Consider the following 72,089-nt stretch of genomic DNA (forward strand, 5'->3'; position numbering starts at 1 on the left):
AAATTTAAATTTAAATTTAAATCAAATTTAAACTTAAAACTCAAAATTAAATCAAATTTAAACTTAACTTAAAAATTAACTTAAAACTCCCCAAAAAATAAAATAAAATAAAATTTAAACTTAAAAGTTAAAATTAAAACCAAATTTAAACGTAACTTAAAAATCAAATTAAAAAATTAAAATCAAATTGAAACTTAACTTAAAAATTAACTTAAAAAATTAAAATCAAATTGAAACTTAAAGCTTAAAATTAAAATCAAATTTAAACTTTAACTTAAAAATTAACTTAAAATTAAAATCAAATTTAAACTTAACTTAAAAATTAATTTTAAACTTAAAATTAAAATAAAAGTTAAACTTAACTTAAAAATTAACTTGAATCTTAATTAAATAATTTGAATTCAAACATAAACCTATTAAATACACTTACTTTGAACTTAACTTTAACTTAATGTCATAAAACTGGGAATGATAGATTAGTATTCTTGTTATCAAATAAATTTTCAAGTGATTTGTAAATTCTAGGAAAATCATTTACATATGATTTCTAAAAAAAATTTCATTTCTCTAGTGTTGTAAAATTATTTTGGCTTTAGTTTAGATTGAGCTCATAGAAAGCATGATCCTATAGATTTAGGGAATGAGCATCTCACAAACACACTAAGTCTACCTTAATTATGTATTAAAAAACATAAAATAACATGAGATGCGTAAGCCTTTTTCTTAGACTTCAGATGCTTATATTAGTACATCAAAATAAGTCTGAGCTATAAATACAATAAATATATTGATCAAGTTAAGTAGTCCATTTTCAGTAAATTTCTAACTAGATATTAATACTTAACTTAACTAACCAAGTGAATACTGCTATATTCTGATAGTTAGTTAATAACTAATAGTTAGATATTTAAAGATAATTTTTAGATAAATATTATTTTTAAAGTAATATCAAGTTCAAGGGAGAATATTAAAAAAACTACATTCAAATTTTTTTCTTCTTTTTACTATTGTTTGCAAACTAGCTGTTTAAACAAAAGAATTTTGAAACTTACTTAAAGTTTTTTTTGGAAAATGTTTTGAATCGATATTTCAAAATTAGATTTTGTTTCTCTCAAAAATTACAATGAAAAACTTCCTAAAAATACTTTGAAAAATATTTTGAGAGATGTTTTCAAAAACATTTTGAAAAATTTTATAAAATTCTTGTAAAATTTATCTTTGCAAAATATTTTTCTCTTGAAAATTTCAATTTTTAAATATTGGAAAACCATTTGCAAAATTCCTTCAAAAATTTTCCTAATCACTTTGAAAGTTTCTTTGAAAATATGGTGTAAAGTGTCTTGCAAATTATTATTTTAACCAACCTGTTCTAAAAAGATTTTTTTTGAAAAAAATGCCTTTTGAAAATAGTTTACAAAATTTAGCATTTTGTAAATTTTGAGAAGTTGCTTTCAAATTAATTTATTTTTTTTCATTTACTCCTCCTTATAATAAACCTGAGTTTTTCTTAACAAAAACTTTACCTTTGTAAACTTTATATACTTAAAAATATTACTTGCAATGGTTGTTTTCAAAAAACTTGTTTTCAACTTTTTTGAACAATTTGAAATTTGTGCTTAATGAGTTATATCAATTTTTTATGTATGCCAAAGGGGGAGGATGGTGGGTTAGGTTAGAAAAATCTAACTCACTTAATTTTTACATTACATGTTTAATGCTTATTTGCATGTTTTTTTTCTAACTTTAACCTAGGTTGTCATTACATCAAAAAAAGAAAGATTGTTGGTGTAGGTTACACTGATAATCAGGGTTTGATGTATGATAAATAGGTTAAAGTTAGATGTGTTATTTGTCTAAGCTTTCTATCAAGTGTGCATGACTTATTGGGTCTAGAGGACCAGAACATCAAGATGAAGTCTAGCTAGGTTGATAATAAGCGTGAAGTCTAGATTGATCAAGATTTGGCAGAATGAAGTCCAGCTAGGTTGATAGATGACACAAAGTCTAGATCGGTTGAGATCTGGCAGGAGGAAGTTTAGATTGGTTGAAATTTGGTAGGAAGTCCTGGTGGGTTAAGGGAGGTGAAGTCTACAATTGGTAAGTGGAGGTAGGCAACTGGAGGTGAGATCTAGTGAGGACACATTCCCGGTTGAAAGAATAGTAGGTGTCAGTTCAGCTTAGGTCCATTTGAAAAATCTAAACTGAGACCTTGACTAGATCCTGGTCTTAATACTATTACCTTGTTGTGCTAACTTTTTTTTGTAGGATAAACATATTATAGCTTCTTGGACTAACTCTTTTTTATAGAAAAGAGAAGGGTGAAAAAAGGTTGTCCGGGCGCTCGGACTCCCGGCACTTGGAGTTGGTCTAGGCACCTGAAGTTGGTCTAGGCATCTGGAGTTGGTTCGGGCGCCAGGACTAGCATCACCTAGAGGGTTCCTGGCCAGGCACTCGAGTAGTTCAAGCACTCGGAATTGGTCTAAGTGCCCAGAGTAGAAAAGTTTATCTAGAAGCTGAGTTGGATCGCGATGACTGACTTGCTCACATCAACGGTTCAGGCATTCGGAGGGGGTCTGGGTTCTTGGAGGTGGATAAATTTTGGGGATGAAGTTTCGATGAGAGTTCACTACATTAGCATGATCCAGGAGCTCGGGAGGGGCTTTAGGCACTTGGACGGGGCTATAAAAGGAGACCTCGATCAACAGCTTCAAAATAACATCTGCTATGACTTTCATTCCTGCGTGTTGCTTCGAAGAAGTTCTTACAATGTTGTAACGCTCCTTCGATAACCTATGATCAAGGAATTAGATTCATACTATTTTGTTGTCGGTAATTTTTCTCTTTACAATTCGTGTACTCAAATTTTGTAATTCACTTTCGAACTTATAGTGATTGGCCAACTAAAGCACTCAACGAGTGTAGACCTTAGAGTAGGAATCATCGAAAGTTCCGAACCAAATAAAAAATTACTTGTGTTAGCACTTGTTCTTTCTTTTTCTTACTTCTATTTCTTAGTTTTATTTCCACTGCAAACTTGACATTCTTTAAAGAAATAAAGTTTTCAAAATCACATGATTCCCCCCCCCCCCCCCCCCCCCCCCCCCCTCTCACTTGTTCACGATCCAACATAATCACTATCCCGCCCAATAATATCATCACTCTTCTCCTCTATATAATCATCTTTCCAAGACCAGGATCTAATCATAGTCTCAGTTTATATTTCTAAAATAGACCTAAACTGAACCAACACCTATAGTCTCACTAGGACTCGTCCTCACTGAATTACTCTCCTCTAGTAACTTATCTCACTTAACATTTACAGTCTCTTACTTACCTCTTAACCCACTAGGTCTTCCCATCAATTGTTAGGTCCGTAGATCCAACTGGACTTCAACCAGCTATCAGGTCCGACAGACCCAGTCAGACTTTTAGCCAAATATCGGGTCACTCCTTGACCTATCTGGACTTCCCACTAGCTATCAGATTCAACAGACCTAGCTGGATTTCAGTCTGGTGTCAGGTCCTCTAGACCCGTCACATCCTATATACTTGGTAGCAAGGTTAGGTACCACAATATCTAACTTTAATTTATTTATCATTCATCGAAATCTAAGTTTGATTGTTGGTACTAACTACACCAACAGACAGGTAGTGCCACCCCTAGGTAATTGTCAAAGTTGTGCCCTTCTGCCCACTTTGGCATTACAATAGCTAGGAGGGATGAACATGACCATAGCGAGTCAACATGGGCACGTACTTGTCCAAGCTTGAGATCCACCGCTAGGCAGGATGCATCTGCTATGTGTAGAGAAGGGGTGGAGAAGTCGACATTGATGGGGTTGGCAACAATGAGAAAAAGAGTGGAATAGGGGAAATTAATTTTGGCTTTGGGGCCAAAGAACTGAGTCACGGTGGCATCGTATGCACGCACCACCTCCTCGGCGGTGTCAAAGGTGCCGAGCCAATTACGACTCTTCTTCATCGGATCTTGGATCTTCACTGCGTATCACCCCCAAGGTCGCTTCCTCACCCCTTGGTACCGTAATTCCTTTACTCATTCTCCGACTACCTCACCTTCCTTCACCTTGGGAGCCATAAAAACAAGAGAGGGGGATGAGGTCTAATTAATAATCTCTTATATTTTATTGTGCTAACTCTGTTTTGTATGGTATAATTTGTTACTTGGACAAACACTTTTTGTAGGGATGAAAATGTAAAAGTAGCCTCGGATGAATAGTGCCTGAGGCATTTTGGAGCTATGGGAAAGTGCTTTGGAGTGGTGCAGAGGTGCCCTAGATCCAACAGAGGTGCCCTCACATGGATGAACTTTGAGGATAAAGTTCTCGCGGTGCGGAGGCAACCTGGAGTGATCTGGAGGCGTCTTGGAGCTGCTCGGAGGCACCTCGGGGTGCCTGGAAGGCACCCTTGCATGGAAAGAAACTGAAGGTGGCAGAAGTGATTGAGTCTATTTCTTCAGGGATTAGATTCAAGGCTGGAGGTGCCTCCAATGCCTTATAAAAGGAGGGTTCAGCCAAACATTCAAAAACAACTTATATACAACTCCTCTATGCAATCATTCGACATTTCGGCTGCTCTGACTTCATACTGCTGCTTTACTATGGCACAACTACGCCCTACTACTGCAGATGGACTGACACTATAGCACGAGCGCTTTCATTTCTACATCTTTGTGTTGGTAATGACCTTTAAATTTGTGCTTACTTTACATACTTGCAAAAGGAAAGTGTAGGGTTGTTGCACTTTCCTATTTGTTTCATTGTATTCGGTTACTCTTCCGGCGGTTCCGGAAGAAAATTTAGTAGATTTCCCATTGATAGGTCCGAGGAACTTGGGTCATAGAGTAGGAGTCATTAAAGACTCTGAATCAAGTAACTACCTGTGTCTTATATTTTTCTCGTGCGTTTTGTCTTTACATTATTCTATTCTATTGTGCACTTTGTTTTTTAAAAGTAAGAAAAGAAGAGCTTTTTTAATTCATGTTATTCATCATCCTCTCTCATGTGCATTCGATCCTACACTATCAACCTGGTAGGAATCAGGGATGCATCGCTCTCGAGGAGTTATCCTTTTTCGTTAGCTTTGGTAAAGAGTCATTCCTTTGATGGTGACCTCAACCAATTGCCACTATCAGCAGAGGTTGTGTGAAGCATGCACCCTTTGATTATGAATTGACAATAAAAATAGTTAGAAATTACATCTTACATTTTTATATTAACTGATAAGTGTTAAGAGTCGATAGGCATCTCGTAGATCATCGAATGTAGGGTAGAGCCGCCCTTGGGTTAGGGTGGCTCTAGCCCCACCTACTTTATATAATAATAATAATAATAATAATAATAATAGCTTTATTTTTTTAGTCCAATCATAGACAAATTTACTCTCATGTAGACAAATTTTAAAATATCAAATTATAAATAAATAAAATTAAAATATCAAATTAGATTGACAAATTTTATAAATGACATTATATTTATAAGTTAATAAATATATTAATTCTAACTTGTTTAATTTTTTTTACCAAACTCATTCGTAGCACCATGTAATTCACTGCTCAAAGTTAACATAAAATTTTTTTATTTCTTGTTCAATAATAAAATATTCCATCACCGACTGCTTGAGAGGTGGTTGGCGAGGCAATGAGTAGTGGTTGCTCGTGACATGGACACTGTCTCGTTAGATGACAAGTAAACGCTTCATGTGCGATCACTTAGTGAGCGACCAGTAGCCCATTACCTTGCTAGACAATGAGCGACATAAGTCTAACTTTATGGATATAGGTTACATCTCATACTTTTATTTAACATATATACTACTATGATGTCAAATCTACCTTTCTATCCTCTATAAACTTTTATATAAGGATAGTGAATTACTCAATTTTATCCGTTTATTCACAATTCTTGATACTTCAACTCTTAAGCTTTTTAATTTGTATACCCTTGGCTTGATGGAAAGTTAATTGTCTACATTCCTTGAGTTTTATATTTTCTAACTGAAGTTTTATGGACTCTATAGATGAAGGTTAGAGCAACGACCTAGTACTTCTTAAAGGTAGATCCGTTACCTTAGCGGTCCTCCTAGTACCAGCCCCATGGATATAGAGGGAGGTTCATGTAGGTACACAAGTCATACGCGCATGACGGGGTAAATCCCAGGTTGTCAGTTCCTGAGAATCGACCCCTGGTCATTACGCCAGAGATACCATGCGTCCACCGTCTATGCTACGCCCTGGGACAATGACCTAGCACTTCTTAGATAGCAGGTAAGATGGATATTGTTGAACTACTATATAGACCTCGCCTTATATCACTTGAAAAAACTTATAAGACTAATATCATTAGTCTTTTCATATTGATGGAGAATACAATTTGATCACACTATAAATTGACGTTGTTAGTCACGAAAGATTTCAAAATGTATCAACTATTTCTAAATTAAGTCAAAAATTAATTAAAAAAATAAGTTAAAAACTTATAATTTGATTGACAGATATTTTTTTCTCATTTATTATAGTTTATACATTATAATTATATCATTTATTTATATATTAATTCTAATATATTTATTTAATTGGTAGGTTCACCTTCTAGCTCTTTCTATTTCTACTGTAATAATAAAAGGAATATTTTTAACTATGAAATATGTTAAAATAGCTCTTAAGAATTTTTAAGTAGATTTTATAATCATCTATATTATATTGAATGAGAGCTAAGTTGAAAAAAATAATTACTGTGTATAATATAATGATTAATGAATTTGATTTTAAGAATAATCGAACTTTGTTCTACTTTTGAATCTATTAAATATTAAATACCTTTTTTCTATATTTTTAAAAAATTAATAATCATATTTTATTTATATTTTAGAATTAATTAATTAATTATATTCATTATAGTTCTAACGAGCAGATGGATAAAAACAGAAAATCATTAAGTCACAACGTCAATACAGAAAGTTCCCTGGATTTATTTTAACGGTAAATTAGAGAAAAATCCCCAATGGTAATCATAACTTTGCATGCAATCCCCATGCCTAAAAAACTTTGTTTCCACTCCCTACATGCAAAGTATTACTTGTTTCAACTCCCTCATGCAAATATTGATACCTAAATTGCCCCTCAGATTTTTTAGGTACAAAAAGTCCAAAATTGAATACAAAAAGTCTAAAAACGAGTATAATTCTTCTTAAAGTCAGTATTTTATATTAAAAATCAAGTATATTTTCTATCAAAATTATCCCTCTTATTTTTTAGGTATAAAAAGTCTAAAAATAAGTATAATTCTTGTTAAATTCAGCACTTTACACTATAATCCAGTACTCTATACTAGGATCGAGTATATTTTCTATTGAAATTAACCCATATTTTTTAGGTACAAAAAGTCAAAAATTGAGTACAAAAGTCCGAAAATGAATATAATTCTTCTTAAAATCAGTACTTTATATTAAAAATCGAGTATATTTTCTATTAAATTCAGCACATTAAACTAAAATCGAGTATATTTTGAGGTGAAAAAAGAATCGTACTCAATTTAATAGAAAATATACTAGATTCTAATTTAATATACTGAATTTAAAAGGATTTATACTGGTTTTTGGATTTTTTGTACTTAAAAATATCATGGGCAATTAGATAAATATGCTTGACTGGGGAGTGAAAAGAAAGTTTTTCATGGATGAGAACTGCATGTAAAATTGTGTTTATCAATAGGGAGTGCATGCAAATTTACCCTTGTTTTAAATACCCAAACGTTCACAAGTCTGTTCGTCCTGGTTTATTCTATTGCCAACAACAAAAGTCCTGAAGCTTCTGCTCAGGAAACAAACTCATACTAACAATCAACTAGCTAACAGTCATTAGATGAACGAGCAGGGTTCCAAAAGCAGTATGGCGCAATTTATTCTGAAACTTCAGCTAAGCAAACAAAGAGATCATGCTAAGGATCATCAGCTGATCGAGCAATGACTCTTCGCTGGATAGGAGTCCTGCAAGAAGGGCACTCTTTCACGCCCTTTTGCTCATGAAGTTCGTTGCATTGCCTGCAAAAAACTTGGTGGGCACAAGGAAGCAAGACGACGGACACAATTTCAGATAGGCACATCACACATTCCCATTCACGCTTTAATTCAGACCTCGATTCCTTCTCGGAAAGACAATTGTTGGATGATGAACTTTTAACTAATTTAAGCTGTGCAATCTGATTCTTTAGCTGAAGGATATAATTTTTGTATCTCTGCAAATTATTTTCCGCTTCAATTTTTATTGCATTTTCTTGTAATTTTGCCGACATCTCGATCTGCTCCAGCTCCTTTCGTTCAGTCTCGGCCATTTCAAGAGCATCATTCTTCAACTTCTCTTCTTTCTTCCACAGAGACTGCAATAATTAAGTTGCATTAGCATTTAGCAGGAAGAATGAGAGAGGCATTTTTTAGCATGTAATTAAGGATATTGAAACAATAAAATCAAATTTACCTTCATATTATCACGAAGATCCCTGGCTTGCTCCAATTGCTGTTGCAATTTATAAAAGCGACGCTTTTCAGCTGCAAGTTCATCTTTAAACGAGAGCTTTTCTTCTTCAGATGATTGTAACTTTTTGAGGTTCTCCTCCATCATTCTTGAAGCTTTTTCACAATTCGCTTCCACTTCTGCAGCGTGTAGTTCTACATCTTTCAGTTCCAACCTCAGTTCTTTATTCATTGTTTCCATTGTGCGAACCTTATCCTTAAGACCCATAGCCAGGGCTATGTTTTCTTCCATCTGACGGGCATAGCGCCTTCTAAGCTGTTCCTTCAGACTGGCATTCTTCTTCTCTAGTCTTACTAAGTGAAGCTCCTTCTTGTCCTTGTTCAACCTCTGGGCCGCCTGCATCACCTTTTGCGTACCCCAATCGTTCCACTCTTGCACTTCCTTCTCGAGCCTGCATTTCATTTGAAGCAGCGACTCCAACGAAGCATTTTGTAGAGTGCTCTCGCTGATAACGCTAGGTTCGCTCGAATGCTCTACAGTTTGCTCATTGATTGCTGACAGGAGACTTTCCCAGTCCAATTGTGACTCGATTTGAGAGGTACTAGAAGTGCCCGATTGCTCAAGATTCCTAGAAAAGTCGCGACCAACATCAAGGTCGAGCTGCATCATCAAGCGCCACAAGACCTCGCCTTTACTGAGTGGCTTGTTTGCCTTGCTGATCACATCATTGATCATTTCTTTCGTTATTCTCGTGTTCTTCTTGAATTCGTCAGAAGATGCAAGACCTGCGGATAAGCATTTTTGTCAGGATAATCATGGGATACGAAGGCTAGATCTAATTAAGATTGAATATAAAGTACCCAATAACATCTCCTGAAGCTCTAACTCGGATTCCGGACTCCAATCAGCACCCGGCGATTCCATCAACTCGTATGGGGTTTCAAGATTGTACGTAATCTCGAATTGCAATGAGAGAAGTCAAGAACTTACTGTTGCTGCTGCGATTCTAATTTCCTGGATTCAGAGACATAAGAATAGCAACTGTAGCAGTGATTCAATATCAACAACAAGCATAGATAGCCATAAGAATCGAAAAGAACTGGTAATAAGAGTATCATACCTTCCCTTTCGATATCAAAGATTGTATATTAACTTCTCCGTTAAAGAAATCTGATTAAAGATTGACAAAATGTGAAAAAGAAAACATGAAAAATGTAAAAGGGAACCAAGATGAGACTCAAACAAACTGATACTAGTGTTAATTAAAAATACTACAAAATTGAAAACAGAAGGATTTTCTTACCGGGGAAACGATCAACAAGGCAGAGACGATCGGAAAGGGAGATAGAAATGGACAGAGACGCACCTAATTGACACCAATGGAAGTGATAGATTGATGGATTTGCAGATCAGACGGAGAAGAGGTGAAATTGAGGAGGGCTGAATTTCCCACACTACAAAAATAGTCGTGAATAACGACTAAATATTCCGTCGGCATTCCGTCGGTACATGAGATTTCCGACGGAATACCGACGGAATTTTTAACATCGGAAAGAATTGGGTCGGCGCTTAATTTACCGACGGAAAATATATTCAGTCGGTGATTACCGACGGAATTCATAAATTCCGTCGGTATATATTAACGACAGAAACCTTGCCCGTCGACAAAGGGCAAACGTCGTGTAACGGACTTTACCGACTGAATTATAATCCGTCGGTAAATCACCGACGGAATTAACATTTCCGTCGGTAATTACCGACGGAATTAACATTTCCGTCGGTAATCACCGACGGAAATGTTCATTCCGTCGGTAATCACCGACGGAATTTACTATTCCGTCGGTGATTTATCGACGGAATGAACTTATCCGTCGGTGATTACCGACGGAATGAACATTTCCGTCGGTGATTACCGACGGAATGAACATTTCCGTCGGCAATGTATCGTAAACATCCTGTTCCAGTTTGATAGATTACCGACGGAATAAGAATTTCCGTCGGTAATTACCAGTAAAAAATTTGAAATGCTTGCTCTGCATTTCTCACTTATCATATATACAATTTTTATATAATAAAAACCATCACAAACGATGGTAACACAAACACAAATCATATATAATCACAATCCACACAATCAACAACCAACACAACATACAATATGCTCATAAACAAATGATAAAACTGTCTAAAAAACAATACAAAACATATAATTATACTAACAAGTTCCCATATCTCCAAAATTCAATACAAAATAAAACATAACCAAATATCAAGTACTTACAATCATACATCCAAAAGTACTGACAAGTCAACGTCAAATACAAAATATCCAAACTTATCATGATACATCACCTACACATATCCAAATATAATCCTGTAAAAGTCCAATATAAGAGATTATAATTAGACTGAATCGATATAAATGTAATATATAATTCAAGAATTGTAATATATAACTAATTTTGTATGTAATAAAATACCTGAATTATATTGTAGATATTCAATGATAGTACGGTGGTGAATGTATCAATATGAACTCCTATAAAATGCAATACAATTTAAGATAAATATCTAAATTTGTTAAGAATCTGAAATCTAATAAGAATCTAAAATTGTAATGGCTACTCTATCTTATAAGAGATAAGGAATCAATGAATCACATTCAAGCATAGTAGAAAGCAACATGCTCATGGTAGTGTGGTATGAGAGCTCATCAAGGAAATAAAAAAGGTAGACGCTAAAAAAAATAAAAAATTAAAGGATGAAAAGCTCCCTACTAAAAATCCTAAAGCACAGAGATGTGGTATGAGAGCTCATCAAGGAAGAATTCATGAACACCCTGAAAGTAACATGTTTAGTCTCAACAAAGAAACATTGTTTAAGAGGGCATCATCAGACCAGTGCACTTCACCCTTTCCTCTTGGCTGGTCATATAAACTATTATAAGTTCAACTGCCCATAATAAAGTACATCTAATTTACTAATCTATTGTGAACAAACTAAGTACCTGTGTATTAAAGTAATCAAGTAGCCAAATGCTTTTAGTTGATCAGGTAGATAAAAGTAATGGAAGCAAGTTAAGATTAAAAGTAAAATAAACAACAAAAAACTATAATTAATATCATTGCAATTGATAAACTATTTTTTTTTAGAGAACCCTACAAGTGATGTCTACTTCAGTGGCCAAGGGTTTCATTTTCAAAGTTTGCCTCCTTAACCATAACTATTAGCAATCCAAATTATTTATTGTTACCACCAAATCACCTGATCAGCAACCAATAATGGGTGTTTGTCTTCTAATCAGCAACCAATAAAGGATGAAAAAGACTGGTGAATTAAAAAGAAAAAAAATCAAACATATTAGAGAAGAACAAGAGAAAGAGATTAAGTAAAAGTTGTGAGAAGTGCTTTTATAGAAATGCTCATTCTTAATAGTTAATACTATAATTTAAAATTATAAATAATTAATCCAAATGGTTATGCAATGATTATTAGAAATTTTATGATGGAGAAAGTAAATCAGATGTTCGGTTCACAATCAAACAACATTAATATTGAATTAATAACAACTAGAATGATTGCACTAAGAAAAAAATTTAGTTGTAATTGAACATACCTCAGAAAAATCTAATCATCAGCAGAGTGTAATGGATCTTGAGTCTCCAGTGACTCAATACCATGCTCTGACTGGGGATCCTGTGACTGGGGCGGCTGTGATCGGTCACATCTAGCAATGACTGCTCGCATCTGGGGCAATGCCTGCTCCTGAGCAGTCCATCTCTCCTCCCACCTCTGATCCATGACTGCTCACAAGGGAAGGGCTCCAACAATGACTACTGAGATAGAGCAGGACTACCAAAGGGCAGGAGTCTCTAAGCCGCTCATCACTTGTCTCCCATCTCCAAATTGGTATCAAGACAGGTACATGGATTCAAATAAAGCAAAAAAAAAGGAAAGAGAAGCAACTGAAATATCAAATGGTGCAGCACAAGTCTCAGTGCAAGAAACGGATCGAAAAATTGGAATAGTACAGGCAGAAAATGTACAGAACCAGGTGGTTACAAGGAAGGAAGAAGGGAAAAATAAAAAGCCTGCGGCTGCCGCGAGCAGTGGCATGCGGCGGTCGGCTGTCGCAAGCAGGGGCATGCGCCGCCGGCCTGCAGTGAACAGGGCCCAGCGGCGCTAGCCTGCGGCGCCGGCCTGCAGCAAGCAGGTGCCTGGAGAGCAGCCGCCGGCGGAGCACACTCCTGGGGAGCAGGCACCGGCGCGTCAAACAGAAGAGAAGAGGGAGGAGAGGAGCATACCAGAGTCGCCTGTTGCTGATCGCCGAGAACGGGAGAGGACACGAGGCTGGACGCCGAGATCGCCGGTTGCCGATCGCTGAGGATGCGGAGAGGAGAGGAGAGTTCGCGCGGAGAGGAAAGTCATACGGGGCCCGTGCCCTAATTTTTACTATGCTTTACCGACGGAATGTAATTCCGTCGGTAAATACCGACGGAATTGTGATTCCGTCGGAAATTGCCGACGGAATTATGATTCCGTCGGCATTTTCCGACGGAATCATACAATCCGTCGGTACCCAATAACTTATCGGAGCGCCAGAATACTGGTATTTACCGACGGAATTTTCCGTCGGCATTTTCCGACGGAATCATACAATCCGTCGGTACCCAATAACTTATCGGAGCGCCAGAATACTGGTATTTACCGACGGAATTTTAATTCCGTCGGTAAACATCAATACCCGAATCCGTTAAAAAATTTGCCGACTGAAGATTATATTCAGTCGGTAAATACCGACTGAAATATAAATTCAGTCGGAATATTACCGACTGAATTTAATTCAGTCGGTATTCACCGACTGAATTTAATTCAGTCGGTAAACACCGACTGAATTAAATTTCAGTCGGAATTTACCGACTGAATATAATTCAGTCGGTAATTCCGTCGGTATTTGCAGGTTTTTTTGTAGTGCCAGACTGAGAAGAGGTGGAAGGAGGGCTGAATTGCTCTGGCGGTATATATAGGACGAGATGAAACCAAGAGTAGATATATAACGATTCTCAACTTTGAACTCTACGCGGACGTGCGCGCTACCATGGCCAAGCGCCTGGATTTAATCAGGCTCATGAATTCAATTTTTTTTTTTAATCAATTTAACACTATAACTAGGAGAAAGCCGGAATAATGAAAATCTTATTAACTTAAATTTATTATTCATCCAATTCTTAAATTCTTAAATTTTAAATCTTAAATACATATAATATATCATATAAATATCTAAAAACAAAAAAAAAAAATCTGATATACGAAGCTCCCGTTATACAAGATCCTGAGCTCCTATTCATCATGTGAATATTTAAAGTTTTTAATTTTTAAATACCAAGAAGTAAACCATAGAAGGAAAAATTTTTTAAATCAAACTCATTATAATAATATACCACTAAAAAAATAATATATACGCGCAGGATATCATTGGTTTTAATTTTTTTTAAATTTTTGAATTTAAAAAATAATTAAAATATTTTTTTTAAATTTTATTTCTAGGGTTTAGGTTTTGGGTTATAGTCTCAAAGCTATTTTTTTTAGATTTTACTTCTAGGGTTCAGGCTTTAAGTTATAGTATCAAAGTTATTTAGGGTTCAAACTTTGGGTTATAGTATCAATTAAGCTATTTTTTTTTTAGATTTTACCTCTAGGGTTCAGACTTTGGATTATAGTATCAAAGCTATTTTTTTTTTTAGATTTTACCTCTAGGGTTCAGACTTTGGATTATAGTATCAAAGCTATTTTTTTTAGATTTTTACCTCTAGGGTTCAGGTTTCCCAATTAGGTTATAGTGTTTGGTTTTAAAAAAAAAATTAAAATAAAATTAATTTAAGTATTTATTGAGTATTGTAATATGTTGAGAGGATATATTAATATATTAGAAATTTATATAAAGAAATATTAATTTTTTTAATTTAAAATATTAAAAAAATAAAAAAACTAAAGCTATTAATTGATCTATACGGACGTGCACTGTGCTATATATATATATATATATATATATATAAAATATGTATATATATATATATAAAATGGCGCCTCTTCGTTTAAAAAAACAAATATTAAAAGAGTTTCATTTTTTAAATTTATAAAATCACTTAAGGGTAAGAAATATTCAATATAAAATTTATTCTCTAAAATACCATTTTATATTATCTATTAAAGAGAAGTGAGGTTCTATAATTCAATTTAGGTAAGAAAACCTTTTGATTAATAATTTGATTTGGGGCAGGATGGAGATATTTTAAAAAAATAAGTATTCCTTTTTATGGCTTAATAATTTTGTCAAAAACTATTATAACATAATAATTTTTAACAAAAATATTACAAATTTTTTAATAAAACTATTACATGATGATCCTAGAGTGGTAAAATGCTATCTGATTTGTTCCCATTTCACATTTAATCAAATTTGCATTATCTAGTATTTCAAAACTAATACAATGTTAAATCGAGCGCGCGTATATATATATATATATATATATATATATATATATATATATATATATATATATATATATATATATATATATATATATATATATATATATATATATAATGTAAAAGGATGCATTTTTATTTTAAAATAAAATCTTTTAAATTTTAGCTATTTTATTTAACTCTATTTTGAATAAAATATAAAGAATTAAATTATTCTTACAATTATATTTATGCGACAAGATTTTTTTAACATCTTTACATAATTAAATAAAAGTATTTTATATAGCAAAATAGTTTTTGAACTTGCAATAATTAATTAGTAGAATTAAGTGGAAAATCTTTGGAAAAAATATTTAAAATGTTATGAATTCAAGACCATTTTTTATATGTATTTTAGAATGCAAATAAATCTTGTTTTAAAAAAATAATATTCTTTTTATTTTTAATATATATATATATATATATATATATATATATATATATAGTATTTAAGGTTTAGGGTATATATTTAAGTTAAAGAAAGTGTTTTTTTTTTAAATAACACTAAGTGTCATCCCCTCTCTCTCTCTCTCTCTCTCTCTCTCTCTCTCTCTCTCTTTAACTTAAATATATACCCTAAACCTTAAATACTATATATATATATATATATATATATATATGATCCTGTCCGAATGCTGAACCAACGGACGCTGGGCACGTGGCGCTCCCCGGCTGCTGGCGTGGATCTTCGATTGGTTGCACGAAGCTCCGACGAACCTGCACAGAAGTCGGGCCGGGAAGGGGTTCCCGGCGGCGACCCTCCAACGCTCAAGTCAGGCAAGCAAGAAGTGGCAAGTGGCTCTCGAAATATTAGAACGCGTCCCTCCGGCGAAGGATGAGGGCCTTTATATAGGGCAGCAGAGAAGCGAGTGCACACATATCGAGGTATACACGTGTCCGTAGCCCATACCCCAGTAAGGGCTTGTCAGTGAGCTTACCTGACCCATACTGCTACAGTCCAAGCATGTCCTCGATGGGACAGCGGAACCCCTGTGTCGCGTGATTTGGAGTATGACCATATCACGAAGCATGCCAGCTGTCAGAAGATGTCCCTTGTCTTTTTCCCCAAACTCCTGCCGGGCGTCCGACCGGCCCCCGTCCGCCTTCCGTCCGACCGGTCATATATGATGGTCCACTTGGGAAATTATCGGTAATGTGTTTTGTGGCGACTGTTAGCAGTATGCTTCATGTCTTCGGCCGAGCGTGCCGTCCGCTCGGCCCTACGATCTTGCTCAATGAGCGCCGGAACCCCGACTTCCATAGGGGTGCCTTTTGCCATCAGACCCCTTTCTCCGGTCGGCCTAGTTGGTTCGACCTTCTTCGATGAACCGCCCGGCTCTTTGACTTCCACGTGGCGTTGACCTGGTCCCCTGTTCTTACCGCCGAATCACTTGTCTCCCCTTCAAGTCTAGTCGAAGGAGGCGATTAGTCCGACTGACTGGACTACGAGTCTGGCCGGGCGGCTCCTTCGTGCTAGTATCCCCCGATCGGCCTGTCGCAGAGATGACCTTGATTCAATGGCATTCGCCGGATCCCCTCGTGTTCTGCGCCAATCTTCGACATTAAGGCTGAGCATGCGCTCATTAAATGCTTCGAATGGTCGAATGCCACGTGGCATACTGCCATCACCGTACTACGGCGGTGGCATGGTCCTCTGATGTGATTTAAGCGATTCGAAATGGACGGCCCGATGCCTGCTTTGATTCCCGTGACCTGGATCCAACGGTGGAGACCGCCCGGCCTCCATCCTATAAATCCTTCGTTTCCTTCTCTCTCGCATTTGCCTCTGCGATTTCGACCCTTGCCCCCAGCGCTTTAGAGCTCCGACGATTGCGTTCCCCTGTTTCCGGTGATCTCCGGTGTCTCCCTTCGATCTTCCTTCTTTTTCGTAAGGTTCTCCTCCTGCCTTTCTTGTTTCCGGTGCTTTCATTACATTTCTTTCTCCCGTTTTTGCTCCCGGATACTGTTCCGGTGATCTCTTCTTGTTTCTGTCCGTCATCTTTCCTGGCTTCATTCGCTCAGCCAATGGCTAGTTCTTCGCACCCTGAAGACCAGTCCCTCGGCCCATGGTACACCACCATGCAGTCCCGATTCGAACAGCGGGACTTCGATATTCTGACAGACAATTTCAAAATCCCAGATGATTTCGAAATCCGCTTAGCCGGTCCCTCCGCTCGGCCGCACAGGCCGCCGCGCGGAGCTTTCTGTGTCTTCCGCAACCAGTTTACCGCCGATCTGCGCTTCCCTATACATCCATTCATCATAGATGTTTGTAATTTTTTCGGTGTGCCGCTCGGCAGTCTGGTACCCAACACCTTTAGTCTCCTCTGTGGTGTTGTTGTTTTGTTCAAGATTCACAACATCCCCCCTCCGACCGGAGGTCTTTTTTTACTTCTATTACCCTAAGCAAGCCGAGCCGGGCACCTTCATGTTCCAAGCTCGACCCGGCTTAGTCTTCTTCAACAAGCTACCTACTTCCAATAAACATTGGAAGGATTATTTTTTCTACATCCGTATGCCCGATCGGGCCAACTTCCCGACCCAGTGGCAGGTCAGCCTACCTCCCACTCCCGAGCTGAAGAAATTCAAGACCCGACCGGACTACCTCCATGCTGCAAATATGCTAGCCGGTCTGCGCCTTGACATTAATAAGCTTCTTCACGAAGGAGTGATGTACATCTTCGGCCTGAGTCCCATACGGACTCCTCTTCCGACCGGCTTCGGTAAGAATTTTGCTTTGGCATTTGTTTTGATTGCTAACTGATTTCTTTTCTTTCCTTTGCAACGGACATCGTCATGGACTCGGTGATGGTCGGCGTATTGAAGAGAAAGGCGGCAGCTCTGGAAGCCGCGGCGGCCAAAGAAATGGAAGCGCTGGGTATCCAGCCGGTCGGATCCCATGAAGGAGAGAGCGGGTCTCAAGCTGAGTCGGCCGCTCAAGCTTCTCAGCAAAACGTGGCCAGCGGAGCCACCCCTCCCGGAGAACCAACTGCCCCCGAGGAAGGTTCCACTCGGGAGGAGGAGCAGCCTTTACAAAAGAGGCGCCGAGTGGAGACTCCCCTTCGGTCGGCTACCTCCACGGTCCAACCATCCGAGCGGGTCACTGCGACTGCTCGGGGCAAGGCGCCAGAGGTCGAAGCCATTTCGTCCGACCGGACGCCTTCTGACTGGGACGAACCAGCTGCTCCAGTTGAAGCAACTCCGATCAGCACCCTTCCGCCCGCTCGTCACTCAGTCCAGCGCTCGACCATTCATTCCCAGTTTTCTGCGCCGGCTTCTGATCCCCTTCCGACCGCCGGTCGGACGACCCCCGGTCATGGCCGCACGATTCGGGTCACTCTTCATCTCCCGACTGAAGAGCTGCTACCAGAGGCCGACCGCCCAACCGCGCCCGAGCACACCATTACCCTGAAAGGGCCCCTAGTTGAGATGTGGGCCGATGCTCGGGCACGCACAGCGCTGATCCCCCTCCGAAACCTGGCCAATAACCACATGCGGGAGGCCACGGGGGTAAGTTTGTAATCTACCAACTTTTGTATTCATTCCTTCCGATTGGCCACTAACAGCTTCTAATTTCTCTCGTCAGAGATGGGTGGAGGAAATTGCGGTTTCCAACCGCTTGGCCTTGGTGGATGAAGAGCTGCGACAACTGAAGGCAGCAGTTGGTCCGTCCGGTCCTCAGGGCCCTTCATATTCCGAGCTGCAAAAAGAGCTGAAGAAAACTCAAAATCTGCTGGCGGCCGAGCAGAAGAAGACAGCCGATCAGGCCCACGCCCTGGCCGAGTCCGAGTGACAAGTCAAGTCGCTCGACACAAAAATAACCTTGGCCACCACTCGGAAAAATACAGCCATCTCCGATCTGGAGAAAAAGAACGTGGAGGCTCGGGGCCTGGAGCTGAAGATAAAAGAGTTGACAGAGTAGCTCGACAGGGAGAAGGCGGGCCGCTCGGCCGATGCGGACAAGCTTTAGAGTCTGAATGAGGCCCTTACTAGCTCCCAGGCGACTTTCAAAGAATATCAAGATGTCGAGCTTAGTCGAATCGCTGCCTTAAGATAGAGCTACATCCGCTCGCCCGAATTCTCGGAGAAAATATGCGAGCGGATGTACACAGGCTTCGACTTGGCTATGACCGCCACCACCACTTATCTGAAGTCTAAGGGTCTTCTTCCAGAGTCTACTACTATTCCGGCCGGCGATCAAGTGGCGCTTCTGAATAACATTCCCAGGGACCTCTATGATTATATTGAGTAGTTTTCTGTAATTTGGCAACTCGCCCGGATATCATCCTTTTTTGTAATTGGGCCGCTCGGCGTAAAGCTTTACCTTTAATGCAATGTTTTCCTTATATTTGCTGTCTCCTTTCATAACCAAAATGTGTGTTTATCCGCTCGCCCATTATTACTTCTCGTGCTCCCCCAAAAGGGATTTTAACAAAGTAATCGTCGTGATCTCCCCGCTCGGCAAAATATACCGTGTTCTTTGATGGTAGAGCTCGTTTACCCAATGCCAAGTACTTTTGGATACTGGGCCAATCGGAGCGTAGAGACGATCGAACGGTATCGAAATCGCGTGCCTCGGGACATTAGATGCTTTAATCCGCTCGGATTATTTATAGACGCCGGCTCGTCTCTTGATATTTAACGTCGGAGCTCGACGGCCTTCCGCTCAGAGGGTTTATAGACGCCGGCTCGTCTCTCGATTTTTAACGTCGGAGCTAGACGGTCTTCCGCTCGGATGATTTATAGACGCCGGCTCGTCTCTCGATTTTTAACGTCGGAGCTTGACGGTCTTCCGCTCGGATGATTTATAGACGCCGGCTCTTCTCGATATTTAACGTCGGAGCTCGACGGTCTTCCGCTCGGACGTTTATAGACGCCGCCTGCCTCGATTTTAACGCCGAGCTCGGCGCCTTTCGCCGGACGCTTATAGACACCGCCTCTCGATATTTAACGCCGGAGCTCGACGGTCTTCCGCCGGACGACGATTTAGACGCCTCCTCGATATTTAACGTCAGAGCTCGACGGTCTTCCGCTCGGACGTTTATAGACGCCGGCTCGTCTCTCGATTTTTAACGTTGGAGCTCGACGGTCTTCCGCTCGGATGATTTATAGACGCCGGCTCGTCTCTCGATATTTAACGTCAGAGCTCGACGGTCTTCCGCTCGGACGTTTATAGACGCCGGCTCGTCTCTCGATATTTAACGTCAGAACTCGACGACCTTAACGACTAATCTTTAACACAGCCGCTCGGCGGGTATACTAGCCATCCTTTAATTCATTTATGCTTCCTGCATTACAAGGACACGGGCGACTAAAATATACACAAAAATGAATTACATCAGTGCACCTTTCACCCAGCTCGATAAGGCTGGAGATGATTTGAGCTCCAAGGTCGGTCCAGCTGTTGTCCGTCTTCATCCTCCAAATAGTAAGCGCCTGAGCGGAGCTTTTCGATAACCTTGAAGGGGCCCGCCCAGGGAGCTTCCAGCTTGCCGACGTCGCCTACCGGCTTGACTTTCTTCTAGACAAGGTCGCCGACCTGGAATGATCTGGGGATTACGCGCCTGTTGTAGTTTTGCTTCATCCGTTGACGGTACGCCATCAGCCGGACGGACGCCTTGGCTCGCTCTTCATCAACCAAATCCAGCTCCATGTTCCTCCGCTCAGCGTTGCCCTCATCGTAATTCTGGATCCGGACGGATTCGACACCGACTTCGACGGGAATCACCGCTTCGCTGCCGTATACCAGATGAAAAGGCGTGACGCCCGTTCCTTCCTTTGGAGTCGTTCGGATGGCCCATAGGACGCCCGGCACTTCATCCACCCAACTTCCTCCCAAATGGTCGAGCCGAGCGCGCAGAATGCGAAGAATTTCCCGATTGGCTACTTCGGCTTGACCGTTGCTTTGGGGATAGGCTACAGATGTGAAGTGTTGCTCGATGCCATAGCTTTTGCACCAATCTTCAAGCAATTTTCCTGTGAACTGCCGTTCGTTGTCGGAAATCAGTCGGTGAGGGATGCCGAACCGACAGATGATGTGCTGCCATATGAACTTTTTGACCATTTGTTCGGTGATCCTGACTAGCGGCTCGGCCTCCACCCACTTGGAAAAATAATCGACCGCCACTAGTAGAAATTTCCGCTGTCCGGTCGCCATAGGAAATGGACCAACGATATCCATTCCCCACTGGTCGAACGGACATGAGACTGTTGATGCCTTCATTTCCTCTGCCGGTCGGTGATAGAAGTTGTGGTATTTCTGGCATGAAAGGCACGTCAACACGGTCCGAGCGGCGTCTGCTTGTAAGGTTGGCCAGAAGTACCCGGTCAACAGGATCTTCTTAGCCAGCGATCGTCCGCCTGGATGTCCTCCGCAGGATCCTTGATGTACTTCGTGGAGGATGTAAGCCGAGTCCTCCGAGCTCACGCATTTCAACAGCGGGCGTGAGAAAGCCTTCTTGTAAAGCTGATCGCCGATGAGTGTGAACCGACCGGCTCTCCTCCTTAGCAGCTGAGCTTCATTCTGATCGGATGGTGTGGCGCCCGAGCGCAGAAACTCCGTGATGGGTGTCCTCCAGTCGCTCGGAAACGTAAGGCCTTCCATACGGTCGACGTGCGCCACCAACAATACTTGTTTAATCGGCTGCTGAATGGCGACCGACTTTATTGAGCTTGCCTGTTTGGCCAACTCATCGGCCGCTTGGTTCTCCGATCGGGGTACCTTCCGAACAATGACTTCTCTAAAATTGGCTTTGAGCTTCTCAAAGGCTTCAGCGTAAACCTTGAGCCGAGCGCTGTTGATTTCAAAGGTGCCAGAGAGCTGCTGAGCAGCCAACTGGGAATCCGAATGAAGCGTTACCCGACCGGCACCCACATGTCGTGCTGCCTGCAAGCCGGCTATGAGGGCCTCATACTCTGCTTCGTTGTTTGTAGCTTTATAATCCAGCCGGACGGATAAGTGGGGAGAGCAACAGTATTCCAATCCCGCTTCCGAGCCGAGTGGATTATCCGTCCACAAATATTTTCCACATAGCTTCTGGCTCTGACTTCTGCACCTCAGTCACAAAATCTGCCAAGGACTGCGCTTTGATTGCCGAGCGGGGCTGGTACTGGATGTCAAATTCGCTTAACTCCGTCGTCCATTTGATGAGCCGCCCGGATGCTTCTGGATTTAGTAATACACGTCCGAGCGGGCTATTGGTTTTGACAATGATGGTAGGAAGTATGGACGAAGGCGCCGAGCGGCGAGGACCAGAGCGAAAGCTAGCTTCTCGAGCCCAGTGTAGCGAGATTCAGCATCTTTTAAAATATGACTAAGGAAATACACAGGCTCTTCTCCGCTCGCCCTCACTAGTGCCGAGCCAATTGCTTGCTCGGTTGAAGACAAGTACATATAAAGTGGCTCACCCGCAGTCGGCTTGGCTAATACCGGGAGAGAGCTCAAATATGCCTTCAAATCTTCGAACGCCCGATCGCATTCTTCGTCCCAATGAAACTTATTGGCCTTGCGCAAGATTTTGAAAAATGGAAGGCTCCGGTCGGCGGTTTTGGAGATGAATCTGGACAGAGCAGTTATCCGACCGGTCAAACGCTGCACTTCCCTTGTATTCCTTTGAGGCGGCATGTCTTGTAGGGCTTTCACCTTGCTGGGATTTGCTTCGATGCCCCGCTCGGTCACTATGTACCCCAAGAAACGCCCTCCTTTTGCTCCGAATAAGCACTTCTGGGGATTTAGCTTGACTCCATATTTGCATAGCGTTCGGAAGGTTTCCTCTATGTCTTTGAAGAGATCGGCCGCTCGGACGGACTTGATGAGAATATAGTCCACATAAACTTCCAGATTCCGCCCGATCTGCTCTTTGAACACTTTGTTCATCAAGCGTTGATAAGTGGCTCCCGCGTTCTTCAATCCGAACGGCATCACATTATAGCAGTAGGTGTCGTCGGCCGTCACGAAGCTGACTTTTTCTTGATCTTCACGGGCGAGCGGCACTTGATGATAGCCTTGGTAAGCGTCGAGCATACATATTAATTCGCAGCCGGCTGTAGAGTCCACTAGCTGATCTATCCGGGGCAGAGGATAAAAGTCTTTCAGGCAAGCTTTGTTGAGATCCCGAAAATCTATGCATACTCTCCACTTGTTGCCCGGCTTGGAGACTAATACTACGTTCGCCAGCCAGCTCGGGAACTGCACCTCGCGGATTTGGCCGGCCTCCAAGAGTTTTTCCACCTCCGCTCGGATGATGGAATTCTGCTCGACGCTGAAGTCCCTTTTTCTTTACTTCACTGGCCGTGCGTCCGGCCGGACGTGTAGCTCATGCTGCGCTATACTTGGTGAAATTCCGGGCAGCTCATGTGTCGACCAGACTGTTAGAGTGTATACTAAAAGCCTAGCTTTTGGTATAAACATTTATCTAGAAATAAGAATCACATTGGTCAAATGTCTACATTTATGATAAATGTAGTTGTTCAATTAATTTATATTGTAGATAACATGGTGTGTGGTGTCACACATAGAAGATTATGTTATCAGTTTCCTTATAAATTATAAATAGTAGCTCACGACTAAGATGGAAAGGAACAAACCATTGGAAAGTTGTAGTGTAATTAGGTATTAGTTTATCTTAACTATATAATTACACTAATACACTTAGAGTGTATTGAGTAGGACCATTTGAGGTCGTTTCTTTTATACTGACTTTATAAAGAAACAAAGACCTCGGTTATTATGGAAGTGTGTGCTCTTAATCCTGATATAATAACAAGCATATATATTTGATATTTATTTCTTTAATTTATCAATGGGTGAGATTTAGTTCGATGAATCAATAAGCCCGATAAGTTGGGAAATGATATCACTTATAGTGTGTGTTGTTGATTATAAAAGGAAACTGTGTCCTAGAGATACTAGGTTGATAATGTCCTCAAGAGGAGCTCATAAGGATTGTCATGTTAAACCCTGCAGGTGGACTTAGTCCGACATGACGATAAGGTTGAGTGGTACTACTCTTGGACTAAGATATTAATTAAATGAGTTGTCAGTAACTCACTTAATTAGTGGGCATTCGATATCTTAAACACAGGGAGACTAACACACTCATAATAAGAAGGAGCCCAAAAATGTAATTTGGGATTGGTGCGGTAGTTCAATAATAGTTCTCTAGTGGAATGAATTATTATTGATAAAATTGAGTTGTGTGTTCAGGGCGAACACGGGATGCTTAATTTTATCGGGAGACCAAAACCAATTTCTCCTCTCGGTCCCTATCGTAGTCTCTTAATTATAGAGTACTATACCCACCTATACCCACCTTCTTACCCATCCTATAGGGGCCGGCCAAGCTAGCTTGGAGACCAAGCTAGGGCCGGCCATGGGTATGTTCATGGGTGAATTCATGTGGCCGGCCCTATTAAATAAAAAGGAATTTTAATTTTAAAATTTTTCTTATGTGGATAATATAATTTAAAAGAGAGTTTAAAAATTTAAATCCTTCCTTTTATAAGATTCTACAAAAGATTAAGAGAAGAGTTAAAATCTCTTTCCTTATTTGTAGATTAAAAGGTTGATTTTAATTTTGGTAAAAACTTTCCTTTTAATTATATTCATGATTTAAAAGAAAGTTTAAAAATTAAAAATTCTTTTATTAGTTTCTACAAAAGATTAAGAAAAGATTTAATATCTTTCCTTATTTGTAGATTGAAAGGAGATTTTAATTTTTAGAGATAACTTTCCTTTTTGGAAATTATCCACATGTTTAAAAGAAAGATTTTAATTTATAAAATTTATTTTTATTAACCAATCATGAAGGGATTAAAATTATTGGAGAAATTTTTATAAATTTCTATAAACAAATTAGGAAGTTTTAATTTTTGTTTTAATTAAAACTCTCCTTGTTTTGTGGAGAAGAGTGGCCGGCCATTATAATTTGAAAAGAGAAAATTATTTTAATTAAATAAATTTTCCTTTTCAATGGCAAAAGAATTAAGGAAGTTTTTATTAAATTTTCCTTATTTGCCAAGACCAAGGATTATAAAAGAGGGGGTAGAGGAGGCTTCAAGGTGAATGTCTCTATTCTATTTTTCCTCTCTTTTCTCCTTGGGTGTGGCCGGCCCTTTCTTTCCTCTCCTCTCCTTTGTGTGGCCGAAACCTTCTCATGGTGGAGATAGCTTTGGTGGCCGGATCTAAGAAGGAGAAAAAGGAGAGAAAAGAAGCCTCTTTTCTAGCATCCCTTGGAGCATGGTGGTGGTGGCCGAACCTCTTCATCCTAGGAGAAGTTTTGATGGCCGAAACTTGTAAGGAAGAAGAAGGTGCTTGGTGGTTCTCATCTCGGAAGATCGTTGCCCACACAACGTCCGAGGTTAGAAGAGGAATACGGTAGAAGATCAAGAGGTCTTTCTAGAAGGTATAACTAGTAGTTTTTCCTTTTCCGCATCATACTAGTTATTTATGAAAATAATAACAAATGCAAGAGGCTTACGATTCTAGTATTTCGAATATGTTTTTCGATATTGTGTTCTTTTGTTTTTTTTCTTTTCCTTGTGATTTGATTGTTCTTTTCGGTTAACCTAAAGTTATTTTAGGAAATTAAATATTATCTTTCCATAAAAGGTTTTGTCTAGTTGGTGGTGGTTGCTCCCATATCCAAGAAGGCCGTGTGCCTCGCCACGTCAGTACTGGGAACCAATTATAGAAATTAATATTTAATGGAATTAATAACTTAAGGTGATTTGGGTCGAACGTGTTAAGTTCCGCAGGAGACCCAAGTCAAAACCTAAAAGAACAAATAGATTAAGTTTTGGATCAAACGTGTAAAGTTCCGCAGGCGATCCAAAATTTAATTTAAAAGAACACATGGTAGCTAGGGAAAGGTTCAGACCTTTGTATAAAATTTTTGTACAGTGGAACATCTAGGCTTTCCGAGTAGCAACCAACACAGACGAAGACATCATGGTTTCTCCGGAGGCATTGGATCACCTCCTCTTTCTGATTCGCCTCCAGGTCGGATGCGATGAATGTCGTGGCCTCCGATCGGGTCGGGTGTATCTGCACTTCCTCTTTTTCTTCATAAACTAAAGAGGGAGGTTTTTCAGTTATAGCGTTCACCTCGATCCGTGGCGACTTCCGAGCAGAATTTGCTTCGGCTCGGACCATTTCGACGTAGCATCACCGAGCTGCCAGTTGATCTCCCCGTACTTCTCCCACTTTGTCTTCGACGGGGAACTTGATCTTCTGGTGGAAGGTAGAGACGACCGCTCGGAACTCACTGAGCGCCAGTCGTCCCAGAATGACGTTGTATGATGAGGGAGAGTCGACCACCACGAAGTTTGCTGTACGCGTCCTTCTGAGCGGCTCTTCTCCCAATGAAATAGCCATCCGGATTTGTCCGACCGGAAGGACTTCATTGCCCATAAACCCGTAGAGGGGGGTTGTCATGGGCAGCAGCTCGGCACGGTTAATTTGTAGTTGATCGAACGCCTTTTTGAATATTATGTTGACCGAGCTTCCTGTGTCAACAAAAACGCGGTGAATAGTGTAGTTGGCTATTACCGCTTTGATGAGCAGAGCGTCGTCGTGGGGCACTTCAACTCCTTCCAAGTCCCCAGGCCCAAAACTGATTTCGGGTCCACTCGCCTGCTCTCGGCTACAGCCGACTGCATGGATCTGGAGCTGCCGGACGCTCGTCTTTCTTGCTCGGTTGGAGTCTCCTCCGGTCGGCCCGCCAGCGATAATGTTGATCTCGCCTCGAGAAGTATTACTTCTATTTTCTTCCTCCCGAGCGGATGGTCGAGACCGTTCTCTTGACGTTTGGCGATTCTCCTGCCTTGGAGAGCGATGCCGATCGGGAGTCTGTTGCTGTCGCCTATCAGTTCGCATCCGATCGGCTTCATTAGTTCTCTGTCGCCTGTCGACTGAGGGAGACCGTCGTCCGGCATTCCGGGGCACAGGATGAGCCACGAAGGGAAGACTTCGACAATCCCTTGTGTTGTGCGTATCCGTCCGGTGGAAGGAGCAGAACATCGGGGTCCATCTCTTCTTTGGCTTGGGCCGGGCGGCAGCTACCTCTTGCACATGGGACCTGGCGTGGGGGGATCGGATTGCTTCGGCCCTTGGTCCTCTAGGCGGTTGATGAGCGGCGTGCTTGGTTGGAGTTTCTTTTTTCTGGCCGCTTGCGCTTTCTCCACGTTGATGTATTCGTTGGCCCGGTGTAGCATGTGATCATAGTCTCGGGGCGGCTTCCGAATGAGCGATCGGAAGAAATTCCCATCCACGAGGCCTTGTGTGAAGGCATTCATCATGGTCTCCGAGGTGGCCGTTGGAATATCCATGGCCACTTTGTTGAACCACTGGATGTAAGCTCGGAGCGATTCACGGGCTTCTTGTTTGATGGCGAACAGACTAACACTGGTTTTTTGATAGCGCCGACTGCTTGCAAAATGATGGAGGAAGGCCGTCCGGAAGTCCTTGAAGCTGGTGATGGATCCGTCCGGCAGCCTCTGAAACCATCGTTGAGCCGATCCAGATAGGGTGGTGAGGAAAACCCGACACTTCACCCCATCTGTGTATTGATGCAGGGTTGCCGTGTTATCAAACTTGCCCAAATGATCGTCCGGATCGGTGGTTCCATTGTACTCGCCGATCGTCGAAGGCACGTAGTGCTTGGGCAGAGGGTCTCGTAGAATAGCCTCTGAAAATTGGCGATTAATCCGCTCGGGCGATGAGTCCACTCGAGGGGCTTTTCCTTTTCTGTCTTCTCATCTCGGCATTTCATCCGAAGAAGGTCCCCGATCTCTATGAGTGGGTGCGGCTTCGGGGGTGCGGAATAGGGCCCGGTGGAATGCAACGGTGGCTTGAGGTGATTCCACTCGGCCACCAGATGCTGAGGTTGCTTGCTGCTCTGGCCGCTCGGCTGTTGCCCTCTATTTTTGCTCCACAAGCTTGGCGGCCCTCAACTCGATCAGAGCGTCGAGTTCCTCCGTGGAGAGCGTTACCGTGTGTTGTCGTCCAGTCTCGTCCATTGTTTCCGTTCGGATGCAGGAGCGTTCCCATAGACGGTGCCAATTTGATCCTGTCCGAATGCTGAACCAACGGACGCTGGGCACGTGGTGCTCCCCGGCTGCTGGTGTGGATCTTCGACTGGTTGCACGAAGCTCCGGCGAACCTGCACAGAAGTCGGGCCGGGAAGGGGTTCCCGGCGGCGACCCTCCGACGCTCAAGTCAGGCAAGCAAGCAGTGGCAAGTGGCTCTCGAAATATCAGAATGCGTACCTCCGGCGAAGGATGAGGGCCTTTATATAGGGCAGCGGAGAAGCGAGTGCACACATATCGAGGTGTACACGTGTCCGTAGCCCATACCCCAGTAAGGGCTTGTCAGTGAGCTTACCTGACCCATACTGCTACAGTCCAAGCATGTCCTCGATGGGATAGCGGAACCCCCTGTCACGTGATTTGGAGTATGACCATATCACGAAGCATGCCAGCTATCAGAAGATGTCCCTTGTCTTTTTCCCCGAACTCCTGCCGGGCGTCCGACCGGCCCCCGTTCGCCTTCCGTCCGACCGGTCATATATGATGGTCCACTTGGGAAATTATCGATAATGTGTTTTGTGGCGACTGTTAGCAGTATGCTTCATGTCTTCGGCTGAGCGTGCCGTCCGCTCGGCCCTACGATCTTGCTCAATGAGCGCCGGAACCCCGACTTCCATAGGGGTGTCTTTTGCCATCGGCTAAACACCGGGCGGCCGCCCGGTCGGTCAGACCCCTTTCTCCGGTCGGCCTAGTTGGTCCGACCTTCTTCGATGAACCGCCCGGCTCTTTGACTTCCACGTGGCGTTGACCTGGTCCCCTGTTCTTACCGCCGGATCAATATAGTTGTAGCAAGTTGTCATGTAACCACCATATTAATTTTAACAAGAGCTCGGCATATGTTAATGTTATATTTGATGGGGTTTTCGTTTGCTCGGGCTCCTCTCAAAACACCTCTTGCGATGTTGTGACTATCTCCAATTTGGCCAAAGTCTAGTAGCTTACAAAGTAAGGAATGTTAGGGTTGGTTAGCTCTACCGATACGGTCATTCCGGTGCTCAAGTTAGATCTAGATTCAGGAATAGAACTCACGGACGCAAGAGATAAAAAAAGAAGAAGAAAGAATCACGACTACAATATTGCTCTTTAAGGGCACACATAAACACATTATAACATACTTTTAGTGCCATTACCGAAAAAACACTTTATAATGCGATGCCATTTTAGGCCTTTTAATATTTCTAATATTTGTATAATGTCATTATAAAATATTATACTAACTTCAGAAGTGTCTTAATTCTAGAGATATATTGACGATCGAAAATGTTAGACAAAAATATTTCAAAGATATTTGTATATGCCATATTATTATTGCAAGAAGAATAAATTTAAATGTCACATAAACTAATTTATATTGACAATTATAAATGTCTTATATTTTTATATAGGGATAATAAAATTTATCAATAATGATAATTTATAAAATCAATTTAAAATGTCATCTTAACAGATCTATAATGACACTATTAAATGTTAATTATAATAATTTATAAAGACATTAAATATTAGCATTAATATTTATTCAGAATATATAATTTTAATCCATCCACATGACCACAACATAGAATAGAAAAAAATTACACATTATCATGACCACAACATAGAATAGAAAAAAATTACACATTATCACAATTCATCAACTGCATGGAATAGAAAAAATTTACACATCATCATAATTCACCCGCTACATGGAATAACAAATGTTGGCGCTTAGAATTCCATTCTGTGTAAAACTCTTGTACAAAAATTTGTACAGGCACAGAATTTTTCCTAGCAACCTACATGCTCGATAAACATGTGTTTGATCAATCAAGCAAGTCCTTGATTGACCAAAATGCACCTTGATCGAAGCACAAGATCGCTTGCCTCTTGTGTTGGAGTTCAGGATCCATACAAAGAAAACATAACTAGTTGCGATGCGGAATAAATAACTAGTTGTACCTTTCTTCGTAGACAAAGACCTCTTGATTTTTTGCTATATTCCTCTCTTCTTCTTGGACGTCGTGTGAGCGACGATCTACCAAGACAAACCACCCGAACCTTCTTTTGTTTCCAAGCTGCCTACCACCAAAAGATGCAAAGAAAAAGGGCGCCTCCTCCTTCTTCTTCTCCTCCAAACTGCCTACCACCTAGGGTGATTCTTCTCTTTTTCTTCTTCTCCTCTAAGCTCCGGCCACCAAGGGAGATATGCGATGGCCCTAGAGGGAGGAAAGGGAGGAAGAGATGAGAAAGCAGGGCGCTGGCCCTAGGAGGAAGAGAGGAGGTGGGCGCCGACCCTAGGGGAAAAGAAAAGAGAGAAAAGAAGAGATGAGGTGTCGGCCACAAGCAAGGGAAAACAACTCAAGAGAGATTAGATTTTGGTGGCATGACCTCTTCCTTTTTTATAACCTTCGACACCAGATAAAAGAGGATAAATATTAACAGAATTTTTTTTAGAAAAACTTTCTAGAAAAGAATTAACATTATTCTTTTTAGAAAATTTTCTTAGGAAAGAATTAAAATAATTCGTTTTAGAAAATTTCTAAGAAAGAATTAACATAATTCTTTTTAGAAAAATCTCTAATTCTGCTAAGAAAAAATCTCCCTTTTACAACTCCCCTTTTATTTCTTTTCCTTTTCTTTTCTTTTGGTTTGGCCGGCCTCTTGCTTGTGTTAGGATGTATACTAAAAGCCTACCTTTTTGTATAAACATTTATAAGAATCACATTGGTCAAAAGTCTACATTTATGCTAAGTGTAGTTGTCCATTTAATTTATATTGTAGATAACATGGTGTGAGGTGACACACAGAAAATCATGTTATCAGTTCCTTATAAATTATAAATAGTAGCTCATAACTAAGATGGAATAGGACAAACCATTGGAGTGATTGTAGTGTAATTTGGTGTTAGTTTATCTTCACTATAAAATTACACTAGTACACTATGAGTATATTGAGCAGGACCATTTGAGGTAGTTTTTTTTATACTGACTACATAAAAGAATAAAACCTCTGTTATTATGGAAGTGCGTACTCTTAATCATGATATAATAACAAACATGTATACTTAATATTTATTTCTTTAATTTATCAAAGAGTGCGATTTAGTTCGTTAAATCAATAGGTCCGATAAGTTGGGAAATGATATTATTTATATGGTGTGTTGTTGATTATAGAATGAAACTGTGTCCTAGTAATCTAGGTTGATAATGTCCCCTTGAGGAGTTCATAAAGATTGTCATGTAAACCCTGCAGGTGGACTTAGTCCGACATGACAATAAGGTTGAGTGGTACTACTCTTGGAGTTAGATATTAATTAAGTGAGTTGTCAGTAACTCATTTAATTAGTGGGCATTCGATATCTTAAACACAGGGAGACTAACGCACTCATGATAAGAAGGGATTGGTGCGGTAGTGCAATAATAACTCTTTAGTGGTATGAGTTATTATTGATGAACTTGAGTTACGTGTTCGGGGCGAGCATGGGAATCTCAAGCTCATCGAAAGACCAAAACCAATTTCTCCTCTCGGTCCCTGTTGTAGCCTCTTATTTATAAAGCCTCATATCTACATAAAGCCAAGCTTCTTACCCATCTTATTGTGGCCGGCCAAGAGAAGCTTGGAGCCCAAACTAGGGCCGGCCAAGTCCTTCATGGTGTAACGACCACACCTCCCTACTACTACTCTCTAGAGGTGGACGCTACTTAACTAGTAACTCTACTTAACCGGAATGATCGAAACCACGAGGAGTCTCTACCGAAAAATTTTGGCAACATCTCCCCTGTACCGGTGACCATAAACTGAGATACATATATAGTATACATTAGCCACAGGTGGCTGGAACATATATCAAACACCCACGCAATTAAATAAGTGTTAAACACCAAAATATACCTACTTACTAAACAGAACTCATCTTAACATGCAATCTAAAACAAGAATAAACTCGAATGACATGGAGTATAAAATACAATCTCAAATGTTTACAATCTCAATAAATCTTATCCACTAAAACACGGAAACTCAATAGCATCCCAAGTCTCTCCCATAGTCCTGGCATCACACACCATCCGCACCTCCTTGTCGCCTTCCTTTATCTGCAGTAAGAGGAAATGCAAACTATAAGCAAAATTGCTTAGTAAGCGCTATCTAACTCACAAAAACTCGAATATGCATGTGAATATACTAAAATCTAAAAACTGAATGCTCAAAAGGAAAACTACTCATGCTCATCTACTAGTAAAAGAACATACTGAAAAGCTAAACATGTAAAGCAAATCTATACTATCATGCTAGCATAAAGAACTAAACTTGCTGAATTTTAAACCTATGTGAAGCTTATTTCACTTGTTTAAAATTTATACTTTTATACTTTTATACTTATGTGAAACTTATTTTACTTGTTCAAAAACTTATACTTTTAATACTTCAAAATAATAATCAACTTCTCTTGGGCTCAGGCGTAGTACCAAAGTGCGCTCCTTAATAGAAACTGGGGTAGCGAGCCACCAGTCCTACGAGGGTAAAGACCTTGGTCTTACCAGGGTCAAGACCTCGTAATTGGTCACCTGGATTTATTTAACGACAACCTCGGAAGTCGGGTACAAGCCTCTTAAAAATAAAATACTTGTTATCTTTTATTACTTCTTCTTTAAATGTCTTGACATTTTAACAAGCACCTTGTGTGCCAAAATCCCTAAAGTCTTGACTTTGGGATCTACTTAAGGCCTTGACCTTTTCTTTCGTTTCTTCATCTTGCTTAAACTTGTTAACACTTCTAATAAAAGAATGCTTCCTTAAAAACTGAAATGTTTAAACAACTTCTAACATCGGAATGCTTAAACCAAAAATCTGCATACTATGCTAATAAAATTCCGCAATATAAGCTTAATCAAATCTGCCTACAAACTTAATCAAAATTCTGCAAGCAATACTTATAAAAATCTGCATACCATACAAGCTTAAACTAAATCTAAAACTTCTTGGAATTAAAACCTATACTGCATGCTTCGAATTAAAAGACTTAAATATGTAATGCTGAACAATAAAAAATCTGCAAATCTAACTAAGCTTAAATAGACTTAATCTAAACTGCACTAAAGTTCTGCATACTACGCTACAAAATTTTGCATACTATAATCTTTAACAGAACCTGCCTTCAAGCATAAATAGAAATTTGCATATATAACTAACAAAAATCTGCACTACATTATCTTATATCTTGCTACAACATCACTAAAAAGGAATAGTCAAATCCCCTTAGTAAAGACAAGTCAATTAGCTCAAGCAAAAGAAATGCCATCTACTAAAATAATGCTGCTGCTATCAAAAGTTGATACGTGAACATGATAATATACTAGAACTGTAACAACCCACCCTTCTTACTACTACTCTCTAAGGGCGACCGTTACCTAACTATTACTTTACTCACTAGTATTACTTGTGATATTATAGCAATACTTAAATTTATCACGGCCCCAGAGGAAGTCCTACCGAAAAATTTCGGCAGAGTCTTCCCTGTACCGGTGACCAAATCAATCATACAGACACTATATACACAGCCACAGGCGGCTGGAACATACTTTTTTTTCACAACCACGCAGTATAATAACACAATAAGAAGAAGGAAACTACTCTAGCAATAGCAAACAACTATATCACTCCAACAATAGGACCCAACTACAAGTGCGGAATAAACTTAATTACAATCTCAACTCATAATAATATTTAAAGAAACTAAAAGAACTCTAAACAGAAGAGTCTTGACAATTTGCCAGCAAACTCTGGATCTCTCCATAGTCCAGTCATCACACACCTTCATCACCACCACCTTGTCGCCTTCCTTTCATACTTTAGCTTTTCCTATATCTGCAGTAGGAGGAAAAATAGATCTATAAGCGAAACGCTTAGTAAGTACTATACTATCTCACAAAAACTCGAAGTGCATAAAAATGCAAACGATACTGAAACTGAAATGCTAAAAGAAAAACTACATGTACTCATCTAATAGCAAGGTACTCAAATAAACTGCATACTCATGATATACCAGAATAAAGCTGAATACTGAAAATAAAACTAATCATGCTCACTAAACTGATAAGAAAAGTAATGAAACTCATAATGTATGCTTAGACTTAAAGGAACTAAACTTCTGTTGATTCTAAACATAGATTATACTTGTTTCATTTACTTATAACTTCCTATTTGAAATTAATCTTTTATTTCACTTTTTCTTTCTTCTTCTTTTTCTTTCTTCTTATTTTTCTTTGGGCCGAGGCTTAGTACCATCTTATGTGCGCTCCCTAATAGAGACTACTGTAGTCCCACAGGGTAAAGACCTCGGTCTTACCAGGGTCGAGACCTCGGAAACGGTCACCTGGATTTGTTTAACGACAACCTCAGAAGTCGGGTACTAGCCTCTTACTTTAATTTACTTGTTATCTCTTTTTAACTAGACCTTGGTCTTTTTCTTACTTATAGCTGCTCATTATAGCAAGGAAAGCCCAAACTAAATGCTATGTGCATACATGTATATGCTAAAATCTGTTCATGCATATCTTAAAGCAAAGGAAAACAAAAATCAGCATACTACTATATGTTATATCTGTTCATGCACATCTTAAAGCAAAGGAAAACAAAAATCAGCATGCTACTATATGCTAAAATCTGTTCATATGAATACTAAAAATCTGCACATGTGAATAACAAAAATCTGCACACGTGAATCATTAAAAATCTGTGAATGAAACAGAATTAAAAACTAATACGGCTCATGCTATTCTAATACTGCATACTTTAAATAAAGGCTGCCCTTCTAACTAAATAAGGGTTGTTCTTGCCCTTTGAGTTGCAAGGAAAATGCTACACCATTCTAACTAATTAAAGGTTGTTCTTGCCTTTTTAAAGAGCAAGGAAAATACTAACTACATGCTTAAATAACAAAGGTTATTCATGCTCAGAAACATGGAAATCCAAGGCTAAGATACTAAATTTAAAACTAATCATGTGCATGGAATTAGCAAAGATGAACTAAGCTACAATGAAAAATTCGGCATACAAAGAGATCCAACTACACTAAAATTCTGCCCATGATATTCTAATAGCAAGAAAACTAAATTTCCAATGCTACTAAACAAGACTGATCATGTTTATTAAATAGCAAGAAAGCTAACATCATGTTCCTGGATCTAAGGCTGTTCGTGCCCACTACTTAGCACAAAAGAAGGGTCTAACAGGAATGTTGATTATAGGGTTGTTCTTGCCCAATGCAAAGCACAAAAAGGCCTATACAAACTTATTCATAGCTTAAGTTATTATAGAGTAAAGGAAACCTTTTAGCATGCTTTAAACCAAACTGAAACCAAGCAATTATACTTATCCAACAAGTATTCCTAGCTGTTCATTTCTGTTTACTCAGCCACAAAGGATTTAAAACTGCCTATCTAAAGGAGTGAACAAGAGTTGTACCAATTCTAATACATAGCAAACCTCAAAGGCTGTTCTTATTCGTTTCAGCAAGGAAAAATCTAACTAAATAGCACTGCATTAGGCCATGACATGGACACCGAATAGATAATAACATGGCATGGAACTAGAAGATGCATGATAACATGTAAGATGCTAGAAATATCAGGCTGATCATACTCATTAGATGCTCAATCAAGTTAGGTACTGCATGCTTAATACAAACAGTTTGTTCCATATGGGATAGCAGAAAAAAAACCAGAACAAAACTTATTGTTACAAGGTAGATTATTCCTTTAATCCCGAACTATATATTCTTGTAGAAGACCTAGAGTTTGCATAACTGTGACTGAAAAATCTAAGCACCCTAAGCACAAAATGCAACCTAGGGTTCGTGTAAAGCCCACGGTAATCCTCAAATCGCAACCAACGGTAAGGAATGAGCAAACAGATTCTAGGGTTCATGCAAAGCTTCGAAAACAAGGCAGAGAACAAGAATAACTTCGGAGCTATCCTACCACAGGTGAGTAGTACTTACCCTTGCTTTTAGAACTTACAACCGAAGGGAAGAAGATCTAGGGTTCGGAGGAGATGAAAATCTCGGTTTCTCCTCCGTGCTTATGGCACTCTTTGCTGTTTTCGGGCTTCCTTCGTCGAGGTGACCACACACGGGTGAAGATTGGCTGGGAAAAGCCTTCGCCGGCGCTGGAGATCGAGCCCTAACGCTTGCTTCTTCGTTTCCGCCGAGAGAGGAGCCGCCGCGTACGCGAGGGAGGAAGAGAGTTTCAGCTCGGGAGAAAAGGAATTAGGTCTTTTTAAAACTAGGGTTTCCTATTACTAACTATACCTTAAATATCTATCTCTACTTATTTGGTTAACAAAACCCTCGTAGCTCAGCTGGTTGGCTGTGCCCGGTTAGGTTGGGTTCGACTCGATGTCATGGGTTCGAGTCTCACCTTCAACGGTTTTTTGTCAAACCTTCTTTCTTTTTGTAAACATACTAAACGACCTCCAAAAATTACGTAAAAATACTCTAAAAATTCCTAAAAATCTCTAGAATTTTTTAAAAGTATTTCTAAATATTTTTGAAGACATTTAGAACTCGAAATAGGGAAAATTGGGTCGTTATTGTAAAATACCAGAAAATAGGCGAATATTAATAAGGGAATTTTTTGGAATTTTTGGAAATTTTTCGGGAATTTTTTGGAACTCGTATGGACGAGTTAACGGGGATAAAATTTGGGTTCCCGAAAAGGCCTGTTTAGGCTACCCATTTAAATGAGGAAAAGTTGAATTTCTTAATTCCTTTTCTTTATTTATTTTGCCTTTTCTTTTATTTTTCCGCCGTTCCCTCTTTCTCGCCGAACCCGAGCGCCCGAGTCCTCTTCTCCCCGACGCCGCCCGCGCCCTCTCCTTGCCCTAACCGCCGGCGACGGTTACTCTTCCTCGAGCGTACAACTCCTCCCCGAGCCCTCCTCTTCCTTTTCTCCTCTTCTGTGAAGCCGAGTTCCCTGTGCCTAGCGTCACCGCCGACGCCGCCTCCTCTAGTCCGGCGAGAAACCGCCGGTCTTCCTTCTGTCGACGCCGTCATCTTCGACCCTAGCACCGATCTTCTTCTCCTCTGCCGTAGCCCCTTGCAGTGGGGTTCCTAGCACCGGCCATTGTTGCCCTAGCCACAGCCGATGCCGCCTGGAGAAGTGCCGGCTGTTTTCTTTCCCCTGCTGTCGATCCTCTGCCGCCGGCGACGAGAGCAGCACCGCCGCCTCACGAGACATCGCCGCCATTCTCCCTTCTTTCCTCTGTGCCAGCCACTGAGCGCCGACGTCTCTGGACCTAGCACTGTCGCCGAGTTTGCTTCGCCGATACTGTGCCCTAGCACTGTCGCCGGCCACAGGTTCGATTCACCACAGATTTTAGGTTCTGTACCCTAACTTTGATTGGAATTAGGTTGTGGTTCTGTTCTCAGATTTTGTTGTGGAGGAATTGATAAGTGTTTGGATTTGGTTTATATGGCAGAATAGGGTTTTTAATCTGCTGCGGCTAAATTGGTTTTCTGATCAGTTGAGCGTCAACAGGAGCTTGGGATTTAGGTATGAAATGTTGGGCTTCAATTTGATTCATCTTGCAATCTGGAGATGTTGATGCAGTGTATTAGCATAACATGTGTTGTTTGGGCAGTAACTTTGTGATCCCCAGCAGCGGCTCTGATCTTGTTTCAGCAGCCAACATCTTTGATTTTTGGATCAACAGTGATACATACGAATTGAGGTAAGGAGTAGGGATTTGATGCATGCTGTAGAGGATTTTTAGATTTGGTAAATACATTGAATTAGGTTGGAATTGGATTATTATGATGATGAATATGAAATAGGTTTATGGGTCGATATTGGAATTAAGGATGAACTTATTATTTAATTGGATTAGCATTTAATTTGGCTAATTTTGTGGTATGATAGAATTAGCTAAACTAGACCTTATGTTTAATATACAGGATTTTGACGCGAGACGAGTATCTCGGAGTCAGATTGGACCTTTCTATTTTCGGAGGCGGGTACTTTTGACTTTTTGTCTTTGATATGCTTAGTAATGAAATTAACATGTTGCATTAATTGTGTTTCTTATCTGTTTCGGTTAATCACTACCCAAATCTTGGTACATGATTGATTTATTGATTGATTTGCATCTCATGTATATTTTACCTGTTTATACATGCTTATAGGGGTAGTGATATACCATGCTTTACCATGTTCAGGACCTAGGTTTTATACCTTCTGTGTACCTTTGGATTGTTTTGATTCGTGGACCTATGATGCATTTTTATATACATGTGGATTAGGTCAGGATATTTTGTGGTTAGTGCCATGCACCGTTTGCATGATTGCATGCTGTGCGATAGTCCGCTCCATTATTGTTGAGCACATCGCCAGTTACATGGATCTGCACACACCACCACTCATGGGTTAGTGGTCGATTCAGGCTGAGTGTGTTGCAGCAGGGACTCTGTTAGGCACCGTTGGTCCGCTCATGAGTAGTGTGACACAACGTGTTATCCGGCAGGGATTCCTCCCCGTCTTTGAGTACCGGGAGATGAGAGCATTGCGCTCCCCCATTTATGATTTGGGGTATTGGGGTAGGAGGATAGGTGTACTCCGATAGCATCCTGTCCACTCGGTCACTCATCAGGAGTAGTGACGACAGAGTGCACGGTTGTCACATCCCTACCCACTCGGCCTCACTATTGTGTGTGAGATGATCGACTGACGTCAGGGGTGACCAGGACGCATCATTGGCATCATATGCATGATGCATTTATTGCTTGTGTTTGTGCTTGCTGCATTTATATGCTGCATATTGTTTGGATACCTATGTTTGACATGCATACAGGATTCTTATACCACTCGGACTGTTTGTCCTTATACACAGGTCCTGGTTAGTACAGTTCCTCTCCTGTTTACTTCAGATGCATATTTATATCTTTCTTATATCAGGAGACTGTACGCATGATTAGTGTTAGGTGTTATTTCTTTACTTTGCATATCAATTATACCTGCTGAGTGTTGGACTCACCCCGCCTCCATTGTTGTTATTTTTAGGTTGATGCTGTCCGGAGGGAGTTCCAGTCGCTAGTCCTCACTGCACGTAGTGCTAGATCCCTGCAGACCTCGAGGATTTATTTACCATTTGGTTTGGTTTTTATTTGCTTATGTGTGTACTTGGTTATTTGGATACTTGGACATCGTATGTTTTTCTTTTGATATTGATGGATGTTCTATTCGATATGTTTTTACTACATGCCTGCCTGGATGGCAGAAGAGGTGAGTTTCGTCGGATTTGAGCTTTACGAGTGTAGTTGAGTAGGGTGGATTTTCGAGTCAGAGTACTATAGTTTGTGATTACTATTATTAACTGCGTGGTTGTGACAGCCAGAAGCTGAATATCTATATAAACTGCGTGGTGATTGTTTTTATTTATTGTTATTATTCCAGCCGCCTGTGGCTGAGGTATATGAGGATGTCGAAAAGTTTCAGATTGTCCACCGTACAGGGGAGAAGCTGCCGAAATTTTCTCGGACAGGGACTCCTCTGGGGCATGACAGTTACAATCCCCCATACCTTATAAAAAGTTCGTCCTCGAACTTAGAATAGTTCTGGATACATCTGTCTCATACTGTCCTCCCGCTCCCAAGTGACTTCCTCGTGCTTCTGGTTCTGCCAGATGACCTTCACTAGTGGCACTTCTTTATTTCTTAGTCTCTTAACTGCTCTGTCCACTATCTGTGTAGGTCTGCTCTCATAACTAAGATCCTCTTGGATCTGCATTGACTGAGGCTGAATCACTTAGCTAGGGTCGTGGAGACACTTCTTTAGCATGGAGACATGAAATACATTATGTATTGCTGACATGTCTTGTGGTAAGTCCTGCTTGTAAGCTAATTTCCCAATCCTCTCTATGATCAGGTAAGGTCCTACATAACGCGGACTTAATTTGCCCTTCTTGCCAAATCTCATCACTCCCTTCATAGGAGCAACCTTGAGGAAGACTGACTCTCCTACTTGGAATTCCAATGGCCTATGGCGTGTGTCAGCATAACTCTTCTGTCTGCTCTGGGCAGTCTCAATTCTCTGTCTGATTTTCTGGATCGCCTGAGTAGTCTCATCTATCATCTTTGTCTGAATGCCCAGCTCTACTTCCATTACTTTTCACTCACCTGCTTCTTGGCAGCAAATGGGTGATCTGCACTTCCTGCCATACAGTGCCTCATATGGTGCCATATTGATGGTCGCCTGATAACTATTGTTGTAGGCAAACTCAGCTAAGCATAGATACTTGCACCAACTTCCCTTGAAATCCAGCGCTCAAGCTCTGAGCATATCTTCTAAAATCTGATTTACTCGCTCTGTCTGTCCATCAGTCTGAGGATGGAAAGCTATGCTGAACTTGAGTTTGGTGTCTAGTGCATTCTGAACACACTCCCAAAAGTGTGAGGTGAAGTGCCCATATCTATCAGAAACGATAGATTTAGGAACTCCGTGAAGTCTGACTACCTCTTTAACATATAGCTGGGCCAACTGCTCTATAGAGTGGGACACCTTGATGGCTAGGAAATGAGCAGACTTGGTCAATCGGTCTACTATTACCCATATCGTATCATTTCTATTGGTGATTCTTGGGAGGCCTATTATGAAGTCCATGGATATGTCTTCCCATTTCCATTCTGGTATTGGAAGAGACTGAAGAACTCCACTTGGTCTTTGGTGTTCTGCTTTGACTCTGGCATGTCAGGCAGGTACTGACATATTTAGCAATGTCTCTTTTGAGTCCTGACCACCAGAACCTCTGTTTTACATCTTGGTACATCTTGGTAGAACCAGGATGCATGGAGTATGGTGTGCTATGAGCTTCTTCTAAAATCTTCTTTCTCAGTTCTTCATCATTAGGCACGCAAATGCGACTCCCCTGATAAAGAATCCCGCTGTCCGTCACTCGAAACTCTGACTTGTCTTCTTTCTGTATCGCTTGCTTGATCTTCTGGATGTCTGGATCTTCACTTTGCTTTCTCTGTACCTCTTCAAGCAATGTAGACTCTAAGGTCAATGCGGAGAGCTATCCATAAATAATTTCAAGTCCAAAATCTGACAACTCCTTCTGCAGTGGCAGAGCTAATGATGACAGAGACATCAGGGATGCACTGGACTTTCTGCTTAGTGCATCTGCCACTTTGTTAGCTTTGCCTGGGTGGTAGAGGATTTCACAGTCGTAATTTTTGACCAACTCTAGCCACCTACGCTGTCTCATGTTTAAGTCCTTCTGAGTGAAGAAGTACTTAAAACTCTGATGGTAGGTGAGGATTCTACACTGAACTCCATACAAATGATGTCGCCAGAGTTTCAGTGCAAAGACCACAACTGCCAGCTCAAGATCATGAGTGGGGTAGTTCTTCTCGTAGTCTTTGAGTTGCCTGGAAGCATAAGCTATAACTTTTCCTTCTTGCATGAGTACAACTCCTAGGCCCATATTGGAAGCATCACTGTAGATGTCAAAACTCTTGTCACTTTTTGGAACTGTCAGAATAGGAACACTGGTCAGTCTCTTCTTGAGCTCTTAGAAACTCTGCTCACATTTATCTAACCATTCAAACTTCTTGTTCTTCCTGATTAAGGCTGTTAGTGGAGAAGCTATCCTGGAAAAGTCCTCCACGAATTTCCTGTAGTACCCAGCTAAACCAAGGAAGCTTCTGATCTCCCTGGCGTTCTTGGGTCTATGCCAGTTGTTGACCACTTCTATTTTGGCTGGATCCACTTGGATGCCTTCTCTAGAAATAATGTGGCCTAGAAATTCCACATGATCTAACCAGAACTCGCACTTGGAGAATTTAGCATACAGCTGCTTCTGCTGTAGGGTCTGCAATACTATCCTCAAGTGCGTGTCATGCTCCTCTGGAGTCCTTGAATAGACTAGAATATCATCGATGAATACGATGACAAATTTGTCAAGGTATTCTCTAAACACTCTGTTCATTAAGTCCATGAAGACCGCTGGTGCATTAGTCACACCAAAAGGCATGACTACAAACTCGTAGTGTCCGTCTCTGGTTCTGAAAGCTGTTCTGGGTATGCCTCTTTCTTTCACCTTCAGCTGATGGTACCCAGAGCGCAGGTCTATCTTCGAGAATACTGTTGCCCCTCTCAGCTGATCAAATAAGTTGTCGATCCTGGGAAGGGGGTACCTGTTCTTGATGGTCACTTGATTCAGAGCTCTGTAATCTATGCACATTCGCATAGATCCATCTTTCTTCTTGACAAACAACACAGGAGCTCCCCAAGGTGAGTGACTAGGGCGAATGAAGCGCTTGTCAAGCAGCTCCTGAAGTTGTTCTTGTAACTCTTTCAGCTCTGCTGGAGACATGCGGTATGGAGCTTTTGAAATTGGACCGATTCCAGGAACCAATTCAATCTCAAACTCCACTTCTCTGTTGGGAGTTAGTCTAGGTAGCCCTTCTGGAAATACCTTTGGATACTCACAGACTACCCGAACATCTTCCTGCTTGGGTCATTCTTGTTATCTTTGTCCTTCCAGTTCTGATTACTTGACTGGGTTCTCTGTTTCCCCACTGTCTTGTCTTCTATCTTGACTGGCTTGTGTTGCGTTTGTTGTGCCTTGTTGCTGTTTAGATAGTGCTCACTAATGCCCTGCTGACCAGCTCTTCACCAATCTATGGTCGGTGAGTTTCACTACTCACATTAGGTGCTATTTCTGGTCTCAGCATTCGGAGCGTCAGTCTGACTCGTTCTTTCACTGTACTTACTAACTCTAGGAAAAGGTGAGCTAGCCTGTTAAATCTTTTAACCGCTTCTTCTACTGGTAGGTCACCTTGTCTGAATTCCATAAGCTCCTCATACTGTTTATTTGTGATCCGTTGACGGAAGAATTCTTCGTAAAACTCTATCTCGAAGTCAACCCAGCTCATCTGGTTGACTGCTCTCTTACTCTTAACTCGCTCCCACTACATACGAGCACCTCCAGATAGGCAGAAAGAGGCACACTTACCCTTCTCGACTTCTGGTCAGTCAAGAAGCTCCATTGTGCTCTCAAGTATCTTGAACCAAGCCTGGGCATCCCAGGGCTCAGTCGTGCCTAAGAATCTTTCTGGTTTCAGCTTCAGCCACTGGATGAGGTATGCTTCTTGTCTTCTAGGTGTTGTGGCGACTTCTAGGGCAACCGATAGGACTTCAGTCACCACTGGGGTCTCCACATTAATGGTTTGGGGGAGTGGGAGGAGCTGGCTTCTGATTGGCCATTAGATTGGTAATCACTTGCTACTGCTCGCTACTTGTCTCTGAAGTTGAGCAACAACTTCAGAGAGAATAGGCCCAGGGGTTCTGGGCTCTTCGTTCTCCTGAACTCGTTCCTCAGTATGAACGGTACGGGGACGTCCTCTTCTTGGCATCTAATTATGCAGAGGAAAAGGCTTGATAGCTTCTCTAACCCTTCTAATCATACTTATATATGAATATAGAAAGGGAAACAAAATCTTCTATCTTACTTAAGCATTCAAAAACAAATACTCTATACTGCAGTTAATAATAAGGAAAGCAGAATAAAGAAAGAATTTAAATACTTTCTTACTTGAAGACGGCAAGGCTGATGCAGATCTGTGTGTGATGTTGGAGAATGGAACGCTGCTCTGATACCAACTGTAACAACCCACCCTTCTTACTACTACTCTCTAAGGGCGACCGTTACCTAACTATTACTTTACTAACTAGTATTACTTGTGCTATTATAGCAACACTTAGGTATATCACGGCCCCAGAGGAAGTTCTACCGAAAATTTCGGCAGAGTCTCCCCTATACCGGTAACCAAATCAATCATACAGACACTATATACACAGCCACAGGCGGCTGGAACTTTTTTTTTTTCACAACCACGCAGTATAATAACACAATAAGAAGAAGGAAACTACTCTAGCAATAGCAAACAACTATATCACTCCAACAATAAAACCCAACAACAAGTGCGGAATAAACTTAATTACAATCTCAACTCATAATAATATTTAAAGAAACTAAAAGAACTCTAAACAGAAGAGTCTTGACAATTTGCCAATAAACTCTGGATCTCTCCATAGTCCAGTCATCACACACCTTCATCACCACCACCTTGTCGCCTTTCTTTCATACTTTAGCTTTTCCTATATCTGTAGTAGGAGGAAAAATAGATCTATAAGCGAAACGCTTAGTAAGTACTATACTATCTCACAAAAACTCGAAGTGCATAAAAATGCAAACGATACGGAAACTGAAATGCTAAAAGAAAAGCTACATGTACTCATCTAATAGCAAGGTACTCAAATAAACTGCATACTCATGATATACCAGAATAAAGCTGAATACTGGAAATAAAACTAATCATGCTCACTAAACTGATAAGAAAAGTAATGAAACTCATGTTGTATGCTTAGAATTAAAGGAACTAAACTCCTGTTGATTCTAAACATAGATTATACTTGTTTCATTTACTTATAACTTCCTATTTGAAATTAATCTTTTAATTTCACTTTTTCTTTCTTCTTCTTTTTCTTTGGGCCCAGGCTTAGTACCATCTTATGTGCGCTCCCTAATAGAGACTGCTGTAGTCCCACAGGGTAAAGACCTCGGTCTTACCAGGGCCGAGACCTCGGAAACGGTCACCTGGATTTGTTTAACGACAACCTCGGAAGTCGGGTACTAGCCTCTTACTTTAATTTACTTGTTATCTCTTTTTAACTAGACTTTGGTCTTTTTCTTACTTATAGCTGCTCATTGTAGCAAGGAAAGTCCAAACTAAATGCTGTGTGCATACATGTATATGCTAAAATCGGTTCATGCATATCTTAAAGCAAAGGAAAACAAAAATCAGCATACTACTATATATTATATCCGTTCATGCACATCTTAAAGCAAAGGAAAACAAAAATCAACATGCTACTATATGCTAAAATCTGTTCATATGAATACTAAAAATCTGCATATGTGAATAACAAAAATCTGCACACGTGAATCATTAAAAATCTGTGAATGAAACAAAATTAAAAACTAATACTGCTCATGCTATTCTAATACTGCATACTTTAAATAAAGGCTGCCCTTCTAACTAAATAAGGGTTGTTCTTGCCCTTTGAGTTGCAAGGAAAATGCTAAACCATTCTAACTAATTAAAGGTTGTTCTTGCCTTTTTAAGTAGCAAGGAAAATACTAACTGCATGCTTAAATAACAAAGGTTATTCATGTTCAGAAACATGGAAATCCAAGGCTAAGATACTAAACTTAAAACTAATCATGTGCATGAAATTAGCAAAGATGAACTAAGCTACAATGAAAAATTCTGCATACAAAAAGATCCAACTACAGTAAAATTCTGCCCATGATATTCTAATAGCAAGAAAACTAAATTTCCAATGCTACTAAACAAGATTGATCATGTTTATTAAATAGCAAGAAAGCTAACATCATGTTCCAGGATCTAAGGCTGTTCATGCCCACTACTTAGCACAAAAGAAGGGTCTAACAGGAATGCTGATTATAGGGCTGTTCTTGCCCAATGCAAAGCACAAAAAGGCCTATACAAACTTATTCACAGCTTAAGTTATTATAGAGTAAAGGAAACCTTTTAGCATGCTTTAAACCAAACTGAAACCAAGCAATTATACTTATCCAACAAGCATTCCTAGCTGTTCATTTCAGTTTACTTGGCCACAAAGGATTTAAAACTGCCTATCTAAAGGAGTGAACAAGAGCTATACCAATTCTAATACATAGCAAACCTCAAAGGCTGTTCTTATTCGTTTCAGCAAGGAAAAATCTAACTAAATAGCACTGCATTAGGCCATGACATGGACACCGAATAGATAATAACATGGCATGGAACTAGAAGATGCATGATAACATGTAAGATGCTAGAAATATCAGGCTGGTCATACTCATTAGATGCTCAATCAAGTTAGGTACAACATGCTTAATACAAACAGTTTGTGCCATATGGGATAGCAGAAAAAAAACCAGAACAAAACTTATTGTTACAAGGTAGATTATTCCTTTAATCCCGAACTACATATTCTTGTAGAAGACCTAGAGTTTGCATAACTGTGACTGAAAAATCTAAGCACCCTAAGCACAAAATGCAACCTAGGGTTCGTGTAAAGCCCACGGTAATCCTCAAATCGCAACCGACGGTAAGGAATGAGCAAACAGATTCTAAGGTTCATGCAAAGCTTCGAAAACAAGGCAGAGAACAAGAATAACTTCGGAGGTATCCTACCACAGGTGAGTAGTACTTACCCTTGCTTTTAGAACTTACAACCGAAGGGAAGAAGATCTAGGGTTCAGAGGAGATGAAAATCTCGGTTTCTCCTCCGTGCTCACGACACTCTTTGCTATTTTCGGGCTTCCTTCATCGAGGTGACCAAGCACGGGTGAAGATTGGCTGGGAAAAGCCTTCGCCGGCGCCGGAGATCGAGCCCTAACGCCTGCGTCTTCGTTTCCGCCGAGAGAGGAGCCGCCGCGTACGCGAGGGAGGAAGAGAGTTTCGCCTCTAGAGAAAAGGAATTAGGTCTTTTTAAAACTAGGGTTTCCTATTACTAACTATACCTTAAATTTCTATCTCTACTTATTTGGTTAACAAAACCCGCGTAGCTCAGCTGGTTGATCGCGCCCGGTTAGGTCGGGTTCGACCCGAGGTTATGGGTTCGAGTCTCACCTTCAACGGTTTTTTGTCAAAACTTCTTTCTTTTTGTAAATATACTAAACGACCCCCAAAAATTACGTAAAAATACTCTAAAAATTCCTAAAAATCTCTAGAATATTTTAAAAGTATTTCTAAATATTTTTGAAGATATTTAGAACTCGAAATAGGGAAAATTGGGTCGTTACAAGAACATACTGTTGGTTGCTACTCGGAAAACCTAGAGGTTCCACTGTACAAAAATTTTGTACAAAGGTCTGAACCTTTTCCTAGCTACCATGTGTTCTTTTAAATTAAATTTTGGATCGCCTGCGGAACTTAACACGTTTGATCCAAAACTTAATCTATTTGTTCTTTAATGTTTAGACTTGGATCTCCTGTGGAACTTAACACGTTTGATCCAAATCACCTAAGTTATTAATTTCATTAAATATTAATTTCCATAATTGGTTCCCAGTACTGACGTGGCGAGACACATGGCCTTCTTGGATATGGGAACAACCACCACCGACTAGACAAAACCTTTTATGGAAAGCTAATATTTAATTTCCTAAAATAACTTTAGGTCAACCAAAAGGAACAATCAAATCATAAGGAAAAGAAAAATAAAAGAACACAACTTCGAAAAACATATTCGAAATACTAGAATCGTAAGCCTCTTGTATTTGGTATTATTTCCATAAATAACTAGTATGATGCGGAAAGAAAAATTACTAGTTATACCTTATAGAAAAACCTCTTGATCTTCTACCGTATTCCTCTTCTAACCTCGGACGTTGTGTGGGCAACGATCTTCCGAGATGAGAAACCACCAAAGCACCTTCTTCTCCTTTCTTCAAGTTTCGGCCAAGCACTATGCTTCCAAGAGATAAAGATCTTTTTCCATCAATCAAGCTCCAAGGGATGTAAGCTTTCTCTCCTTCTTCTCCAAGCTAAAATCCGGCCACCACTTGATCTTCAAGGAGGAAGAGAGGTCCGGCCACAAGATGGAGAGAAGAGAAAGGAAGGAGGACGGCCACACCAAAGAAGAAAAGAGGGAGAAAATAATAGAGGTTGTTCACCCTTGAAGGCTCCTCTACCTCCTCTTTTATAATCCTTGGTCTTGGCAAATAAGGAAATTTTAATAAAAACTTCCTTAATTCTTTTGCCATGAAAAGGAAAATTTTATTTTAATTAAAATAATTTTTCTTCTCACTAAAACATGGCCGGCCACTTATTTCCTCAAATCAAGGAGAGTTTTAACAAGAATTAAAACTTCCTAATTTGTTTCGGAAATTTATAAAAATTTCTCCAATAATTTTATCCCTTCATGATTGGTTTATAAAAAGGAAATTTAATAAATTAAAATATTTCTTTTAAACATGTGGATAAAAAGAAAGTTATCTCTAAATATTAAAATCTCTTTCAATCTACAAATAAGGAAAGATATCAAATCTTTTCTTAATCTTTGGTAGAAACTTATAAAGAGAATATTTAATTTTTAAACTCTCTTTTAAATCATGAACATGTTTAAAAAGGAAAGTTTTCTTAAAATTTAAAATCCTCCTTTAATCAACAAATAAGGAAAGATTTCAAATTTTAAACTCTCTTTTAATCATGTAGATGATTTACAAATAAGGAAAGTTTTTACCAAAAATTAAAACCATCCTTTTAAACTACAAATAAGGAAAGAGATTAATCTCTTCTCTTAATCTTTTGTAGAAAGTTATAAAAGGAAATTTTTAATTTTTTATCTCTCTTTTAAAAACATGATATCCACATAAGAAATAATTTTAATAAAAATCCTTTTTAATATTCTAGTGGTCGGCCACCTAAGCTTGGGACCCAAGCTTTGGCCGGCCACCTTCATGGCTCATCCACTTGGTCTTGGCCGGCCCTAGCTTGGGTTCCAAGCTAGCTTGGCCGGCCCCATTGGATGGGTAAGAAGGTGGGTATGCGGTGGGTATAAATCTCTATATACTAGAGGCTACGATAGGGACCGAGAGGAGGAATTGGTTTTGGTCTCCCGATAAAATTAAGCATCCCGTGTTCGCCCCGAACACACAACTTAATTTTATCAATAATAATTCATTCCACTAGAGAACTATTATTGAACTACCGCACCAATCCCAAATTACATTTTGGGCTCCTTCTTATTATGAGTGTGTTAGTCTCCCTGTGTTTAAGATAACAAATGTCCACTAATTAAGTAAGTTACTGACAACTCACTTAATTAATATCTTAGTCCAAGAGTAGTACCACTCAACCTTATCATCATGTCGGACTAGGTCCACCTGCAGGGTTTAACATGACAATCCTTATGAGCTCCTCTTGAGGACATTATCAACCTAGTATCTCTAGGACACAGTTTCCTTCTATAATCAACAACACACACTATAAGTGATACCATTTCCCAACTTATCAGGCTTATTGATTCATCGAACTAAATCTCACCCATTGATAAAATAAAGAAATAAATATCAAATATATGTGCTTGTTATTATATTAGGATTAAGAGAACACACTTCCATAATAACCGAGGTCTTTGTTTCTTTATAAAATCAGTATAAAAGAAACGACCTCAAATGGTCCTACTCAATACACTCTAAGTGTACTAGTGTAATTATACAGTCAAGATAAACTTATACCTAATTACACTACGACCTTCTAATGGTTTGTTCCTTTCCATTTTGGTCGTGAGCTACTGTTTATAATTTATAAGGTACTGATAACATGATCCTCTGTGTGTGACACCACACACCATGTTATCTACAATATAAATTAATTGAACAACTACATTTATCACAAATGTAGACATTTGACCAATGTGATTCTTATTTCTAGATAAATGTTTATACCAAAAGCTAGGCTTTTAGTATACACTCTAACAATCTCCCACTTATACTAAAAGACTAAGCTGCCATATCTGCTGCCATACATCTGATTCCCATCCCTTCAACATGCCCATCAAAAGCTCTTGCCTTAAGGACCTTAGTGAAAAGATCTATAGGTCATCACCTGATGCAATCTAGGCGGCAACAACTTTTCCTCGTTTATACGATTCCTCGTATTGGGTGGTACTTGCGCTCTATTGTGTTTACTTGCCTTATAGACTTATGGTTTCTTCGAGTTTGCTACTGCACCAACATTATTACAATAAATTGTAATAATTTTTGGACAAACCAGAAATCATATCTAAGTCTATCTTGAGGTTATTGAGTCATTCAGCTTTTATGGCTACCTCAGAGGCTTGCCATATACTAAGCTTCTATGGTGGAGTCCAAAAAAATACCTATGCTTATCACTCTTCCATAGTTATGACTTTACCTCCTAAAGTAAACACAAAACCCCGTGGTTGACTTATTATTGTCCCTATCCGATTGGAAGTCAAAATCCTTGCAACCCATAAGGACTAAATTAACTGCCTTGTAAGCTAGCATATAATCTCTAGTGCCTCTAAGGTACTACAATATATGCTTTACTGCAGTCCACTGTCCTTGTCCAGGGTTACTTTGATATCTGCTAACTATGCCCTTGGCAAAACAGATTTCTGATCTCGTGCATAGCATACATTAGGCTTCCAACAGCCGTAGCATAAAGAACTGCCTTTATTTCCTTTATCTCATTTGATGTCTACAGAGACATATCTTTAGATAAAGTTACTCCATCCTGAAAAGGTAAGAAACCTTTCTTGGAGTTTTGTATGCTTAAAACGAGCAAGGATTTTTCCGATGTATGAAGCTTGGGATAAGTAAAATATTCTTTTCTTGCGATCCCTTATTACTTTGATCTCAAGAATATATACATTCTCCCAAGTCCTTTATATCGAATTGTTTGGACAACCATACCCTTACTTCTGACAACATTTTGATATTGTTTCCAACTACAAAAAATGTTATCTAAGTATAGTACAAGAAATACCACCACGTTTCCATCACATCTTTTGTATACACAAGACTTATCCGGTTACTAAATCCATAGATCTGGATTACTTTGATAAATCAGATGTTCCAAGACCTTGAAGCTTTGCCTCAGTCCATAGACTGATTGAGCTTACACACAAGATGCTCTTAGCCCTTTGCAATGAACCCTTCTGGTTGCTTTATATGGATGTTTTCTTCAAGACTTCCAGATTTTATTAGAATACATATATTCTAATTCTTTTATTCATTACTCTTTGCCAAGATGCTGCATCTTTATCTTGGAGTGCTTCATCATATGACCGGAGATCAGGTTCATGCCCTCCAGAGATCGAGTCCAAAAACTCTCCCAAAACATGAACCTATTTAGGTTGCATAACAACCCTCCCACTACAATAAGACACTTTCTGTAATTGTGTATCAATTTGTGATACGAGTTGCAGTTTTCTTGTGGTATCTCATCTTGTACAGTTGGTACTAGGTTAGACATGTCCTTTATTATTTCCTTAAGAACAAATTTACTTATGAGCACGTGGTTCATTATATAGTCCTTTTCTAAAAATCAGTCATTTATGCTAACAATGACCTTCTGATTTTAAGACTATAAACCTACTTTTGTTTATCTAGGATATCTTACAAACAAGTGAACTCCTATCCAACTTATCATTATCTCTCTTTAACATATGTGCTGGATTACCCGAATCCGAATATGCTTCAAAATAGGCTTACACCTATTCAGCAATTCTATATGAGCAGAGAGTTATGACTTTGGAAAGTTCACTTCCGTTTCCAGAGCATATCCTTAAAACAAATTTGGTAATTTTCTGAATAACTCATCATCTATCTAATTATTCCATAAGAGTCCTATACCTTCTTTCTACTACACCATTCTGTTGGGGTGTTCCAGATGCAGTTAGTTGGGATTGAAATCCAACTTCTGATAAGTGACTCCTAAAATCTCTCAAGAGGTACTTGCCACTACGATTTTCCATAGTGACTTTTTACTTTAACATTTCTCCGCATCAGCCTTGTACTCTTTGAACTAATCAAAGCACTTAGTCTTGCGGTACATTAAGTAAATGTATTTGTATCTTGAATAGTTGTCTATAAAATAGACGAAATATTCGATACTACCTCTTGTCTGGATTGTCATAGGATCACACAAATCAGAATGAACCAATTCCAATATATCTTTGACTCCATTCCCCTTAGACTTAAAAGCTTCTTGGTTATTTTTCCTTTCAAGTAAGACTTGTAGGTTGGAAAGATTTCCACTACTAATGAACACAAAAGTTCATCAGCTACCAATGAATCCTACTTAAGTTAATATAACCTAGCTTTAGTTGCTAAAGATATAATTGGTTCATTTCCGAAGGTTGCTTTCTCTTAAAATTAGAAGATGTGTGACTAATTTCCATTTGTTGCATCGTGGGAGTTATTGGATTATAAATTGTCAACCATCATACCAGAATAGATAACTTTCCTATTTTTCTTGATAACAACTTTGTTATCAAAATAGACACAATATCTATAATAGTTTAGAAACTGAAATCAGGTTCTTTCTAAACTTGGTATGTAAAGACAATTACTTAAAATCCATATTTTATTCTTATCAAAGGATAAACATCTCCCACTGCAACAGCTACCACTTTTACAGTAGTGCCCATGTGGACGGTGATTTACCTTTCATTTAGTTGTTGGGTTTCCTGGAACCCTGCAATGAATTGCAGACATGATTAATGGCATCTTGTATCTACACACCAGGTACCGGTAGATAACTCCACTAAACATGTATCAACTAATGAATAAAATACACCTATATTGTTCTTAGTTCTAAGAGAACAGTCTACCTTAATGTCCAAATTCTATTTCCAATCAATTATAATTGGGACCACTAAGTCTATCCTAAAGTATATCAGCTAGGGTTTGACCATCTTCCTAAGAATCACAAAAATATTTGGTTAAGACCAACTCCTTAAAAATCCCCATGAATTTTGTATGCCACGTTAGTGTGGACGTATACAAATTCAAAGAGGAAATTTTATCATTTAATTTTATTATCTCGTCAACCTTACTTTATGACGAATAAAATTAATAGTTGGTCTATCTTTAATCAAATATTTGGTCAAGACTCTAAATTTAAAATAATATTGATTCCTCTAACAATACTATTTAAATTTACCAACACCTCAAAACACCGTGAATTTTGCATGCCACGTTAGTGTGGACGTATACAAAATCAACATTTGTAAGAGGAGGGTTTTACCCATTAACTATCTTGTCAACGTAACTTTATGACAAATAAAATTATCTCAAACACCGTTAATTTTGTATGCCACGTTAGTGTGAACGTATACAAAATCAATCATTTGTAAGAGGGGTTTTAACCCTTTAATTTTATTATCTTGTCAACCTAGTTTTATGACAAATTAATAGTTGGTTTCATTTGGTCACACAAATAATAGCAGTGACTCCGATGGGGAGGATATTATTAGATGTGTCTAAGTGTATACCATTACTTGACACTAAGTCCATTAATAAGATTATGCCCCTTCCGTTGGGGAAGATCACACGCTCTTAATTAACTTCCTATAGTCATCCAAAAATGGAAGTCTGTTCTAGTGATCCGCAAATAAGCTCATCCGTTATGGAGGAAGGCACTCAGAGCCAACGCGCAAGCTTGTTTGCATCACTTACAAACCAGTAATGGAGACCATGGGATTTACTTAAAAATCTCTCTCCCACTTAGTTATTTATTAATGAGGAATTTTAACTATGCTAGCCTACTAAACTTGTAAACTAACATGCACACATAGCACAATATAAAAGCAATAAATAGAAAATCTAATTTTCAACTATTATGGCTTTTATCTCTAGTTGTCCTCCGTGTGTTGTCATCCCAAGCTGCTGCCATATTTGGCCACCGCCACCGGGTCTAGCTGTCGCATCCATCTTGCTCCTTGTTCCGCTGCGCCTCTGGTCCTTAGAAGGTTCCACGCTTTGCAAGATTCGATCCGCGACATAAATAGAATTTTACAATTTTGATCCTATATTCCATAAAAGGAATGTACATGTATCTAGATCAAAAATAAAATCCTAATAAAACTAAATACAGCTCCTGCTGTATTTTATAATACAATCATGCACACACATATAAATGCCTTGACATGTTCAAGGGTCCAATCACACACATAAAACTATAAGCCATAATAGTTGGATCCTGCATCCACAAAGTTAGCACATCCTACTATTATCCTGCCTAAATTATGTATGACATGTGCATAATTAAACTAATACCAAATACACAGAGGCAAAACCCTAGCTCTGATACCAATTGTTGGTTGCTACTCGGAAAACCTAGAGGTTCCACTGTACAAAAATTTTGTACAAAGGTCTGAACCTTTTCCTAGCTACCATGTGTTCTTTTAAATTAAATTTTTGATCGCCTGCGGAACTTAACACGTTTGATCCAAAACTTAATCTATTTGTTCTTTTAGGTTTAGACTTGGATCTCCTGCGGAACTTAACACGTTTGATCCAAATCACCTAAGTTATTAATTCCATTAAATATTAATTTCCATAATTGGTTCCCAGTACTGACGTGGCGAGACACATGGCCTTCTTGGATATGGGAACAACCACCACCGACTAGACAAAACCTTTTATGGAAAGCTAATATTTAATTTCCTAAAATAACTTTAGGTCAACCAAAAGGAACAATCAAATCACAAGGAAAAGAAAAATAAAAGAACACAACTTCGAAAAACATATTCGAAATACTAGAATCGTAAGCCTCTTGTATTTGGTATTATTTCCATAAATAACTAGTATGATGCAGAAAGAAAAATTACTAGTTATACCTTATAGAAAACCTCTTGATCTTCTACCGTATTCCTCTTCTAACCTCGGACGTTGTGTGGGCAACGATCTTCCGAGATGAGAAACCACCAAAGCACCTTCTTCTCCTTTCTTCAAGTTTCGGCCAAGCACTATGCTTCCAAGAGATAAAGATCTTTTTCCATCAATCAAGCTCCAAGGGATGTAAGCTTTCTCTCCTTCTTCTCCAAGCTAAAATCCGGCCACCACTTGATCTTCAAGGAGGAAGAGAGGTCCGGCCACAAGATGGAGAGAAGAGAAAGGAAGGAGGCCGGCCACACCAAAGAAGAAAAGAGGGAGAAAATAATAGAGGTTGTTCACCCTTGAAGGCTCCTCTACCTCCTCTTTTATAATCCTTTGTCTTGGCAAATAAGGAAATTTTAATAAAAACTTCCTTAATTCTTTTGCCATGAAAAGGAAAATTTTATTTTAATTAAAATAATTTTTCTTCTCACTAAAACATGGCCGGCCACTTATTTCCTCAAATCAAGGAGAGTTTTAATTAAACAAGAATTAAAACTTCCTAATTTGTTTCCGGAAATTTATAAAATTTCTCCAATAATTTTATCCCTTCATGATGGTTTATAAAAAGGAAATTTAATAAATTAAAATCTTTCTTTTAAACTTGTGGATAAAAATAAAATTAAAATCTCTTTCAATCTACAAATAAGGAAAGATATCAAATCTTTTCTTAATCTTTTGTAGAAACTTATAAAGAGAATATTTAATTTTAAACTCTCTTTAAATCATGAACATGTTTAAAAAGGAAGTTTTCTTAAAATTTAAAATCCACCTTTAATCAACAAATAAGGAAAGATTTCAAATTTTAAACTCTCTTTTAAACATGTAGATGATTTACAAATAAGGAAAGTTTTTATCAAAAATTAAAACCATCCTTTTAAACTACAAATAAGGAAAGAGATTAATCTCTTCTCTTAATCTTTTGTAGAAAGTTATAAAAGGAAATTTTTAATTTTTAAACTTTCTTTTAAAATCATGATATCCACATAAGAAATAATTTTAATAAAAATCCTTTTTAATATTCTAGTGGCCGGCCACCTAAGCTTGGGACCCAAGCTTTGGCCGGCCACCTTCATGGCTCATCCACTTGGTCTTGGCCGGCCCTAGCTTGGGTTCCAAGCTAGCTTGGCCGGCCCCATTGGATGGGTAAGAAGGTGGGTATGCGGTGGGTATAAATCTCTATATACTAGAGGCTACGATAGGGACCGAGAGGAGGAATTGGTTTTGGTCTCCCGATAAAATTAAGCATCCCGTGTTCGCCCCGAACACACAACTTAATTTTATCAATAATAATTCATTCCACTAGAGAACTATTATTGAACTACCGCACCAATCCCAAATTACATTTTGGGCTCCTTCTTATTATGAGTGTGTTAGTCTCCCTGTGTTTAAGATAACAAATGTCCACTAATTAAGTAAGTTACTGACAACTCACTTAATTAATATCTTAGTCCAAGAGTAGTACCACTCAACCTTATCATCATGTCGGACTAGGTCCACCTGCAGGGTTTAACATGACAATCCTTATGAGCTCCTCTTGAGGACATTATCAACCTAGTATCTCTAGGACACAGTTTCCTTCTATAATCAACAACACACACTATAAGTGATACCATTTCCCAACTTATCGGGCTTATTGATTCATCGAACTAAATCTCACCCATTGATAAATTAAAGAAATAAATATCAAATATATGTGCTTGTTATTATATTAGGATTAAGAGAACACACTTCCATAATAACCGAGGTCTTTGTTTCTTTATAAAATCAGTATAAAAGAAACGACCTCAAATGGTCCTACTCAATACACTCTAAGTGTACTAGTGTAATTATACAGTCAAGATAAACTTATACCTAATTACACTACGACCTTCTAATGGTTTGTTCCTTTCCATTTTGGTCGTGAGATACTGTTTATAATTTATAAGGTACTGATAACATGATCCTCTGTGTGTGACACCACACACCATGTTATCTACAATATAAATTAATTGAACAACTACATTTATCACAAATGTAGACATTTGACCAATGTGATTCTTATTTCTAGATAAATGTTTATACCAAAAGCTAGGCTTTTAGTATACACTCTAACACATACAAGGAACAAAAACATAATGCAATGTAGAAGAACTTCTTAAACTTCTCTTTAATTCCAAGACATCCTAATGTTGTACAGAAAGGAAAACCGAAAGCAAGTCAACAAGGAATGCTTAGTACTCTTACATTTCAAACCATCCTAATGCTGTACAAAAACCGAAGCAAGGAAAACAAAGCACTATAGCTATACTTGAACTTCTAGCCATCCCAATGCTATACAGAGGGAAAATCCGAAAACCAGAAACAAGGAATACTTGCTGCCCTTAAATTTCCAGCCACCCTCTGCTGTACAGAAGGAAAACCCCAAATCCAAATCCTGAAGAACCCAATGAACACATAGCAATGTGTACAATTGCAAATAGTATAGAATTTGCTACTGGAACCCAACAAAAGTAACAATCCTGCTTCAGGTTCAGTACCACGGCAAGGAGCAAAGGAAAACCAATTTACCAAAACCTACATGCTCAACATACTAATCCCTCTCATGTTCTTTCTTTGAAACCCACGGCAGCAAACCCTAAACCAACAATCTTCATAGAAAAATTCGAAAACAAGAGGATCACAATGGTGTGAAGACCTCACGAGGAAGGGTGCTCGCCGGCCGCCGGAAATGCCCTAGCTGCTTGCTGTGTTTTCGCCCTAGCAGGAGCTGCAGCACGCCGTTCGCGAGCGAGAGAGGAGAGGAAGGGAGAAGTTTTAGGTCACGGGGAAAATAATCCCTAAGTTCTCTCTTTATAACTAGGGTATTCTGTTATGGTTTAAGAATATTTTGCTTCCCTTTTATTACGAAACATCCGTTGGAATGCCTGGCAAGCCGCGTTTTGACCGGGTCAGAGGTCGCGGGTTTGATTCCTCAGCCGAACCCCCTTTTTCCCATTTATTTTTTGTTTCCTATTAACTATTACTTAAATAAATTTCATTCCCCTTTTAATCAGCAACGCTCGCTGGAACACTTGGTCAGCTAGATTCGCTTATGAGTTGGCTCGGCCGGAGGTCACGGGTTCGAATCTCGGCTTGGACATTTTTTTGTCGAAACTTCTTTCGTTTAGTAAAAATACCAAACGAACTCCAAAAATTGCATAAAAATACTCTAAAAATTTCTAAAAATCTCTAGAATATTTCTAAAGCAGTTCTAAATATTTTTAAATGCTATTAGGACTTGGAATGAGGAAATTTGGGTCATTACAATCCCCCATACCTTATAAAAAGTTCATCCTCGAACTTAGAATAATTCTTGATATTTCTGCCTCATGCTGTCCTCGCGCTCCCAAGTAATTTCCTCGTGCTTCTGGTTCTGTCAGATGACCTTTACTAGTGGTACTTCTTTGTCCCTTAGTCTTCTTAACTTCTCGGTCCACTATCACTCATATCGCATCATACCCATTAGTGGTCCTTGGAAGACCTGCTATAAAGTCCCTGGTGGTCGTAGGTGTATTAGTCACCCCAAATGGCATGACTAAGAATTCATAGTGTCCATATCTGGTTCTGGAAGCTGTTCTGGGTGTATCACTTCCTTTCACTTTCAACTGATGGTACCCAGAGCGCAGGTCTATTTTAGCGAACACTATTACCCCCTTTAATTGATACACTATTGCCCCCTTTAACTGATCAAATAGATCATCTATTCTGGGAAGAGGGTACTTGTCCATAACTGTTACTTTGCTCAGCGCTCAAAAACTTTTATCTCACTTTTGCACTTATAAACAAATATTTCTAAGGGTTTCTCTATGCTACAATTAATAAGGAAAATCATACTAATAAAAGAATTTTAAATACTTTCTTACTTGAAGACGGCAAGGCTGGTGCAGATGTGTGATGCTGGAGAATAGGAATTGCTCTGATACCAACTTGTAATGACCACACCTCCCTACTACTACTCTCTAGAGATGGACGCTACTTAACTAGTAACCCTACTTAATCGGTATGATCGAAACCACGAGGAGTCTCTACCGAAAAATTTCGGCAACATCTCCCCTGTACCGGTGACCATAAACTGAGATACATATATAGTATACATCAGCCACAGGTGACTGGAACATATATCAAACACCCACTCAATTAAATAAGTGTCAAACACCAAAATATACCTACTTACTAAACAGAACTCATCTTAACATGCAATCTAAAACAAGAATAAACTCGAATGACATGGAGTATAAAATACAATCTCAAATGTTTACAATCTCAAAAAATCTTATCCACTAAAACACGGAAACTCAATAACATCCCAAGTCTCTCCTATAGTCCTGGCATCACACACCATCCGCACCTCCTTGTCGCCTTCCTTTATCTACAGTAAGAGGAAATGCAAACTATAAGCAAAATTGCTTAGTAAGCGCTATCTAACTCACAAAAACTCGAATATGCATGTGAATATACTAAAATCTAAAAACTGAATGCTCAAAAGGAAAACTACTCATGCTCATCTACTAATAAAAAACATACTGAAAAGCTAAACATGTAAAGGAAATCTATACAATCATGCTAGCATAAAGAACTAAACTTGCTAAATTTTAAACCTATGTGAAGCTTATTTCACTTGTTTAAAATTTATACTTTTATAGTTTTATACTTATGTGAAACTTATTTTACTTGTTCAAAAGCTTATACTTTTAATACTTCAAAATAATAATTAACTTCTCTTGGGCCCAGGCATAGTACCAAAGCGCACTCCCTAATAGAAACTAGGGTAGCGAGCCACGAGTCCTACGAGGGTAAAGACCTCGGTCTTACCAGGGCCAAGACCTCAGAATTGGTCACCTGGATTTATTTAACGACAACCTCGGAAGTCGGGTACTAGCCACTTAAAAATAAAATACTTGTTATCTTTTATTACTTCTTCTTTAAATGTCTTGACATTTTAACAAGCACCTTGTGTGCCAAAATCTCTAAAGTCTTGACTTTGGGATCTACTTAAGGCCTTAGCCTTTTTCTTTCTTTTCTTCATCTTGCTTAAACTTGTCAACACTTCTAATAAAAGAATGTTTCATTAAAAACTGAAATGTTTAAACAACTTCTAACATCGGAATGCTTAAACCAAAAATCTGCATACTATGCTAATAAAATTTTGCAATATAAGCTTAATCAAATCTGCCTACAAACTTAATCAAAATTCTGCAAGCAATACTTATAAAAATTTGCATACCATATAGGCTTAAACTAAATCGAAAACTTCTTGGAATTAAAACCTATACTGCATGCTTCGAATTGAAAGACTTAAATCTGTAATGCTGAACAATAAAAAATCTGCAAATCTAATTAAGCTTAAATAGACTTAATCTAAACTGCACTAAAGTTCTGCATACTACGCTACAAAATTCTGTATACTATAAGCTTTAACAGAACCTGCCTTCAAGCTTAAATAGAAATCTGCATATGTAACTAACAAAAATCTGCACTACATTATCTTATATCTTGCTACAACAGCACGAAAAAGGAATAGTCAAATCCCCTTAGTAAAGACAAGTCAATTAGCTCAAGCAAAAGAAATGCCATCTACTAAAATAATGCTGCTGCTATCAAAAGTTGATACGTGAACATAATAATATACTAGAACATACAAGGAACCAAAACATAATGCAATGCAGAAGAACTTCTTAAACTACTCTTTAATTCCAAGTCATCCTAATGTTGTAGAAAGGAAAACCGAAAGCAAGTCAACAAGGAAGACTTACTACTCTTACATTTCAAACCATCCTATTGCTGTACAAAAACCAAAGCAAGGAAAACAAAGCACATTAGCTACACTTGAACTTCTTGCCATCCCAATGCTATACAGAGGGAAAATCCGAAAACCAGAAACAAGGAATACTTGCTGCCCTTAAATTTCCAGCCACCCTCTGCTGTACAGAAGGAAAAACCCGAAATCCAAATCTTGAAGAACCCAATGAACACATAGCAATGTGTACAATTGCAAATAGTATAGAATTTGCTACTGGAACCCAACAAAAGTAACAATCCTGCTTCAGGTTTACTACCACGGTAAGGAGCAAAGGAAAACCAATTACCAAAACTTACATGCTCAACATACTAATCCCTCTCATGTTCTTTCTTTGAAACCCACGGCAGCAAACCCTAAACCAACAATCTTCACAGAAAAATTCGAAAACAAGAGGAATAAGAATCCAAAACTACTCTACTGTAGGTGAGTAGCAACTTACCAAGATGGTCTTGGACTTACAACCGAAGGGGAAAGCTCCTAGGGCTTCGGAGAACTCGAGCTCTCGGTCTCTTCTTGTGCTCACGGCTCCTCCTTGACGAGAGGATCACAATGGTGTGAAGACCTCACGGGGAAGGGTGCTCGCCGGCCGCCGGAAATGCCCTAGCTGCTTGCTGTGTTTTCGCCCTAGCAGGAGCTGCAGCACGCCGTTCGCGAGCGAGAGAGGAGAGGAAGGGAAAAGTTTTAGGTCACGGGGAAAATAATCCCTAAGTTCTCTCTTTATAACTAGGGTATTCTGTTATGGTTTAAGAATATTTCGCTTCCCTTTTATTACGAAACATCCGTTGGAACGCCTGGCAAGCCGCGTTTTGAGCGGGTCAGAGGTCGCAGGTTCGATTCCTCAGCCGAACCCCCTTTTTCCCATTTATTTTCTGTTTCCTATTAACTATTACTTAAATAAATTTCATTCCACTTTTAATCAGCAACGCTCGCTGGAACACTTGGTCAGCCGGATTCTCTTAAGAGTTGGCTCGGCCGGAGGTTACGGGTTCGAATCTCGGCTTGGACATTTTTTTGTCGAAATTTCTTTCGTTTAGTAAAAATACCAAACGAATTCCAAAAATTACATAAAAATACTCTAAAAATTTCTAAAAATCTCTAGAATATTTCTAAAGTATTTCTAAATATTTTTAAATACTCTTAGGACTTGGAATGAGGAAATTTAGGTCGTTACACATGGAGCCTAAGTAGGGGTTAGCCAAGCCATGCTTGGTGACCAAGCATGGGGCCGACCAAAGTAAAATAAAAGGAAGTTTTGTAAATAAAATTTTGTTAAATATTTCCTTATTTATAGTAATCTACAATGGTTAAAAGAGATTTTATTTTGTTAAAATCTTTCCTTTTTTGTAGTTATCTGCAATGGTTAAAAGAAAGATTTTAATTTTGTTAAAAACTTTCCTTTTATAGCCATCCTCATGGTTTTAAAAGAGAGTTTTAAAATTTTAAAATCTTCCCTTTTATAGCTATCTACAAAGGATTAAAGAGAGATTTTAATTTTGTTAAAATCTTTCATTATTTGTAGTTATCTATAATGTTTAAAAGAGAGATTTTAATTTTTGATAAAACATTCCTTTTAATAACCATGTTTTAAAAAGAGAAGTTTTAATTAATCTTTCCTTTTGTAGTTGTCTACATGTTTTAAAAGAGAGAGATTAATTTTAAAACTTTCATTTATTGCCATGTACAATAGGAAATTTAGAAAAGAGAGATTTTAATTGTTGTTAAAATTTCCTTTTTTAAAGGGAGGCCACAAATAAGGAAGTTTTAATTATGTTTAAAACTTTTCTTTTTTGCCTTGACCAAGGATTTTAAAAGAGAATGAGAGGGAGCCTCATGAGAGATACAACCTAGAGCCCTCTCTCTTTTCCTTGGTGTGGCTGGCCCTCTCCCCTCTCCTTTTCCTCTTCTTAGGGTCGGCAACACCTTCCTTCTTCTCTTATTTTCTTCTTTCTAAGGTTGGCATCCATATTCCTTGGTGGCTGAAACTTGAAGAAAAAAGGAGAAGACTCTACATAGGTGGCCGGTTACTAGAAGGAGAAGAAAGGAAGAAAGTTTCCTATTTTGGCATCCCTTGGTGGCTCAAGAGTCTTGGAGGAAAAGAAGAAGCTTAGGTGGATTTCATCTTGGTAGATCCTTGCCCACATGACGTCCAAGAGGAGGAGAGGAATACAACAGAAGATCAAGAGGTCTATAAGCTACAAAGAAAGGTATAACTAGTTATTTGTTACCGCATCATAACTAGTTCATGTTCTTTGTATAGATCTTGAAAAACCAAACATAAGAGGCTATCGATTTTATGTTATCATTTTTGTTATCGATTTTGTGTTTCGATTTCATGTTTCCATATTATGTTTCTATTGAGGTCTCTGTAGTTAAACCTAGTTTACTGTAAGAAGTTAAATCTCCAATTTCTTTGAAAGGCTTTGTCTAGGAAGTGGTGGATGATCTCTTACCCAAGAAGGCCTAGTGCCTCACCATGTTTAACCTGGAAGCTAATCTTTGAAATAGATATTTGATTAACTTCTGTAATATGGTTTAACTTAGGAAGATCACATCAGTTAAACTTGGAGTAAAAATGTTAAGTATCATTTCCAATCTAAGTTTAACTTCTGAAGGACAATTTGGATTAATAATGTTAAGCATCGTTTGCAATCAAAATTTAACTTCAGTAGAGCACATGGGTAGCTAGGATAGTTCTATACTTGTACAAATTTTTGTACAAGGGAACTAGGACGGTATTTCGAGTAGCAACCAACAATTAGTATCAGAGCTAGGTTTTAGCCTCTGTGTGTTTGGTTTTTAGTTTAATTATGCACATGTCATACATAATTTAGGCATGATAATAGTAGGATGTGCAAATAGATTAACTCTGTGGTTGCAGGCATCCTAGATCCAACTATTATGGCCATGTTGTGTTTGTGTGTGATTGGACCCTCGGACATGTCGAGGGCATTTTATGTGTGTGCATGATTGTAATATTAAATACAGTAGGAGTTGTATTAGTTATTAGGATTTTACATTTTATTCGATCTAGATTATATGTGCATTCCTTCGTGGAATATAGGATCGATAAATGTAAACTTTTATTTTTGTCGCAGATCGTATCCTTGCGAGGCGTGGGACTATTTGAGGACCAGAGGCACAACAATAAAAGAAGCAAGATAGATGTGATGACTAGACCCGATGGTGGTGGCTAAAGATGGCAGCAGCTAGGGTTGATGGCACACGGAGGACAGCTATGGGTTAAGGTCATAATGGTTGAAAAATTATTTTTCTTATTTATTACCTTTTATGCTATGTGTTCTTGTGTTTGTGTGCTTGTGTGCATGTTAAAATTCCTCGTTCTAAATAACTAAGTGGGAGAGGAATTTAATTAAATTCCATGGTCTCTATTACTGATTTGTAAGTGATGCATTCAAACTTGCGCGTTGGCTCTGAGTGCCTTCCTCCACATCGGATGAGTTTATTTGCGGATCACTAGATCAAACTTCCTTAATGGATGATTATAGGAAATTATTTAGGATGTGTGTGATCTTCTCCATCTGAAGGGGCACAATTCTATTTAGTGGACTTAGTATCAAGTAATGGTATACACTTAGACACATTTAATAGTATCCTCCCCATCGGAGTCACTGCTATTATTTGTGTGACCGAAGAAAAATGAACTATTAATTTGCCATAAAGCTAGGTAAACCCCCCTCTTACAGATTATTGAATTTGTATACGTCCACACTATCGTGGCATACAAAATTCATGGTGTTTGAGGTAATTTTAATTGTCATAAAGTTAGATTGATAAAATAAAATTAATTGGTAAAACCTCCTCTTACAAATGATTGAATTTGTATACGTCCACACTATCGTGGCATACAAAATTCACAGTGTTTGAGGTGTTGGTGAATTTAAATGATATTGTTTGAGGAATCAATATTATTTTAAATTCTAAGGTTTTGACCAAATATTTGATCAAAGACGGACCAACTATTAATTTTATTTATCATAAAGTTAGGTTGACAAGATAATAAAATTAATGGATAAAACCTTCTCTTACAAATGTTTGAATTTGTATACGATTTTGAGGTGTTGGTCTTGACCAAATATTTTGTGATTCTTTGGATTTCAAATGGTTTTCAATCCCTTAGCTGTTATACTAGAGAATAGACTTACTAGTCCCAATTATAATGATTGGAAACAAAACTTGGACACTAAGGTGGACTGCCCTCTCAGAAATGAGAACAATATAGGTGTATCTTATTCATTAGTTGTCGAAACATGTTTAGTGGTGTTATCTATCGGTACATGGTGTGTAGATACGGGAGCTACTAATCATGTCTGCAATTCATTGCAGGGGTTCTAGGAAATCCGACGACTATATGAAGGAGAAATCACTGTTTACATGGACAATGCTACGAAAGTGGCGGTTGTTGCAGTGGGAGATGTTTATCCTTTAATAGGAATAAAAACATTGATTTTGAGAAATTGCCTTTATATACCAAGTTTTAGAAAGAATTTGATTTCAGTTTCTAAACTATTTAAGGATGGATATTCTGTTTCTTTTGATGACAAAGTGGTTGTCAAGAAACATAGAGTGGTTATCTATTCTAGTACATTAGTTGACAATTTGTATACTCTAAATCCAATACCTCCCACGATAAAACAAATGGTAATTTATAACACATCTTCTAATTTAAATAAGAGAAAGCAGCCTTCGGAAATGAACCAAACATATCTTTGGCATTTAAGGCTAGGTCATATTAACTTGAGTAGGATTCAAAGGTTAATAGCCGATGGACTTTTGAGTTTATTGGTAGTGGAAAACTTTCCAACCTGCGAGTCTTGCTTGGAAGGAAAAATGACCAAGAGATCTTTTAAGGCCAATGGGTATAAAGCTAAAGATGTGTTGGAATTGGTTCATTCTGATTTGTATCTATGACTATCTAAGAAAGAGGTGGTTTTGAATATTTCGTCTCTTTTGTAGATGACTATTCGAGATATGGGTACATTTACTTGATGCGCCGCAAGTCTGAGTGCTTTGAGTACAAGGCTGATGTGGAGAAACGTCATGGTAAAAGTATCAAGACACTATGGTCTGATCGTGGTAGAGAGTACCTCTTAGGATAGTTTAGGAGTAACTTATCAGAGGCTGGGATTCAATCCAAACTGTCTTCACCTAGTACACCCCAACAGAATGGTGTGGTAAAACGAAGGTATAGGACTCTTATGGAAATGGTTAGATCAATGATGAGTTATTCAGAATTACTAAATTCATTTTGGGGATATACTCTGGAAACGGAAGTGAATATAGTACCTTCTAAGTCAGTACCCTCTACTCCCATAGAATTGTAGAATGGGCATAAGCTTAGTCTGAAGCATATTCGGATTTGGGGTAGTCTAGCATATGTGCTGAAGGGAGACACTGATAAGTTGGAATTACAAACAGAAGTTCGCATGCTTATGGGTTATCCTAGAGAAACGAAAGGAGGTTTCTTTTATAGTACTAAAAATCAGAAGGTCATTATGAGCACCAATGCTTGTTTTTTAGAAGAAGACTATATAATGAACCACAAGCCGATGAGTAAAATTATTCTTAATAAAATTAGAGAAGACACGTCTAAACTAGTATCAACTGTACAAGATGAGATACCACAAGAAACTGCAACATGTGCCACAAATAATGCACAATTACAAGCAGTGTCACGTCGTAGTGGGAGGGTTGTTCGGCAACCTGGTAGATTTATATTTTGGGAGAGTCTTCGGACTTGATTCCTGGTGAACATGAACTTGATCCCCGGACATATGATGAGACACTTCAAGATAAAGATATAGCATCTTTGCAAAGTACGATGAACTCTGAAATAGAATCTATGTATTCTAATCAGGTCTAGGAGCTAGTAGAACCATCAAATGGTGTAAAAATCATTGGATGTAAATGGATCTACAAAAGAAAAAGAGGGACAGACGGGAAGGTGGAAACTTTCAAAACAAGGCTTGTTGTAAAAAGGTATACTCAGAAAGAGGAAATCGATTATGAGGAAACCTTTTTACCGGTAGTCATGCTTAAGTCTATCCGGATTCTTTTATCTATTGCTGCTCATATGGATTATAAGATTTGGAAAATGGATGTCAAGACAGCTTTCCTTAATGGAAGTTTTGAATAAAATATCCATATGAAGCAACCAAAGGGATTCATTGCGAAGGGAAAAGAGCATCTTGTATGTAAGTTCAATTGGTCTATTTATGGACTGAAGCAAACTTTGAGATCTTGGAACATCCGGTTTAATGAAGTATCCAGTCTTATGGATTCATTCAATTTCCGGATGAGTCTTGTGTATACAAGAAGTATGACGGAAACGTGGTGGTATTTCTTGTACAATACGTAGATGACATTTTGTTAGTTGACAACAATATCAAAGTGTTATCAGAAGTAAGGGTATGGTTGTCCAAGCAATTCGATATGAAGGACTTGGGAGAATGCAGACATATTCTTGGATCAAAGTAATAAGGGATCGCAAGAAAAGAATATTGTGCTTATCCCAAGCTTCATATATCGATACTATCCTAGCTCGTTTTAGCATGCAAGACTCCAAGAAAAGTTTTCTACCTTTTTGGTATGAAATAACTTTATCTAAAGAGGTGTCTCCTAAGACATCAAAAGAGATAGAGGAAATGAAGGCGATTTCTTATGCTTCGGTTGTAGGAAGCCTAATGTATGCAATGTTATGTACAAGATCGGATATGTATTTTGTCGTGGGCATGGTTAGTAGAGTAACCCAAGACAAGGACATTGGACTACCGTAAAGCATATATTAAAGTACCTGAGAAGGACTAGAGGTTATATGCTGGTTTACCAAGCAGATAACTTGCTCTCTGTGAGTTACACGGATTCGGATTTTCAATCAGATAGGAAAAATAGTAAGTCAACCTCGGGGTATTGTGTTTACTTTAGGAAGTGAAGCCATAACAATGGAGGAGTGTTACGCAAAAATACGTTTCAGACTCCACTATGGAAGCTGAGTATGTGGCAGCCTCTGTGGCAGCCTCTGAGGCAGCTATAGAAGCTGTATGGCTCAGAAACTTCATGATGGACTTAGATGTGATTCCTGATTTGCCCAAAATTATTACAGTGTAATGTGATAATAAGTGGTGCAGTAACAAACTCGAAGGAACCACGAGCCCATAAAGCAAGTAAACATATAGAGCGCAAGTACCACCCAATACGAGACATCGTATAATGAGGAGAAGTTGTTGTCGCCTAGATTGCATCAGCAGATAACCTAGATCTTTTCACTAAGGCCCTTAAGGCAAGAGATTTTGATGGGTATGTTGAAGGGATGGGAATCAGATGTATTGCATCATATATGGCAGCATAATCTTTTAGTATAAGTGGGAGATTGTTAGGATGTATACTAAAAGCCTACCTTTTTGTATAAACATTTATAAGAATCACATTGGTCAAAAGTCTACATTTATAATAAGTGTAGTTGTCCATTTAATTTATATTATAGATAACATGGTGTGAGGTGACACACAGAAAATCATGTTATTAGTTCCTTACAAATTATAAATAGTAGCTCACAACTAAGATGGAATAGGACAAACCATTGGAGTGGTTGTAGTGTAATTTAGTGTTAGTTTATCTTGACTATAAAATTACACTAGTACACTATGAGTATATTGAGCAGGACCATTTGAGGTTGTTGGTTACTACTCGGAAAACCTATAGGTTCCACTGTACAAAAATTTTGTACAAAGGTCTGAACCTTTTCCTAGCTACCATGTGTTCTTTTAAATTAAATTTTTGATCGCCTGCGGAACTTAACCCGTTTGATCCAAAACTTAATCTATTTGTTCTTTTAGGTTTTGACTTGGATCTCCTGCGGAACTTTACACGTTCGACCCAAGTCTCCTTAAGTTATTAATTCCATTAAATATTAATTTCCATAATTGGTTCCCAGTACTGACGTGGCGAGGCACATGACCTTCTTGGATATGGGAGCAACCACCACCGACTAGACAAAACCTTTTATAGAAAGCTAATATTTAATTTCCTAAAATAACTTTATGTTAACCAAAGAGAACAATCAAATCACAAGGAAAAGAAAAAATAAAATAACACAGCATCGAAAAAACATATTCGAAATTCTAGAACGTAAGCCTCTTGTATTTGGTATTATTTCCATAAATAACTAGCATGATGCGGAAATAAAAAATTACTAGTTATACCTTGTAGAAAAACCTCTTGATCTTCTACCGTATTCCTCTTCTAACCTCGGACGTTGTGTGGGCAACGATCTACCGAGATGAGAAACCACCAACCACCTTCTTCTCCTCCAAGCAAGGTTCGGCCACAAAGGAAAACTTCACCAAGGAGAAAAACCAAAATACTAACCAAGCTCCAAGAGATGCTAGCTTTCTCTCCTTCTTCTTCTTCTTCTCCAAGTAGTATCCGGCCACCACAAGAGCTCCAAGGGAGAGAGAGAGGTTCGGCCACCACAAGAGGAAGAGAGGGAGAGGATGGCCGGCCACACCAAGGAACAAAAGAGGGAGAGAAATAATAGATGTTGTGTCTCATGAAGGCACCCTCACCCCTTCTTTTATATTCCTTGGCCTAGGCAAATTAGGAAATTTAATTGCAATAAAATTTCCTCAATTTCCTTGACATGATTTAATTGAGAAAAATAAAATAAAATTTCCCAATTAAATCTACATTGGCCAGCCACATCATTGGAGAACAAATTGGACAAGTTTCAACCAACAATTAAAACTTCCTAATTTGTTTCCGGAAATTTTAAAATTAAAATTTCTCTTTAAAAATCTCTACATGGTTAATAAAAGAAATTTCTATAATTTTAATTTTACAACATGTGAATAATTTTTAAAGAGAAAATAAAATATCTCACCAATCTACAAATAAGGAAAGAGATCTAATCTCTTTCTTTAATCTTTTGTAAATTTTACAAGAGAGATAATTTAATTTAAATTCTCTTTAATAAATTATTTCTTCCACATAATAAAAATTAAAATTAAAATTCTTTTTAATTTATTTTGGATGGCCCTACTAGCTTGGGTTCAAGCTAGGGCCGGCCACCCAATCTTATACCTAGGACGGCCCTAGCTTGTTCCCAAGCTAGCTTGGCCGACCCCTATTGGGTGGGTATAGAAGGTGGGTATAGGTGGGTATAGAACTCTATAAATAAGAGGTTACGATAGGGACCGAGAGGAGGAATTGGTTTTGGTCTCCCAATAAAGTTAAGCATCCCGTGTTCGCCCCGAACACACAACTTATTTTTATCAATGATAATTCATTCCACTAGAGAACTATCATTGAACTACCGCACCAATCCGAAATTACATTTTTTGGGCTCCTTCTTATTATAAGTGTGTTAGTCTCCCTGTGTTTAAGATATCGAATGTCCACTAATTAAGTGAGTTACTGACAACTCATTTAATTAATATCTTAGTCCAAGAGTAGTACCACTCAACCTTATCATCATATCGGACTAAGTCCACCTGCAGGGTTTAACATGACAATCCTTATGAGCTCCTCTTGGGGACATTATCAACCTAGTATCTCTAGGACACAGTTTCCTTCTATAATCAACAACACACACTATAAGTGATACCATTTCCCAACTTATCGGGCTTATTGATTCATCGAACTAAATCTCACCCATTGATAACTTAAAGAAATAAATATCAAATATATGTGCTTGTTATTATATTAGGATTAAGAGCACACACTTCCATAATAACCGAGGTCTTTGTTTCTTTATAAAATCAGTATAAAAGAAACGACCTCAAATGGTCCTACTCAATACACTCTAAGTGTACTAGTGTAATTATATCGATAAGATAACTGATACCTAATTACACTACGACCTTCTAATGGATTGTTCTTTTCCATTTTGGTCGTGAGCTACTATTTATAAGGTACTGATAACATTATCTTCTGCATATGACACCACATGCTATGTTATCTACAATATAAATTAATTGAACAACTACAAACAAATGTAGATAATTTGACCAAATGTGATTCTTTATTCAAGACAAATGTTTACAAAAGCTTAGGCTTTCAGTATACACTCCAACAATCTCCCACTTATACTAATGACTAAGCTGCCATATCTTCTACCATACATCTGATTCCCATTCCCTCCACATGCCGATCAAAAGCTTTCGCCGGAAGGGCCTTAGTGAAAGGATCTGCCAGGTTATCCGCTGATGCAATCTTGGCGATGACAACTTCTCCTCACTTCACGATATCTCGTATCAGGTGGTACTTGCGCTCTATATGTTTACTTGCCTTATGAGTTTGTGGTTCCTTCGAGTTTGCAACTGCACCGCTATTATCACAATAAATTGTGATAATTTTGGGCAAACCAGGAATCACATCTAAGTCCATTAGAAAGTTCCTGAGCCATACTGCTTCTTTAGCTGCCTCAGAGGCTGCTACATACTCAGCTTCCATGGTTGAGTCCGATACGCATTTCTGCTTAACACTCCTCCATGAAATGGCTCCACCTCCTAAAGTAAACACATAGCCTGATGTAGACTTACTATTGTCCCTATCTGATTGGAAATCTTAATCCGTGTAACCCACAGGGATCAAATCGTCTGCTTGGTAAATTAGCATATAATCTCTAGTCCTTCTCAGGTACTTTAATATATGCTTTACTGCAGTCCAATGTCCTTGTCCAGGGTTACTCTGATATCTGCTGACCATGCCCACGGCAAAACAAATATCAGAAGTGCATAGCCGCACCAACAGGAACTGCTTTCATGTCTTCTATCTCCTTTGATGTCTTCGGAGACATCTCTTTAGATAGAGCTATTCCATGCCTAAAAGGTAAGAAACCTTTCTTGGAATCCTGCATACTAAAACGAGCAAGGATTGTATCTATATATGAAGCTTGGGACAGACACAACATTCTTTTCTTGCGATCCCTTATCACTTTGATCCCAAGAATGTGTGCACACTCTCCTAAGTCCTTCATATCAAATTGTTTGGACAACCATACCCTTACGTCTGATAATACCTTGACATTGTTGCCAATTAACAAAATATCATCTACGTATAGTACAAGAAATACCACTACGTTTTCGTTACACTTCTTGTATACACAAGACTCATCCGGACACTGAATAAATCCATACGACTGGATTACTTCATTAAACCGGATGTTCCAAGACCTTGAAGCTTGCTTCAGTCCATAAATGGACCGATTGAGCTTGCACACTAGATGCTCTTTGCCTTTTTCAATGAACCCTTCTGGTTGCTTCATATGGATGTTCTCTTCAAGACTTCCATTAAGGAAAGTTGTCTTGACATCCATTTGCCAAATCTCATAATCCATATGAGCAGCAATGGATAAGAGTATCCGGATAGATTTAAGCATGGCTACCGGTGAAAAGGTCTCCTCATAATCGATTCCCTCTTTCTGAGTGTACCCTTTCGCAACAAGCCTAGCTTTGAAGGTCTCTACCTTCCCGTCTGTCCCTCTTTTCCTTTTGTAGATCCACTTGCATCCAACGGGTTTTACACCATCAGGTGGTTCTACAAGCTCCTGACTTTATTAGAGTACATAGACTCTATTTGAATTCATTGCCTTTTGCCAAGATGCCGCATCTATATCTTGGAGTACTTCATCGTATGTTCGTGGATCAGGTTCATGTTTACCGGGATCAAGTCCTAAGACTCTCCCAAAACATG

General features: G+C 38.9%; 1 protein-coding gene across 1 annotated transcript; it reads right to left on the minus strand.

Moving 5' to 3' along the window:
- Positions 1-7,955: 7,955 nt before the first annotated feature.
- On the minus strand, positions 7,956-12,289 carry LOC121997517 (putative E3 ubiquitin-protein ligase RF298). Its single transcript, XM_042551973.1, has 7 exons — positions 12,166-12,289; positions 9,792-9,854; positions 9,609-9,658; positions 9,479-9,502; positions 9,349-9,415; positions 8,492-9,273; positions 7,956-8,393 (listed from the first exon to the last, which is right to left on the minus strand). The coding sequence occupies exons 1-7, from the start codon at positions 12,287-12,289 to the stop codon at positions 7,956-7,958; spliced, it is 1,548 nt and encodes a 515-aa protein (XP_042407907.1).
- Between the last annotated feature and the right edge of the window lie 59,800 nt (positions 12,290-72,089).

The sequence above is a fragment of the Zingiber officinale genome, chromosome 1A, assembly GCF_018446385.1.
Source record: "Zingiber officinale cultivar Zhangliang chromosome 1A, Zo_v1.1, whole genome shotgun sequence".
In the NCBI taxonomy this organism is placed as follows: domain Eukaryota; kingdom Viridiplantae; phylum Streptophyta; class Magnoliopsida; order Zingiberales; family Zingiberaceae; genus Zingiber; species Zingiber officinale.

Coding starts and splice junctions, on each gene's coding strand:
- LOC121997517 (XM_042551973.1), bottom strand. CDS start 12,289: ATGGATCAGAGGTGGGAGGAGAGATGGACTGCTCAGGAGCAGGCATTG. Junction 9,659..9,791: donor CCTTGTTGATCGTTTCCCCG/GTAAGAAAATCC, acceptor ATCTTTAATCAG/ATTTCTTTAACGGAGAAGTT. Junction 9,416..9,478: donor TTAGAATCGCAGCAGCAACA/GTAAGTTCTTGA, acceptor ACCCCATACGAG/TTGATGGAATCGCCGGGTGC.